Source organism: Urocitellus parryii, chromosome 4, assembly GCF_045843805.1.
Source record: "Urocitellus parryii isolate mUroPar1 chromosome 4, mUroPar1.hap1, whole genome shotgun sequence".
Taxonomy (NCBI): Eukaryota; Metazoa; Chordata; class Mammalia; order Rodentia; family Sciuridae; genus Urocitellus; species Urocitellus parryii.
This window is the reverse complement of record NC_135534.1, coordinates 84,516,250-84,584,964: the sequence shown is the minus strand read 5'-3', so window position 1 is coordinate 84,584,964 and position 68,715 is coordinate 84,516,250. Positions and strand designations below refer to the sequence as shown.

The window sequence follows — 68,715 nt, the reverse complement described above, 5'->3', positions numbered from 1 at the left end:
GTTTTTAATAAACACTGATGCCAGGGCCCCATCCAGACCAATTAAATCAGAATCTTTGGGGCTGAGAAATCTCTGCATCAGTATTTCTTTATATCTGTATTGAGGTACACCTGTATGCATCAAACTCCACGTATTTAACAATCAATTTTGATGAATGATAACAAAAGTATACATCCTACTTTACAACTATAATCAAGCTACTGAATAAGATTTAAAATTTTTAAAATTTTCTAGGATAGAAATAGTTTCACCTTTTTCCATAGGTTATTTAAAAAAAAAAAAGATAATGAACATATAGAATACAGTCCTAAAAGTTTCCTTCTGCCGTTTTTAATCCTTTCCTACATCTTCCATCCCTACCACCAGGCAAACATTGATCTGATTTCTGAACTATAAATTAATTTACATTTTCTAGAATTTACATATGTTTTTCTTTTGTCTAACTTCTTTAATATAGCATAATTGCTTTAAGATTTACCTGTGTAGTTGTATGTGTCAATTCCTTTTTATTGCTGAATAGTATTCCATTGTGTGGATGTACCATAGTTTGTCTCCTTTTGCTGGACATTTGAGTTATTTCTATTTGGGGGCTATCACAAACAAAGCTGCTCTAAATATGCAAGTGTTTGTATGGATGCATGCTTTCTTTTCTTTGGAGTAAAAACCTAAAAGCAGAGTGCCAGTTTTTCGTAGGGTTGTGACATTTTACATTTTCACCAACAATAAATGAGAGATCCAGATCCTTGCCACTCTTAGGTGTATGAGAGAAATCTATATTTCATAGTGACTAGAATTTTTAATTTCCTAATGACTAACGATACTAGCCATCTTTCCAGGTGTGTTTGTTTGTTTGTTTGTTTTGCTATGTGTATATCTTCTTTGGCAAAGTTTCTATTCAAAAAGCTGGAGATGAAGCCTAAACAGTAATTTAAAAATAAATCTCCCTGGTGGTTCAAATATGTAGCCAGGATTAAATATCACTGTCTTAACAGAAAAGCTGAAGACAAAGCTCTCATTTTAATCATGGAAACTGAGAGATTAGGATTACTTGTGGAGCAAGGGCAATTTCAAGACAATGAAATTACCACTACAATAAGTGTGGCCATTAGAGAGTGAGTTATTTATCGCAGATTTAAATATATCTTGTTCATAAGTCAGGGGAAATATCTAGCTGTATGGTAGGTTTTACTGATATAATCACTGAGGTATTTTTCCAACTTGATCATTCATTGCTTCATTTAATCACGAGCATTTTTCTACAGTAAATTTTGAAGGAATTGCATCATTTCAACCAAATTTGTGACCGCATTATAACTACAGTGAAATGCAAGAAAAAATTGCCTCAGGGATTCCAGGTACAGTGCTGATCAGACAACCCTGGAGGGCTCTGTTCACACAGAAGACAGCATGAAGCCTGTGCACGATCTGCACAGCCTTGTGCAGTGGGACACGACAGCCTCAGTCTCTAAGATCTGGCTTCTGAGTGTCACCTGGGATGTCAACCTAGGATGGTCAGTTGAATCTCTGAATCTTTGTTTAAAATGTAAAGTGGGACAATTAGTGACACAGGTGAAAGGAATGAGATCATGTTGGGAATCAGCAAATCCAAATAGCCATAGGAATAAACTAAATGAGCAAAGTGGGTCAGGTCAGAGGAGTAACAGAGACCTGATGGTGACTATGACAAACTGCAGAGTGTTCACCCTGCCCTCTCAGCTCCAGTGCATTATGGCCTTGTAGAAATGCTGGCCCAGAATTGCCAGAACTTGTGTGGTGTGTGTGTGTGTGTGTGTGTGTGTGTGCGTGTGTGTGTAAGATAATCCAGAAACTAAACATTATCTATGGTTCAAATGTGGTCCACTAAAAAATGCAAAGGAGTTTTATAAATCTTAAGGCACCTTACAGATTTAAAGGGCATTATTATATCTCTTAAATAATGCTGTAAGTGAATCTATGAGGGACTATTACAGATGTCTATCTTGCGTCCTCTCTTTGTCCTTCTATGACAATGGCTACCACCATCACATGCACCCATAACCATGTCGGGATCAATCATTTTATTTCACTTTCTTGACCACTGCAAAAGGACCATCTAGTAAAAGGACCATCTAGTCTAAGGGAGAATGAAGATGACACTGGGTCAGGGTTGGGGAGAGGGTTCTGTGATCATTTGAGTCCCTGATATCAACAGGGCCTTTGCAAGCATTTGTTAAATGAGCCAGTAAATGTCGAACTAGATTAGATGGAGATGGATTTCTATTGCATCCATCCAAATGAATCTTGATTAATGCATTCTATTACCTTGAAATATAATGGCAGCAGAGTTTTTATGATATCTGATTCCCAGGAAGAAGTTCTGATTTGGGAGATAGAAATGTGGCAGTAGAGAAAGATAGATGGAGAAAGAGAAAGTTAGCCAAGGGTGTACAGAATTCTCTATTGATTTGGACACCATGACATAGTATTTTCTAGATTCAAAAGTTCAAATGTGGACTCTAATGAGCTTTCAAAGAAATGAGACTGCTCTGAGAAACAAATTCAGACTAAACCCATGAGAGATGGAAGGCAATGCTATAATGATATTAATTTAAATTGGAAAATATAACTGATATACAGACAGGAACACTCTCATTAGCATCTTAAGTACATTACGTTCTTACACTCTGTGGGGAGCTGAAACTCAATAAAAATCTACTTTGTTCAATTTTGCTGTAATAAAGCATTGTCAAGGAGGTTTAAAATCTGTGTGTTTAATGTACTGTCTCCATAGGAGCAAATCAACAGAGAAAGCCAGGTCATGGTTAAATGATGGGTTGGAATAGCTTTTAAAAGAAGTGTTAGATAAATAGTGATTTAATGTCATTGAGCCAAAATAAATTGATGCATTCCTTTTATAGGAGAGCTGATGAAGCCTTCAGGTTTGAAAATATTCAAAACAAATTGCCCCAAACACCCCACTTCTGAATATTATTTCTCATTGGTGTGGCAAGGTTCTCAGTGATTTTCCTTCCTTTGCTATACTTTAGCTTTTCAACTCCTTTCTAATGGAAATTTTCGATATATCTATATCTAGATATGCTCAATTGGATTATGAAGTCATGGATGGGGAAGCCAGTTCCCAGGAATTCCCACCAGCTCAGGAACCCAGATTGCTCTCACAGATCATCCCCATTCTGCTTTCAGTGATTCCACACGGGGAGCTTGAAATCAGCCATGGTGGGAGCATTTACACAACAGAAAATGGCAAACATTACCATTGGAGGCTTTTCCCATCTCCCAGAAAGCTGGTTGTTCAATATTTACCAGCGCACTCCTGTCTGTGACTTGGGCCTTGCTGTTTCTTTTAGGTGTGTCCATTAGAGGATGATCTTACATTTGACATTTTAGAGGGCAATTTGGTGGCCTTATTTCTAAGATATTAGAAGGCCTCACACTTGGTTCCCAGCCCTCCTAATAAAAGGCTTGCCTTAGTAAGGAAGATTCCATGTACAATCATGGGACGCTGACCTAAGAGAGGCACCTCCTGTCTTTCAGTGCAGTGTTCCCACCACACCTCTTACCTGTCAGAGCAATTGCTTGTGTGTAGGAGTTGTTCCCAGCTAGTGGGAAGGATTTCATAATAAATCATTTACTCTAAGTGGCTAGTATTGACACAATATATTAACTCTCCTCATTCTATTTGTTTTCATAGCCTCCAGGAAGAGTGCCAAGTGGTGAGATTTCTGGCAACACTGCAGGCTGCTGGGGGAGTTATTGGGGAGTAAGGAGTATTACCAGAATTTCTGAAATACCCTCAGGTTAAATGCTCACGTTACCCTGCTAATTAATTCTGTAAGTCAGGAGAGAAGAAATACCCATAATAATAATGATGATGATGGTGATGATATTTCCAAAACTAATCTGTCATTGTCTTTCCCAATAATGTCCCAGGGGATTTCTTTGTCTTTTGGTAAGCTTCAGATAGGAGATAAGTGGATAAAGCTCAATCAGAATCTCTGTGGCCCAATGATATGAAAATGTTTATTGAAAAATTCTTTATCTACAATTTTCCAAGGCCCTAGAGATGATCTCGCTTGATCCTCTCTTCTTGTTTTGTAAATATACCAATAGTGTTCCCTGGAAAAAGTGCAGTTCATTCACAGAAAGCAAAATCAGGTATCCTGTTTCCCAACAGAACCCTCCCCTTTCCACCAGTCTGTTAATTACTCACTTTGGGGACTTATACTTTTCTGGAATTTTATTTCTGGATGCAGTGAACAGGATATGCCTGAATAGGCCTAATCAGCAACTATCTTAGGGAAACACACACTTGCTACAACCTTCAGAACATACTCCCAGGAGTATGGTATTCTCAGGGGGCAGGCCTGCCCTGGCCTGCAGTTTATGGGTTGCTAGGAAGTCTGGTGGCTTCTGCCAGTTCTGAAAGTCACCTGTGACTTTGCATTCTCTGGCACTTGTTTCTTGTGCAGCTCTTATTATTACATGACTCATATGGTGTCTTTCATTTCAATTAAATGAAAGGGACTTGGGTGACTCATGCAGAGCAGCAAATGGGCATGAAGTGTGTGGAGTAGTTTACTACAGAGGGAAATTTTTTGAGTTTTCAGAAAGGAAGACTTAAGGATAGATAAGAGGCAGAATTCTCAGGACCTTAAGTTAGAGCCTTCCCAAGGCATTAATGTTCAACATTTATTGTTAAATCCAATGTTTGGCTATGCCATTTTATGGTTTTGGGACAAATATTTTTCACTGGTATCTGACCACCTTTTAAAAAATGAACTTTGCATCAATTTTTAAATAAATAGGACCAACCCTGGAGTCTCCTAGAATATTGAACCTTTACATTTATGTGATATTTTATCATGTTTTAATGCAGATTATTTGATCTTTATAAAACCCTATAGGTTGATATTTTTATTGGCCCTATTTTATAGATAAGTTTATAGAAACGTTGCAAAGGTTTAGAGATTCCCAAAGGTGTCTTAAGTGAACTAAAACTGCAGAATCCAAAATATGGACTCAAGAACAAACAGACCGGCAGGCAAAACAAAACCCCAAACTCTATACCATAGCTCTTTATAGAAGCACTATAGTGTAGAACATATGTCAAATTTGATTTTTGTCCTACCAAAGATGCCAGAAATTCTGGAAGGTTTTGTTGGGGTAATGACCTCTCCTGATTTACAGGATGTTCTAAATAGTAATGTTCCAAATTGGAAGTGGTATCGATCAACAGAGGACTAGGCAGAACTTCTCTTTGCATTCATAAACTTTTTTTAGAAATCCATTTTTTTATTGCACCTTGGTCTATCTTAGCAAGTGTGCCCTTTTTCTACACAAAAGATAATCAAATTCTAGACTCCTACTGTCAAAGTCTGAATGGATATAAGTGCATTAGCCAATACTGCATTCTATGCAATGTTTGGAAAAATCAGATGAAACCCTGTAGGTAAAAGTACTTTTGCAAACTCTATGTGGATGAGACTGCCATCTTCAGATGAAAAGGAAGTCAATATACTCTTGTAAATGAGCAAGGAATGTCCAAAATATGTTTGTATTTAGGAAGGGCTCACAGACACATGAGAACTAATGAGAGCTGATTCATGACATCAGACATCTTCTCAACCCCCATCAAATTATTGTATTGATTCTCATAAGCCCTCTAACTAAACATGACATGCATTTTCCTATGCCTTTAAAACCATGTAAGTTTAACTTTAGGTGGTTGCTTAGATAAAGTCTTATTACTCTTGTAATTTTTTACCCTTGTCCAGAGCTTTCTGAGGGTTTAAGGTGCTCATGAGGTAAGACCATTCATGGAGGGGGCTGTCTGAGCAGCTTTCCCTAAGGAAAGGGGCTCAGGATTGAAAAAACGATCAAATGATCTTTTTAGGGAGTAGTAACTATATCAAGATAAAATAGGCAAGTCCAGTCTTGAAAGGTCAAGGCTTAGAAACCCCAATGCATGGTTCTTCTTTATCAAACAAAATAATTTCTCATTAAAAGTAACATGTTATTATTAAATTTGCAGAAATCATGTAGTTTTGTATCAAACCCAGGCCTCCAATGTTCCAACATGTTGTTAGCACATGCTGTGGATGTAGACACTGCGTGTGGAAAGACGCAACACTGAGGAAGAGGAAGGGCCTTTTGGAGACTGTACGTGGTGAGTGCATATTGGTGTGGGGAAAGCAGGTGATCATGCAAGTATAGGCCTAGGGGTCCCAATATGGGGGTCCAGAAATTCTCTGTTATCAATTTTTCAGGATCAATTAATCTTTGGGGATATAAATCATAATGCCTTAACTCAAAGAGACTGAAAAATAATGACTATTTACGATGAGAGCTACCATCCTTTTTAGCAGCTAACATATATATATATATATATATATATATATATATATATATATATATATATGCTGAATGTATAGTTCACTCCCTTGTAAGTAATAGGGTTCTGAGGAAGCCGGAACTTAGAAAAGTGTGGACTCAGTGCAGCAGGGGCCTGAAGGGAAAATGTCTCTCTACTCTGCAGTGCTAGAACCATGTTACACTCCTGTGTTCTGACACTCTTCTTCCCAGACTCCAGGGTCCAACACTCACCTGATCCTCCAAGTCACCCACACTCTGATGTGGCCCTGGCTTCCTTCATTTTCATCCATGACCTTGACTCCCAGACTGTACTTTGACCCTGGCCCTTCCAGCTTTGATCTAGAAAACCCTGGCCTTTATGGCAACTTCCAACCAATTTCACCCAAGCTATGTGGATGTTACTGCCATCAACAGCTAGACTATAACCATTGCCATGTGCTGATCGATTCCATGGACCAGGTAGAGTAATGAAAACTTTCTATTCATTAACTCCTTTAATTTTCACAACAACCCTCCTGATACATTATTCATAATTAGTCCCATTTTATAGGTAAAGAACCCAAGGTAAGTAACTATCCTAAGACCGCAGTTATTAAGTTGGGAAGCCAGGATTCTAGCCTATGTAGTTTTGACTCTGGGACTTGGGCTCTTAACCATTAGGCAATACTGGCCTCTAGGAGTGACCTTCTGGGAAGTCCACATCCTAAAAACAGCTCACTATGTACTCCCACTCGATAAGCCAAGGATCAATGACAAGTGGGCATGAGTGCTTTCTTTGTTGAAATTGAAGCTTAAAAATTGGTTTAGAGTGTAAACTGTTAGAGATCAAACAATGATCTGAGGAAAATACCTATAGAAAGAACCAATGAGAAGCCTGAGAACTCACTTATGAAGGGCAAGCAGGTTATGCTATTGCTTACAGTGTGCTGTTGGGAAAAACACACTTAGGTGGTGAACTTAGGCAAAATGCTGAACACCACATGGCTCAAACACACCTACCTGAAAGGCAGCCAAGAATTACTGCTATCTCCACCCAGAGGGGGCACCCCACTAAAAGCCACAAAGACAACCAGCCCTCACTTCAGAGACTGCTTGTAATTTCTTACACTGTGGGAGATTTTTAATGGAAATACAATAAATTAGAGTGTTTCTATACTCTTCTATGTGATTCAGACTCAATGAAGCAATAAGCCTTTGATCTTTATTTGTGAAAGACACCAATAACATTGAAAAGTAGCTCTAAGCCCTGTTTCACTGATTAAAACTTCTATTTCTCATGTATGACTCAATATTTTTAAAAAATGAACAAAGCTAGATGTGACTAGGAATTGCTTAAGTTAATATGGATCAAAAATATTTGAAAATCAGTAGATAATCCCCAAACCTCATTTCAACCATTTAGATTCTCTTCTTTCAGAACTGCTAATGAGTTACCAATATTTACTTTATTGAGCATCTGAAAGATGTACAGCATTGTACACAGCTTGAAAACGTCAGGTTACTTCTATCATACTCTCTGAAAAGTTCTCCTTAATTTTCATGGTTTTATAGTTTTTCCTCCTGAGCTCTAGAGGGCATGCTGCTAGTAGCTTTAATGTAGCACTTACCAAGATGTTTCACAAATATGGTTTGTAGCATGCATTCTTCCCACCATATTTGAACTCCTTGATGATGTAATCCATGCATTATGAATCTCTACAGTCTTGATAACTAAATACAGGTTTGCTACATAAATGAATGATTGAAGAATGAAGAATGCTTCACTTTCACTCCTTCTCCCAACTCCCTAATCTACAATTTGCTGAAAGTACTGATGCCGAGTGAGAAGCCAATGTTCAAAAGGCACAATGGAAAAGAGGAGTCCAAAGACATGACTGATCCATAGACCAAAAAAAAAAAAAAAAATCAGGCTCCATAAATGAGTAAGAGTGGTGGACTTCCACCAGGGCCTAAGAACAGAACAGAGCCACAGCAGAATCTTCAAGCCAGAGGTTCAGTAACCCAAACTCCTACCTCAGAGTTCCCAAAGTTTGGAACAAGCCAGCAGTCTAGTACCTGGTGGAGCTTCAAGACCAACACAACAGTTCCAGTGAACTAGAGGTACAGTTACACTATTGGTCCAGAGTAAAGGGCCTCAGCCACCTAACCTCATGAAGATTTTTTCATTATTCCTTCTAAGGTCTCAAAAAATGTCATGAAAGTCTAAATAAACAGACAATAAAGAAATGACTGTGGAAAAAAAGAAGACATTTCCAAATGGTTCTCAAGAAGCGGTTTGGATGTCCTATTCTTTGCGTGATGCTAAGTGACGCAAACTGCCATAGATGCTTCTCAGTTTCCAAATTTGGACCTTCCGGTATGCAAATATGTACTATAAGGGAAAACAGGTTACATGAAATGCAGTAAGCACGATGTCCCATGTGGATGACAATCATTTTCATTTATTTCATTTCATTTATTGAGCATCTGAAAGCATTGCACATGCTAAATTCAGGGCCTAGAGCCTGTTTGGTGGATGAGAAAATCCTGCTTATGGTTTGAGGAGATAGTTGAGTGACAGTACACTTTTCCATATCTGCCATCCTAGGTGTAATGGGGCAACATTGGCTCCTGCTTTGCTCTCAGCTAGTCATAAAACTGAGGACAAGCCTGTTGCCTCCCTGTGCCTCAAGCTCTTCATGAGTTCTGTCTCTCTGGTCACTTCTAAGATTCCCTTTCTTTCATCCAGCAGGATTCTTGACCTGATGTACTAAGGCAAATCTTAACCCTCCTCTTTACCCATACAAAAGTGTAGGCAAATACTGCTTTGGACTCTTGGATAAATCAAGTGTCATCTGTCCCTAACATGTACCATTATTGTGCTCACCCTCCTAACCTTGCATCAAAAATTGATCAGCTTGGCAGCCTGATGGCCCCTGCTTCACTCTGGGTGGAACTCAACTCTTTTTCTACAAAGTGTACCTCTTGCTACACTCTTTTTCATCCAGCTCTGTTACCTTTCTAGACTCCTAACTTTTGCATCTAACTTTCTGATGATTCATGGGCTATACCAAGTTCAGTATTTCACCACTGTGGCCCTTTCCTAGTCACAGAAACTCTTTAGAACACTCAGAAAAATCCAGATGACTATACTAGCTGTGGAAGGCAAAGCAAAATCTGATTCTTATTGTTACCATTTTTAGTGCAAGACTTAAAATGAAAAGTGCTTGATCAAAAAATGGGAATGGCTTTCAAATTTCACCTGCATTTCTAGCCTCAAACACACTATAAAAATAATTTCCTGGGGCTGGGGATGTGGCTCAAGCAGTAACGTGCTCGCCTGGCATGCGCGGGGTGCTGGGTTCAATACTCAGCACCACATAAAGATAAAATAAAGATGTTGTGTCCACCGAAAACTGAAACATAAATATTAAAAATTTTTCTCTCTCTCTTCTCTCTCTCTCTCTTTAAAAAACATAATTTCCTAAGAGATAAAGATTCTTAAGTATTTATATACATAAATTTTTCCCCAGGATGGCCAGAATATTCTTTTATTTTTGTATTTCAATATGGATATACCATAACAATTATTTAAGGAGAGAAGTCAAAACAGTTTTTTTGTATTGGGTACTTACTTGATACATTAAAAAGATGTAGTATGCTGCAGAGTATAAATTTTCATATTATTTAACATGTAGACCTTTGAGCTCAGTCTTGTCAGCCAGCGATTTAATATACATCAAGTTAATCCAAGCTTGACTGAGGATATCCTTGGTTCTGCAGCATCCACTTAAGAGCACACTGTTAGCCTTGTGTTCCCTTTTTTACACCTGAGGGGCTGTATTTACTCCATTCAAGGCTGCATCCAAAATTTGTTATGCCACAATTGGCATAAAATGCTTATCGTTATCTAAAATAAAAATGCAATCTTCAACTTTGGAAGAAAATAAAACTCTAAAGGTTCTTGAGAACCATGGAAAGCTAAGAGACATCACAGGTTTTATATCTCTAAAGAAGCTATTTCAATGGAAAAGCATCCTCTGCACTTTCCCAAGGTCAGCTGAGTTGGGGAGAAGGACAAGCAAAGGCTCAGAAATTGGCTGAGGATATTTAGATGGGTTCTGCCTTAAATCTCAAAGCATAATGAGAAGAACAAGGTTTCTTTTTCCTTTTCTCAGAAAGCTTTTGGTTAAAAGTTATCCTAATGCTTCTTTTCCCTGTAATTTTTACTTATCATAAATGCACATCAGAATGTTTCAGGTGTTTTACTCTGTATTAGTGAATCACTGAAGTTATTAATGGCTTGGAAGTTTCACATATCTCTAGAGATACACTGCAGATTCCCATACCTAATCCCACCCTGAGCATTTCTCTTGGGTCATTTAAATTGCATCATATTTCTTTGCAAAAATAGATGAACACCCTCATCAAGAGCCAAAATATAATGACAATTAACAGTGATAGAAACCCATTGTAAAAACAAAATATTCCAGCTTTCTCTATTAAAAAAAAAGATCAAATTCACTCTGACTAGATACTATTTATTTTTTGAATTCTATAACTCCCCAGAATTGTCAAAAGTAGCCTTGTAGCCAATCCGCTTGAAAACACTAAAAACAACCTGAAATAGGCCACCCATAGTGCCAAATGCAGTCTCAAACAGCAGAGCGATAGTGCCACCAATTCCCATGGCAATGTCCTTGCACACGACTGGAAGTGCACCCACAGTGTACACAGGGAAAGTGGCTACATCCACAAGGACTCGGAGAGGGATGCTCAGAACACGGCAAACGGTCTTCAGCAGACAACAAAGGATCCGAAGAATGCCTCTTATGACCTTGACCAGGACCTTGAGCACCTTCCAGGGTATGCTCACCAACTCTTCTCCAATAGCCAAGAAGTATGAGATGACAGCCGAGCCCAGGCTGTAAAGGCAACTTTCTATGCCATCAACCACCTGCTTGGTAACACACCACAGGAAATAGACAGTGTTCTTCAGGATTTCCACCACAAGATAATAAATTAATTGGAAAAACATTATGATTGGGGTAGCAATGAAACCTATGAGTTTTCCCAAAAAGCTACGACTTCCCTCAGGTGTCTCTGGAGGCAGTAGGGCAGACCTCTTGCTCTTGGTGCTGGGGAGGGGACTAGAGCTTTCTTGAGATTGCACCATTCGCTCCTCATCCTGGACTTGATTAACCATTTCGAGGATCTTTTTCATTTTCTCTGTGTCTTGCTCAGTCCCACCACAGTTGTTCTGGAAAAGCTGAGGGTTAAATGGAAGCAGTTTCTCGAGGTCTTTCACCATCACATCTTCGATGATGTCACTGTCCCCGGTATGCTTGACAAAGCCCATGGCCCAGCCTCCTCCAGGGGCAGCACAGCAGGCTGCCAGCCAGACAAACTCAGGGATAGTCACTTTGTCTTTAACTTTGCTGCCTGAGGGCACTGCACCTGTGATGATATACAGGTCCTCCCCGTTGCCACAGTGCGGGACTAAGGCCTGGTCCACCAGGCTGTTGAGATTCATGTACCATCGTTCTTGGAAGGACTGGGTCATGGGAACTGAATTTGTGAGAGTGAATGTGGCCATCTGGAGATCACTGCTGAGGGTGAAGGGGTACAGCTGTCCTCTTTGATAAACAGAATCAAGGTAATCTGTATTCAAGGCTTGCTTGCTTCCCAGATTGTTCACAGAGGTGATGGCCTCGGCCTCATTCATCACCTCCTCAAGGCTGCTGTGGGGGTCATCAATCTGCAAGAAGAAAACAGATGCTGAGATGCATCCCCATCCAGAGCAGAGGGTACACAGTTGGATCATTCCACTAAGACTCTGGGAAAGTCCCTATTACTCTCACATTTCTAAAGCTGAGTTTGGAAAGACTTGGTGCTCAGATATACATACATTGCATTCTAGTATTTCACAATCCTAGAATTTGAAAGCATCCTTCAAAAAGGTTGTTTCCTATTTTACTCCTTGTATGTCTCCCCATCCCTGATCTGCATGCAGCTCCATGCCCTCACTCACACACATACACACACAAAGCTGTGGCATCTCCCCCCCCCCCAGGAATGAACCCAGAGTCTTATTCACATTAGCACATGCTCTACCACTATGTTATAAGCCAACCCATGGCATTCTTTATGAATCTCCTCAACTTTTAGGAATTTCATAGTTCTTTTTTGGAATATTTCCCCATGAGATTTTCAAAGTAATTTTAAAAACAAAAAAAAAATAAGAGAGTAGATCTCAAAAGGCCCATAAAAATCAGAAATGCACTCAAGAATTATGTCAATGCTGCCTGCAATTTAATGCACAGGTTCTTCACAAATACTTACAATTTTAGGATGTATAAAACCAACTGCTGTAATCAGACCATTTAAACCAAATGGGAGGAAAACATAATTTGTTGTCAATTATTAGATATCAGACAAACCTCAAATTCAAATTAGACTAACTGCTGTTTGAGATCAGGATTAACCAAGGACTATATTTTTATTTCCCAAATTAGACTGTAAATTACTTGACACCAGGGGCCCTGTACAGTCTCCATAGAATCCAGCTCAAGGCCTGACACACACAGTATCCAGCTCAAGGCCTATTCTTATTCATGTTCAGGCCCTGAGATGCTCATCATTGCAGTATTTATAATAGCAGGTGAGAGAACAAATCCACATTTGCAAAAACAAGACAAGTTAAATAAATAATGTTATATTCATCAAACAAATATCTCAAATCCATTAAAAAGCATTTATAATCATGGTAAGTTTACAGTGGTAGGAAACTATATGCTATTGAAAGCAAAATGAAAAATATAAAATTCAATGATCATAATTTTTTTTTAAAAAGCCAAAAAATATGCAACAATAATCTTTGAAAGCAGACACAAGAAGCCAACAGTGGTTGTTTGCTTCTTGGAGATGTAAATGATGGGTTTTTTTTTGTTTGTTTGTTTCCTCTTGATGTTCTTACTTCCCTCTCTGTACTTCCCCTACCTACATCAAACCATAAATTATTTATAATATATGTAATTTTAAAAGGAAATCAACAAACAATTAAACTAATTAAAATAATTTAATGCACAGGTTCCTAGGGAATTGACTCCCTAGTACTGGTGTCACTCGCTAAATCCATCATACAACCCCCCAGTGTAATCAAAGCCACAGGAATTGTGTTGTACCTCCCATCTGGGCACAGCACAACCCCACATTTTTCCATCTCTGCAGTGGCAGGTGCAGGCCCTCCCTCTCATGCATGCTCATGTAGGGGTAGGGAGGGAAATGGATGAGTGATTTGTCTTGAAACAGAAATATCTGCTGAAGCCTAATGGAATAACCCACAGGTTGAGCTACTCACTCACTCCACTCTTCCCCCAGTCTTAGATGGAGCAATGATCCTAGACGCTCTCCACTCCCACCACCTCCCCTGTAAGACAGAGATAAGAAACTCATTCATTTTGCAAATCTCCTATCTCTGTCTAGCTGAAAGATATACCCCAAGGAAATATTCACTTCATTCCTAAATCATGAGATCAAGATATGGCAGAGTTAAGATCCATGGGGCCTTGGGTATAAGATGGTTACTAGGGCATTCTGTCTGTATTTAACCTGGTGTAATGTCTTCAGCTGTTCTAGGGGAACTCTGGAGATGGTTTCTGAGTTGGCACCCTGTGACAGAGCAGAGGCAGCATTGCCAAAGTGCCTTCATCACAAGGGCCACCCACTGGTGAAATGGTGCCCACAAGAATAGTTGGCAGGCCTGGGACCAGAGCAAAGACAGGGATTCTTGGATGAGGAAAGGGAAAGAAGCAAAGTGAGGGAAGCAAGAGGAGAAAAGGGAAAAATAGAAAAGGGAAGACAAATGGGTGGGGGGAGGAAGGCAGGCAAGCATGTAGTATCCTGTTCTTAGGCAGAAACCAGGATACTGGGTTGACTTCCAAACTGCAGAACATGATCTCTGGGTTGCTACAGTCAGAGGAGGCTGAGCTGGGTACTTCTACATTCTCTCAGTTCACTTGGGTTCATGGGGCTACAGATTTCTTCTGCAGTCATGCACCCAGCAACCAGGTTAAGACTCTTGCCCAGGTGCCTGGGAAGGTCAGGGCCCAATTCCACACTGGGCCCTGTGTGCTCCTCTGAGCAGCCCTTCCTAGGAATAACTAATGAAACTATATGTACTGGACATGTTGGAGGTAAAAAGCACATCTTCCCTCCCCTTCCCTCTGACTTTTTCAGAACCCCATATCCATGATCACTATATTGTTACAAAACCTAGATTTGACGACAATATCATGTCTAAAATAGAGATAGAATGCCTGGATAGTCTACCTACATACTAATGTGGGAGGTGGTGGAGACTAATATTCTTTGAATTATACCTTAAATATTTTTAATATAATATACAGAAGGCGTTTTGAACTTACTTTTCAGATGGTGAAACTAAGACACAGAAAAATTAGGTAACTTTTTAGTCATCCAATAATGATCAGCAGGATTAGGATTTGAACTGGGGTCTTGCCTTAAGCATGTGTCACTAAGCCATACCATTTCCCATCATCTTCATGGACATAGCTCTACAGTTTCCTCTATCAGAAAGTAGGGAAAAATGACCACACTGTCTGCAATCCCATCTTCTCTCTAGAAGAAGGCACTGTTCCTGTTAACACCTCCCTTGACAGTTGCCCTTTCCTTCTTCACACCAGCAAAGGTAACACAGAAGAGCAAGCATCCGGCACAGTAGACCTTCTGAGGAAAAAATCAGAAAATCAGCCCCATCACAATCTCCTCCACTCCCACTCCACAGGGTGAATTAAACAGGAAAGGGACTCTATGTAACCAAGGTGACCTAGGTAAATTGTATAGCTTAACGGACTCTGGTTGGTGTTCCTTAAGACCTTCTATTTTCAAGGAACAAAGACTCATTATAGTTTCTCCCTATAATGATGGGTTCATTAGAAGGATAAAAGGCACAGAAACCCAAGAAAAGCTTAAATAACAGGGTCCACAAAGACCCAGGCATTGTGGTGTACCTCTACTGCTGGAAATAGAAATGGATTCCAGGCAGTGCAAGAGAATTTGGGCAGAAGGTGTGTGGTTGAGACTAATCAGACACTACTGCCTGCCTTTGAGAGACAGCACACTTGACCTGTCAGCCGTCCTCTTTCCCTCCAACCTGGATTTGCCCCCCTATTTCTTCCTGCACAGCTCTTTTCTTCTCCAGGGCTGCTTCTTACACTTGATCGCTGTTCCTTCATAATCTGAGCTTGCACAGGGACCACTGTGCACTCTCTAGCCACTTGACATATAGTTAACCTTCCATTTTAGCCTCTTCTGTTACTTAATTTCCTACTTAAATGCTAAAAAGACAGAGTCCGATTTCCTCAGCTCTTCTTTTCATACCAGGCCATGACAAACAGGCTGTCCTTGAGTCCAATGCCCACCTCTGTCCATCAGCCCTGTGTTGGGTGTTGGAGAAAGAACTGTGGTGGTCTGCATAAGGCTGCTCCTCCATCGGGAACCCCGGCGGTGTCCACACTGTGGACTTGGCTTGTCTGCTCATGGCCCTAGTACAACACACTGAAGTGGGCAAATTAATGTGTATATATATCACTACAAAATTAAAACACAAACTAAAAACTAGGGAAATTTCCCAAGGTTTATCTAATCCAGTATTACATCTCTGACAAAAATGATAGCAATGTTTTATAAGAAGATATGCTGATCTTTCATAAGCCTTCTATTCTCTCTTTGGAGAACCTTCTATCCTTTCTGTGTCATATCCTCTTTTTCCATTTTAATCTCATTATCTCTCCATAATGCATTCTAGGTGAGTTCCTAAGATCTGGCTTCCAATTCACTGGCTCTCTTTAGCTATACCTAGTCTGTTTTTGTGTGTATGATGTTTGGGATTGAACCCAGGGCCTTGTGTATGCAAGGCAAGCACTCTCCCAACTGAGCTATATTCTCCTCCCTATGTTTAGTCTTTCTGACCTGTTTATGTAGATTTTTTTTCCCATTTCAATGATATTTTTCTTGTCTAGAATTTCTATTTCAAATTATTTCTACCTAATTCTTTTTAACATTTCATTAGTTTAGACACAATTATTTTAAAGTCCCTTACAATATTTTCTATTTATTTGTTGTGGGTTTTTTTTTCAGTTTATTTTGTTGCTTCTAACTAATTGAATAACTTCAAGGTGGTGGGTATTTACAAGTGCTCTGCAGTTTTTGTTGCTGGACTTGACTTCACAAGAGGCCCAGGGTGTTCTGTTGGTGGTAGGTGGGTGGGACAATAAGATTACTTATTGCAGTTGACTCTGAGTTATCTTCCCAGTTCAGGGTTTCCACATGGAGAAGGCAGTGCAAATTTGAACCTACACAAAGGGAAGGTGCTGGCTTTAGGCTTAGGTCTGGAGGGTGCCATGTGTACACTCATGACATGGTGTAGGTAGCTGCCTTCTATAACAACCTGTGAGTCGAGTTTTCTTGCCTGGTTCACCAGTGCTGCAGCACCTTCCCAGCTCCCAGCTCCACCCATGAACCCAGCTCCAGTTCCATGTCATGCACGTGGTATGTGGCTTTGACTTCTGTCCCCAGGCATATCAGAGACCTAGTTCCTAATATCTTTGTGATTTCCCACACATAACTTTGGCTCTCTATTTCTTATATTTATGGCATCAAAAAAGAATTGCTTAAGTAGGAATTTAATTTTTTTAAATAATATATTTTATCCAGAATTTCTGTGTGTTTTCAGTGGGAGAAAAAGAATTCCACATCTGTTAGGCCAGATGTCTTATCCATTGTCCCAGATTTAAGTGTCTCCTAAAGAATGCCTTTAAATTCACTATAGATTTATTATCCCCAAATTTATCTACTTTGCTTAAATCTCTCTCTTTCTTTCTGTTTGTAGACTACCTCAGGATAAGTGTTTAGAATAAGCAGAGCAGCACTTCTCAGCACCTTTACTGATAGTGCCAAGAATGTTATAGGCTGAAGTCCTTCACCAAGGGTAGGGTACAGGGACTCCCAGACCTGCCATAAGCCACAATGGCCAGTCTATAAACAATTTGATTCTGTTTTCCAGCTAACTCATCTGCATTATCTACTACTTATAACTCTTTCATCTGTTCATGATGCATTTCTGTTTTCTTAGAATTTATGTCCATTGATTTTACATTTTGTAACATGGAATCATCCACCAAAATTGGACACTACATTATGAAGCCACTTTTCCACATCACTTATAAAATGATATTAAATCCCAGGACCTTTAAATATCCTACTAACTGATCTCCATTGAGAGAAATGCCTGTTAAAGCTAAACTGCTCTCTGGTTTACAGCCAGTGTTTTAACATATGACAAAACTTTCTTCTGATGCCAAGATGACTGATATTCTAATGTAGCAGGAAATAAGGGTTGGGGCACCAAGATCTGGAAGCAACAATATTAATGGTGCCATGGCCCAGAGGAATAATTCCCAAATTCTGAGTCCCGAGCACAGCAAGGCTTTTACTTTTATAAGTAAGCAAGTTTTGGGTACATCAAGGCAAAGGAGTTGGTGCAATTCTATTAGAGATGCACTCTACATTTGTTACATGGGCATATGCTTGTCAACAAACCTAGGGTCTCTTACCTCATACAGCTTGGAGACTTTTACTGCAGTAAGCCTAAAGGTGTTCTGTCCCTGCTACATTGTTTCCTGCTTCTGCCACTGCAGTTATCTGTTATAGTTACCTGTTAGCAGCTGCTAGCCTCTATAGTTAAATGTCAGTAAGGAGAGCTGCTGTGTTTCAGCATGCAAAACTACAGCTTGTCAGCTCTTCAACTGCTTAAGTTTCCATTCTGTCCTACCACGCTAATGCCTTTGTTAAAGAATCATGTGAAAAAAAAATCTAAATAAAATTAGTAAGCCAGCTCCCCATCATTAACATGCTCACTACCTTCTACAAAGCAACCGAGTACATGTTGATAAGCTCTTGTTTTCTGAGGGATGCCCGCGTGTGCATGTGACTAAAATACCTCTCTAAGGTATGGAGACTTGATTTTTAATGGGAATAGTACTTGACAAAAACAGTCAAGTATATTCTTTGCTACTGTCACTGAAAGGACAGATGTATTTTTTCTATGCTTTCTACAGTCATAGTTTAATGATCTGGTTATTGCAATTACAGTAAATTACTGACAACTCTGCTCCATAAAGACAAAAATAGACCTATGACGTAAGAAGTAATTTCAGATTACAATTTCTAGATTATACCTGTCCTTTTGCAATCTTAACTCTTTGGCTTCCCAGTGGAACCTCTGGAGGTAGGGGAACATACAAAGCTCTCTCTGTCTGATCCACCTCCCTGTGACCCAGTCCCTCTGGACTGCTGATGTAATTTGATAGAGTTGCTGTATTTAATGGAAATTTTTTTTCTAATCTCAACATGTTAAGTAGGTTTTAGAAGAATGAGCTGTCCCCATTCCACCAGCCTCATGCTCCATAAATAATCTTATAATAAATTCCTTTTCAAATTTAGTACCAAGAAAAACATTGCTTCTGTAAACAAGCTAGTCTGTTTTCTTATACCAAATAGTAAAAACTATTTAACCCCATGGGGTTTCTTTTTTGTTTCAGAACTAAATGAAGGGAGACATTCAATTTGGGGGATAATATAAATGTAATATTTAACAAATGGGATAGAAATTTGAAAAGGAATACTGGAGGGGAAATAGTCATCAATATTTATTAAGCCTATATTATATGTGCCTAGCACTATAGAAAGAAGCATTGGAATTGGTAATGATAATAAAAGCCAACATTAATGACTTCTATCTGCCAAATACTATGCTAAGAGCTTTACATGTATTGAATTAGTAAGTGACTGAGCTAACTCATTCCTTCATCTAAACATAACAACATCTAAACATAACACTATGTGTTATCAGTATCGCCTTTTGATAGGTGAGGAAACTAAGGGTCATCAAGATTAAATAACTTGCCCAAGGTCACACAGTTAGTATGTGGTGGGATCAGAGTGTGAACTAGGGAGAAGGAGCATGGGAGGAACAGAGGAACTCTAGATAGGGGAGAAGAATGGGAGGGGAAGAGAGGGGGCATGAGGTTAGAAATGGTGGTGGAATGTGATGGACATTATTATCCAAAGTACATGTATGAAGACACAAATTGGTGTAAATATACTTTGTATACAACTGGAGATACGAAAAACTGTGCTCTATATGTGTAGTAAGAATTGTAATGCATTCTGCTGTCATAATTAAATAAAAAAATTAATTTAAAAAAGTATACCCAATAGCTAATGTTTTATATTCCTACAAATACATCTTCATATCAAGAGTATCACATTTATTTATGGAAAGAAGATACAGATACAAAGTTAAATAGAAATTCAAGAGAAAAACAACAGCATAATAAAGATTATATCCAACACTAAATAAATGATAGGGGGGAAAAGAATATAATTTCAGTGGAAGGAAGGACATAATGATTATATTATGAGAAGACTTCTTGGGAAGAAAAAAAAACCTGAAGGAAGACTTGGAGGATGTGCTAGACTTTGATAGATCTACTGAAATCAAAAGGTCAGTAACAGTTTAGTAAGATTTCTACACAAAGGCTTAGAGGCAGGAACAAGCAGCCTGAGAAAATAGGATTCACGGTAGGAAAAGTGCAAGGTTTAATTGGAAACAACTGAACAAAAATTCGGAAAATTTTGTTGCATCCCATTTACTCTTCACATAATCCAGAAGGTAGACATTATGACCATGTGCTTTTCACACATGGGAAAAAAGAAACTCAGATAAGTCAGATAAGGGGGCAGCAATGAAGTCATCCAAAAAGTACATGGAAAAGCCAAGACTCAAGCCTCACTTGTCTGATTCTAAAGCTTCTAACTGTATGCCTGTAGCAGCACCAGCCAAGGAGTAAACTGAGAACCTTCTCTCTGGCCACCAAGAGAAGACAAGAAGAGGCAGGATGGAGCTGTGAGGATACTAACCTGGTGTCAGGTCAGAAGTAAAGACAGGAGAACACTTTGACCAGAGCCTGATCAACACTGTGTGCCACCTCCCACAGTGGGGAAACAGAGGGTGGACATAAAGGCCACGACTTGGATGACTAGGGATCAGTAGTGGCAGGGCTCAGCAGGTAGAAGTGAGTGGATTTTGGCAAAAGGAGGCTACAGAGTGGACCTCTTGTTTGGGAAGTCTTGGATAAGGGCAGGAGATCAACAGAAACGTGGCTTGAGAGACAAGGTTTTGCAGGGACAAAGGAAAGGGCCATTGGGAGATTGAGGTTACTTGACTCTGTGCACAAAGGAGCATCTTAAAGCTGATTCTTGAGGCTCTAGAACAATTAGAGGGCAATGAACTGGAGGAGCAGGGAGCATGAAGTAGAGTGTTGTCCCCAAAGATTGCTGGGCTGCAAAATCCATACAAACCTCATGAGCCAGAGTCACACAGTGTAGATTTGCCACGGGGAGTTTGTCTCTGAGGAGGGAAAGGAGTTACTTTTTGATAATGATCCTCAGAAGCACAAAGATGGAGATGTGGGGCTTGTCAGCACCCACGCGGCTCACCAGCCTGCTCCACTCCTCTCTTCCTTCCGCCCACTCTTTCTAGCTCCTCTAAGGCTAGAATCACACCACCTTCAGAAGCATATTCTTTGACATACTTCAGAGACGTGGCAGATAAAAGGGAGCTCCTCTGAGGAGTTAGGAGTCCCAGCCAAGATCTCCAAGATCAGTCAGGTGACTGTGCCATGGGAAAACAAAACAAGTGTAGCCCTGGGAATAGGCAGAGGATGACAGAATGTCCCAAACACAAGAAAGTTCTACAGAGGGGCTAGGACGACTTGGGGGAAGAGAGGGGAGAGAAACTCTCAATGTGCTACTAAGGTCAGCTTTAAAACACACACACACACACACACACACACACACACACACACACGTACAATAGGGGGCTTGACAGTCAAGAGAAAAGAGCTATCAGAGAGTGGGGAAATGAGTGTGCTAGAGTGAGCTCCCGTGGGTTTGCTCCTTGTATTTTTACATACTGAAGCCTCCTCAAGGGTTGGGATCATCTCTTGTATTTTTCTGTCCTCCTAACAAGCTCTGCATGAGGTGGGCTCTTGGAAGATGATGATGATAAAGGCAATAATGGAATAAGAGGAGCAGAGAATAAGGACAAGTATATGGGGAACACATTGAAAGGGGCCAGTGTAGGCTGAGTGGACTCTCTTCTGAGACCATGGGAGGAGTAAAGGGTAAATGTGGGGCTGGTACTGGCAAATTCTTCAGGATGTGGTGGTCAGCATCTGCCATGGCAGCCAGGGGGCCTGAGCACAGGGAGATTAGGGAAGATTTTGAGCCTCCTGAGGTCACTGTGCCAGGAAATTTAGAGGAAAGAAGGGCTGCTGAGAAGAAAAGAGGCTCTGGGGAAGTCAGCAGAGACTGGTGGGGCAGGGTCAGCTCTGCTCAGGCCAGGGCTTCAGCTTTTGTACTTTTTGTGCCCCTGAAATGATTTGTAGCTCTGAGATAGTGGCAGAGGAAGAACTGGTCTAGGTGCTGTGGTGGGTATGCAATATGCGAACTTTGTCAATGCAAACAGATTGAGGCTCCAGACCCAGGTGGACAGGGGCCGAGAGTTTCAGGTAATAACTAATGGCACTACTGACGTGAAGGGACTGAGCAGGTGCAGCTGAAGAGCAAGACGGGTTCAGAGGAAAAGGAAGGGGAGAAGGTTGGGAAGAAGGAGAAGTGCATCAGCAGGAGGAGGGGCCAGGCATGACCCTGTGGGTGGTAGGCAGCTGGCATGAGTGCAGACAGAGCCCAGGAGCACAGGATGCAAGTGAGTGGGCAATGTCAGAAGGATGACTACCAAAGACAAAGGCCATGGTGGTCTGTCACTGCATACGTTTATCCATCTGTCTGTCCCACTGAATTCAAGGGTCAGGACTAGTGTCAGTTTGTTCTGCTCCCACACCTGGCAAGATGGCCCTGCACATTAGGAAGTAACTGGCATTTGTTAAAAGATGATCTCACTGGACTTCCACAACAATCTTCTGATGCACACAGGATTTCCTCCAATTTGCAGACAAGACTCTACTTCTGCCCCATGATCTACCACATGGAAAAGGTGATCTTGATGAAGGATCATCAAAGCAGTTATTAAATTGGGCAATGAGTCACCATGGAGAGGGTGGAGTTTCCTTCCCCTGGAGAATTTTAGCTGAGACTAGATAAGCACATGCAGGGGATGAGTCAGACAAGATCCTGTGGTCAGGAGAAGACCAAGTGAGCCCCTATCTAACGAACTCTGTGGGGGACAAAGAGCCTGTTTCCTTTGGGGGGTTATTTTATTTTTCAACAAGATAAATAATAGGGTGAACTGAACAATGGATGTTCCAATTTTGTTTCTGTGTGAATTATGGTGTGTGTGGATGCACAGAGATATAAGAGATGCTATCACCTCTGCATCATTGGATAGACCTGAGAGCCCCTCCTTCCAAGGAACCCTGAGTAAAGTGGATGATCAGAACATCAGATAATCTCATCAGAGATGGATGGGGGCATAAAGATCCTCTGAGGTCACATGGTATAACAAACTAGGCCTGAGATCTGGGGAAGTCCCAGGAGAACCTCCTTACCACGGAAAATACTCAACCCAGCTAGGGAAAGAGCTGCTTTTAAGGAAAAAAACAAAACACAAAAAATCAGCACAGCTGATTAAGACACTGGAGGAGGAATAGACCAGGAGGCCTTTCAGCTCTCAGGAAAGCATATCCTGACCCACCCATTTAAGAAAAAAAAAAAAGTCATCTTCTTGGCATCTAAAATATTCTTTATCCTCTTGGGAACAGAAACAGCTTTAGACAAATTATAGACAAATTAGAAGGATACTGATCCCCCCACCACCTTTGTTTGTTTGTTTGTTTGTTTCTTTTTTCTTTTTTTAGGACACAGAAATGCAGAGCTTTTCATTTTCTGATTGGCCCTCTGGCTCTAAGGATTGGCACTAAGGACTGAAGGCTGGTGTCTCCACCTTCCTCCCAGTGAATCACCTTCCTCTGGGCTCCCAGGCCACACACACCTTCCTGCTTTGGGAAGAATGAGGCCTTTCCAGTGCTGGCCTGAGGGGTGCACATCCAGAGGAACCCAGTGGGTGAACTGTGCGGATGTAGACAGAGGAAGGGTATCCACTTCCATCTCAGACTTTTCTTTTTCTTGAAAATTGGAAACATTAAAAAAAAATCCTTTTTTTTTTTTTTTTAAATGCACCAACTCTAATTTGGCAATAAAATCCACCAAGAAATCCCTGAGGGTAGGCCAAGGGGGGCCACCAGGGCAAAGAGACTCCCCTCCAGGGGGACTCCTCTGGTTGCTCCTTTCACAGTGAGTTTCCAATGCAGCCTAGGAAAAGGCCTTACTCCTTTAAGACCTTTCCAGAGGGCAGAACCTTCTCAGGTTACATCATCCTGGTCCTCTTGGGTTTCCTTCCTCATTACTCACAAGAAGCCTGTTTTCCACTCTGGATTCTGCTTTCTTTTCCAGAGCAATTATTCTTAGTATTTACTAGGTGGAACAGAATTCAGAAAAGTCAGTTAAATTGAGAAGTCTCCATTTCTAATTTTTTCCACCTTCTCAGTTCAGACAAGACCAAAGGTTCTTATGCCTGGCTGCACATTAAAGCTACCTGGAAGCTTTAAAAATACCGTCAGCCTCACCCAAGCCTCTTAAATCAGAGTAATAAATAATAAAAAGAGCCCCACCAGGATGGTTTTCAAGTTACCCAGGTGGTTCTGATATGATTCCAAATTAGAAGCCACTGGGCTAGGCCTTTGTCAGATTCCCATTTATTATTGCTCTTTGATGGGATAAGTCGTTCCTTGACAGCCACTACAGAAAATTAGCAATGTCTCCTTAAATCAATGATAATCAAAATTCAATTTGTATCAGAAGAATGCTGGCCCTTGTTAAACATGCAGATTCTTGTACGTCACAACAGAGATATGTGCAGCAGACCTGGGGGTTTAATCTAATATGCATTCTAACCTCTACCCTAGGTGGCACTGATGAGGGGTTGGGAATCCATGAGCCCCACAATGAAAAACAAAAGTTGTAATCATCCTGGGGAGTGCCCTGGCTGAGCAGTATCTACAGACTGCAAGGGCTGTGACAATAATGCCACAGGAAGGAGAAAAATACTGTAGGCCATATGGATCATCCACCTATTAGATTAGCTAATAATTTGATCATATAACTTGTATAAGCTGGGCAAAGCGGGACACTCCTATAATCCCAGTCACTCGGGAGGCTGAGGCAGGAGGCTCACGAGTTCAAAGCCACCTCAGCTACAGCGAGGAGCTAAAGCAACTCAGTGAGACCCTGTTGCTAAATAAAACACAAAATAGGGATGAGGATGTGGCTCAGTGATTGAGTGCCCCAAGTTCAATTCCCAGTACCAAAAAAAAAAAGTACAAATATGGATTTCCTGCCTTATTCATACATGGACTGAAAAGTCCATCTGTGCTACTTATACTCTTTTGAATTTTAACATCTTTAACAGTCGTAATAGTCCCAGTTAATAATAAACTGGCACATTCATGACCCTTCCCCCCAAATTCCTTCAACCTCATCTCTCAAACCTTCTTTTATATTCAATCAAAACAGGTCATTCCCAGCTGCCTGTCATGCCACTTCTGTGGGTGGAATGCCAACACTCCTGGTTCCCTCTGTGCAGTGGTTCTGCCACCACTGGCTGGGGGTGCTTTCCACATTTCTTCTCTGCTACCTAAATCCTCCCCTGGGTGTTCAGATGGAGCTCCAGGCTCGCAGTTCCACTGCACTGTCTCTTTTGCTTTCAAGATCCAGACTCCTCAGCCTTGCTCTGAGTACTCGGAGGCTGACTTCCAGGACTGTATCATCTGAATTCTCTTAAAGGTAGGAAAAGAGAGAGAGTCTTGCTCATCCCCTCCCTGCCTGGCTGTGTGGTTTCTCTGCTGCCACAGTTCTCACCAAACTCCACCCCTCACAGCTTCCCGCCAGTGCTAGTCTCTAGGCACTTGACCATACCTTGCTGGCTCTTTCAGTTCTCTCTAAACAGTTTCTTCATTAAATTCCATTTTTTAAGCTATTTGAGTTCCATCTGCTTCTCTAGCCAGGATCCTGGCTGATACAAGCTCAGTGAAATCTTTTCCATGGTCCCAACTCTCCCAGTCCTGAGAAATCACATCGGCAGTGGAGTTTTTCTGACCTGATCTCTGAAGACACATGACCCCTCCTACCCACCTCCATGCCAGTCACAAGCAATGGCCACTACAGAAAAAAGCTACCATCAGCCTGGCTTTTCTCTAAGAAACTCAGAGATGAACAACAGTCAGTGAAGCGTGCACAGACTCCAGAGACAGCTCAGAGTTGGCAGCAAGGCTGACATGTGGGAAAGCAGAGCTGTTTAAAAGAAAAGAGACAGAAGGAGAGTGGGCACAGGACCCGGAAGGAACACTCTGTGACCATTTTTTTTTTTTTCTAGAAGTTTTCCGGCTCTGCTTCCTTTGAGAACCATCTCTTTTCCCGTGCCTCTAAATTTTACAGGGCTATCTTAAGACAGCCCTGCCCTTCACCTGATTGGCTTGGGTACATGCATGATTCATGTATCAAGAAGCCTGAAATATGGGAGCCCTATTCTTATCAGAACCCAGTAAGCCCCTGAGAGAACTGGGACAAGGGACTACGAGGCAATGGAACCTTCTAGATAACAGGATTAAAACTGGGGAATAAATGAAGAGACAAGTTGTCTTGGTGCCAGAAGTCTGGAAGCAGATCAGCAAGACATCCCAGGGAACAGAGAAGGAATTTCTACCAAAATTTCCCAAAGTGAAGAGTTCAATGGATAACAATAACAGGATCATGCAGAGCAGCTGATTCCACAGAAAAGGCTTAAACCAGTCATTGTCAAGGTGACAAGAGAGCAGGAGTATGTGAAACTAAGGGCACTTCAGCAATGTCTATGGGTCAGCCCTGGGAGTTTGGCACACACATCCTGGTTGTGTCTAAGGCACACATGGTGTGGGAAGAGAAGGTTACTTCTTTGTTCATCAAAGTTAACGTTACAATTGAGTGCTTCACACAGTGTAGAGTGACCTCTGCACACACTGCCTCACTGAATCTTCCTCGAGTCTCTCTAGGATAGGGACAATTTACTAGCCCCATGCCACAGATAGTGAATTGGGCTCCCTAGCAATCTGGTTTAGTACAGAACACCAGTTTAGAGATGTAGAGATCTGTCAACTCTACCACTTACTGGCCTTGTGACTTTGGACAGACCAGTGATTCCCTGGGTATCTGAGTTCTCTTTATAAGAGGAAAAAGATAATGCCTCTCTCTGCAAGAACACAGAAAGGAGAAAGAGGGCTGCATCGTTTTGAGCCAACTGTAAGTTATATATGACATATTCTTGGAAGAAAAATGTGATGAAATCAACTTTTCATTTGAAATTCCCAGGTTTTCTATTTCTAAATTAAAATGCTTAATGAAATAAATTATTTATGTGCAAACCCATCCATTAATAGGGTCCCCACCCTCTCCAAGTCCATGAGTTGACAATTGTTTAAGGAGTTTCCTTATTGTGGTCTCACAGACTTTGATAACTAGAATAAAGAGTATGAAATAGTACATGTGTCTTTAGGCAGGTGGGATGAAAATTTCTGGAATGTTTTATATATATACACACACACACTGAAGACTGGCTATCTGTGAGAAGTGGGATCTTTTATATACTCTAAAATGTTCAAAAATATTTTTACCATGAGGATGTTACTTTCATAATCATAAAAAATATAAATATCATAAATAACAACCACCACCACTATAATAAAAAGTTTAGTTGAAAATTGTCCACAGTTCAAAATCTAAGGTTATAATAGAAACAGGATTGCTGTTTAGCTTTCAAATGTCACTTCTACTATTAAGTGCACATTTGCCAAGTGTCCAACATTCAATACTTGTTGACTGTTATTTACATTCTAAGCACTATTATGTAGCTAGTTGGCAAATGAAAGCTCATGAGCCAAATCCAACCTACCACCTCTTTTTCATAAGTAAAGTTTTCTTATGTTGACTGTGGCTGTTTCTGTGCTAAAACAGCATAGCTGAATAGTTGCAGATTATATAGCCTGCAAAGCCTAAAATGTTTGCTATTTGGCATTTGCAGAAAAAGTTTGCCATGCCCTGTTAGATAAGGAGGATTCAATGATGAGCAATGAGAGGTCCTGGCCCTACCTTGATGGAAGTTATGAGTCTATTCAATTGGTACTTAGTTACAGAAATAGATACGTAATTGCAACATACAGGCAAAGTGTTAGGTGCTACTGCAGAGTATTAGGGGCAGTTGACCTAGGTGGGAATAGCATGAAAAGCTCAAACAAACAAAACCCAGCAGGTACAAAGGCCCTGTGATGGGAGGAAACATGGACATTTAAAAAAGAAAGAGAGAGAGAGAGAGAGAGAGAGAGAGAGAGAGAGAGAGAGAGAGAGAGGCCACCAAGCACCAAGCCACAGTGGCCAGAGTGAAAGGCCTGACAAGCTTTTTCTCCAGAAAAAGCTGGAGAGGGAATGGTGGATCATTCTGGGGGCAGACTCTGGGGGCCATGATAAAGAGATGTGTCTTTATCTGGAGAGAAACAGGGCATTTCTAAAGGGTTTCCTTCCACAGAGGCACGGGAGACGCAAGGAGATGAATGTTAGGATTTCTCAGCTTCAGAGTGGAGAATAGCCAGAGGACAACCAGGAGTGATAGGCTACATCAGCAGGCTGCTTTGCAGAGACTTGATAAGAGATGAGAGGAGCGTGGATTTGAGAGTAGAGAGAGCAAAGATTACAGAAGTGAATTTGGACCAACTTAGGCGCAGAAAGTAAGGTCATTAACTATCCAAAAGAGTCCACATGTTCAAAGGAGTTCACTGTTATAGTGGGTACCATGGTGCCATATAAAATAGAAACATCCAAGAATGAGAAGTTTTTTTGTGTGTTTCATGAACTCTGTTGTTCTTTTTCCATGCTTTTTGCATTCCAAAACTGTGGCCATTTCCCTATGTGGTCCCTTTAATCATGCATCCTGGTCCATTCAATCAACATATTTGATTTGGATCAATTCCTTTTCTTGTTATTAACATTAAGATAATGGCAAGCAGATTTCCAAAAACCAGACTGTCATTTCACAAACACGGGGAAGGCCTATTTGACAAGCTGCGCTGAAGTCAGGATTAAGGACAAAGGTAAGAACTTACAAAGGTGGAGGACTTAGGTTACTGCAGTCATAAAAGAAGAAAGAATGTTGGCACTTTCACGGGGGCAGGGGGTGGGAGGATTTCTGAGTTGGAGCAAAGTCCCTCTACTGTTGTCCCAAAGTAGAACTCACTGCATCACTGGGTCATAAAGTTTCACAGTGGTTTTACTTCCCTGAGGAGCCTGTCTGGTGGCATCAAAGGGCTCCTGAACAGACTGAGGCTGAAGGGTGGATGAGTCCTGTGTCTCTGCTGAAGAGGTACAGCTCGGGAGGGTGTGGTTGGTCTGCACCCACCTCCCCTGGCAGTGGGCATTCAGTCAGGAGCTGGGCTCTCCTCAGTCCTGTACCCCATGGCCAAGCTAATAGCCTCTCCACACCCTTGTGGATACAACACCACATCCCCACCCTCTCATCTCTGCCATTCTCTCTGAGACTAAAGAAAAATACCTGTGGCTCACAGAGCACAGCTAACATAGTTTTTAAATGATCTATTCCCCCTTCCTGAATCTGATGCCTTATGCCTTAAGGGAAATGTCTGCATAGGAGAGATCATAGGAAGTGCCCAAGGTGGATAGAAGAGAACAAGATTGCACAAGCAGGCAGCAGGCCTCTTAGTCCAATGCAATATTTATTGGATCTGCAACCCTGCAGGCACAAAGGATGGGGTCTGTGAACCACTGTTGTTCTGTGGCATGTGGCTGAGGCACTGGGAACCTGCCCTAGCAGTAAATAAACAGATGAACTTTCAAAATAACTTTTCATTTAAGAGTTAAATAAGAATTAACCCAATGCATTAACAGGTTTGGTAACAGAGGCAACTCAGGGTATGCTGTTATCAGACAGCTCCTGTTCAAACCCCAACTCCTTCTTAGCTGTGTGAACATGGAATAATAACTTAACCTCTCTATGCCTCACTTGCCTCCTCTGTCTAGGGAGGATAGCCATACCCTCTATTTCCTATGGTTGATATGAGGATTACATGAAATTACATGTAGGAAAAAAAATCCTAGAAAAATTTCTGCTACACAGTGAGCTCAAGTCTCTTACCTGAAACCCCAGTTAATACCTGAGGGTGTCTCACATTTAGCCTGTCTGAAACTATACTCTCCTTCCACTTGAAGCTTTACTGAGGAATGACTCATATATAAAAACTGTACATATTTAATCTGTACAATTTGATGCTTTTGGGACATATGCAAACACCCTGATATCATCATCACCATCAAAGTGACAGACACCTCCCAAAGTTTCCTTGTCTATTCTCCATTTCCTCTTTTGTGTGCATTCGGTACATTTAACATGAGAACTACCCTCTTGACAAATTCTGAAGTGTATAACACAAGCACAGTCAACCAGAGGCACATGCAGTACTATAGATACCTAGAACTTATTTGTCCATTGTCACAGTGAGTGACGGTTCCCCATTTCCTCACCTTCCAGCCTCTGGTAACCACTATTTTGTTCTTACTTCTATGATCAAAGGAGTTTTATGATCCTCCTTTATAAAGCCTCATCTTATTCACAGAAATTCCATTCTTTTGGCTACGTGAGCCCAACCCCTTGAGTCATCTGTGACACCTCCCTTTATCTCCCCACAAAGATCCTTGGTTCTTTCAAAAGACATCCAGAACTACAGAGTCACCATCCTGCCAAACAGATTGCTACACCTTGGTCAAGCCACCACTGTCTCTTGCCAGATTACTGAAACCCCTAACTGGTCTCTCCACTTCTGTCCTCAATCCCATAAGTCTGTTCTTAATACCATAGCCAAAATGATTCTATTACAATCTAAGTTAGATCAGGTCAAAACCCTATGCTCAGAACCTTGCACGATGGCTTCCTGTTTCACAGAGGAGCAATCAAATTTCTTACAAACTGTCCTAGAAGGACCTGAATGATCCGCCATCCCTCTTCCCACCTTTCTGACCTCATTTCCTGCCACTCTTCTCTTTTATCATTCTCTAGCCACATTGACCTCTTAGTTCTTCCTCAAACACAAGGATCACACAGACCTCAGGGCCTTTGCCCTTACTTAGTCTTCCTTCTACCTGAATGTTCTTACCCCAGATATCTGCATGATTGGCTTTGTCACTTCTTTCAGATCCGTACCCCAAAGTTGCCTCCTCAAAGATATCTTCCCAGGAAACATTTTTAAACTTCACCTTTGCCCTGATAGCTTGTAATCTCTTTCCTTACTTTATTTTTCTGTTTAGCATTTAAAACTATTTAACATGCTAGGTATGTTTTTTTACTTGTTTATTTGTCATCTGTATCCTCTATGAGTTACTAAACCTCATGATAATAGGTAATTTTTTGTCTGGTTCACTGATCTATTCCCATTGCTAAGTATAGTGCCTGACACACAGCAGAGGCTCAATAAACATCTGTTGTCTAAATGAGATAAACAACAGAGAACCCAGGGCTTTGTTAAAGCTGCTGATTGTCCCTGCTAACTGAAGGTCAATCAAACCTCAAGACAAGGACCTGCATGCAGTCTTCTGTTTGTTCTGCAAAATGAAAGGTACTCCAGTTTTCAGTTTTGATTAAAAATATAAAATGCTCTCAGCTTGACTTGACTTATTTTGATTGAGCCACACTTCTTTCAGGCACTGGGTCAACAAAAACATGATTGGAATACTAAACAGTACTTCTGTTCTTGTTCAGCCTATGAATCAGTTTCTTTCTTTTATTTCTCCTTCCTTTCTATAGCCACAGAGATATACCAGCAGCAATGCAATATTGCTATGATAGATGTAAAGTTTTGTGGAATATAAGGGCAAGTAACCATTCAAAGGATATGAAATGCATGGTGGAGAAGGAAAATAAAAAACCAGTATTCTTGGACAGAAATTCTAGGAACAAGACCAGACTACCAGAAATAAGAGCTACTGGCAAGTGGAAAGATTTGTGTGTGTGTGTGTGTGTGTGTGTTTTCATATTTTTACTTTTAGAGTTTAAAGTTGAGAGAGACAGAGAGAGAGAGAGAGAAATTAAAAACCCAAAGAATAAAATCTACAGGCAACTAAGATAACAGCAATCTGAAGCTGGGATTTTCAGAATAGTATATAGGGATGAAGTCATAAATCATCCCAAGAACTGGATTAATTCAGGAAAATAAAAATAAAAGAACAAATCCAGTTCGTCAGTTTGGATTCAGGCATTTTAACTGCAAAGAAGCATGATAAAGAAGAAAGAGCTAAAACCTTTGCAATGGGTCAAAGCTCCAGTCTGGGCTCTGCCATCCAACAGCTGGGTGACCTTGGATACTCGACTGAACCTCCAAGAACTTCAGATTCCTAAACTACAGAGCATGGATCATGATACCTAAAGTCATTATGTAGATAAGTCAGGTTGTGAAGACGTTTGCATATAGTAAAGGATCAATAAATGATATTTCCTTTCCTGGATTGTCAAAATTTGTTCGAACCCAAAGAATAGAGAATTATCAACACTGATCTTTTTCCGAACAAAATGTCCCTAAAACATTCTGCCAATAGGAGGCAAAAACCTTAACTTGCTCCTGAACATGATCTGTGTGTGAAACAAATGGGAACGCCAAATTCAAAGACAACAACAAAGGACAAAAAAAAAATAAAATAAAAAAGGACAAAGCCAAGAAAGGAGAAAAAAGCAACGAAGGGCAGCAGGAGGGACTGTTCTCTGCATCACAGAACAAGGGGTGAGTGAGTGACCTTGAACCATCCTCTAGAGCCAGGTGCTTCCCAGTCTTACCCAGACTCAGCATAATAGACCAGAATGCCACTGCTCACTGTTTCATGACAACACGCTCTTCATTGCTTGAGACAAAGGGGGCGAAGATATCTCTGGTAACTGGTTGTTACTGTTTTTTCTTTTCTTTTTATATATTTATTTATTTATTTTTTAGTTGTTGATAGACAACTATGTGTGGTGCTGAGACTCAAACCCAGTGCCTCACATATGCCAGGCAAGTGCACTATCGCTGAGTCACTGCCACAGCCCTGTTTGTTTGTTTGTTTTTTAATCACCTAATTCTGTCTACCTATCTGTTTATTCAACCTTTTGCTTAATCAAATCTCTCACCATGCATTTTCTGAGCACTTACAGGAATGAGGGACATAGGTCAAGCATCTGAGATGATACACAGATAAATGTTTTGCATTTTAGGAGCATTTTGTAGAATTGCAGCAGTCACCTATCTACTCCAACATTCTGTGTGCGTGTCTATTTATCTGTCTGTATATGTCTACCATCTGTCAGAGTAAGATCTTTGAAAAGTATTCAGATTAATATTTATCAAGACCTCACTATATTCCAACTACTATGCTTACATGTGTTATTCTTGTTGAGTTGTCACAACCACTCTATAAGGTAAACATTGTTATTATCTTTAATAAACCAACTAGAAAAACAGGTATGGAAGAATTTAAGGTCACATATAGCCTGTAATGGCACAGCAGCAGTCTGAATCAAGTGTCTAAATAGGAAGTAAGAATCAGTATTGTCCTATTCACTGCTTCCTTACACAGAAATTTAAGTTATGATGTCTTCTATGTATCTGTCCTCTGATGTGATGAAGAGATCTGAGGTTTAGAATCCATTAAAAAGTGTTTTTAAGTATTTCAGGGTGTGTAAGCAAGAAGCCATTGGTGGAAATTAGAGATCAGGGACTTAATCAAGATTCTAACTTGTGAAAACTTTATATGCATTTACTGAGACTTGAAATATGACCTTATTATGCTCTCTAGGAAAATGCTTTTTCAGTTGATCAAAATATCCTCTTCACCCTAGAAACACTGCAACTTGAACAATGTTTATGCTTTCAAATATGTGCTCCCATTTGTCCTTTGATTTCTGAGAAACAGAAATGGAGTTGAGATTAGGATTCTCATTTAAAAGATGATAATTAAAGTCCTAACACCACCAATGCAGTGGATCCATTGTGAAATGGGAGAATACCCATGATGTATAAAAAGAGCAGAGGCCTAAGAGCAATTAGCCATGCATTCAAATCCAAGCTGCATGACCTTAGATACCACAACTAGCTTTCTGCACCAATTTCCTATCTACCTCACACATCTACCTTGCAGTATTTTGGTAAGACTGAATAAATGGACACTGTTATTACTGAATATAAGGCCAATTCCTTCTAGCATTCATATTTAGAAAATGATAAGGCCTTATATTTTGTTTTCTGGCATGAATGTACTTAAGAAAGGCATCATGGAAAGGAGCTGAGCTGAATGGTTTAAAGTCCCATGCATTAATCAGATCCCAAGTCTCAGGTTCCTGGAGACCAGAATGAAAACCTTTCAGCCCATCTCCATCATGCCAGATGGGAACACATCTCCTATCCCTTTCACATCTTATCTATATTTTCAAATTAAAGGTGAAATTCCACATAAAACCACAACAGGCGCCTGTGGTTTTTATTTATTTATTTATTTTGGTTTCTCTTTAAATTTCTGCTCCTCAGGTCTCTTTTTAAACTCTTACAGCGTGAGCAGACATGAGATCCTGTATCCAATGCCAAAGGACTGGTATGCAGAGAAGAGATCCAAATCATTTGGGATAATTCCAAAGGTCAGAGCAAGGACTGATGGGGTGGCCTTTGAGGATTGTTCCAGCTCTGCATATGGAACATGTCTGTAACAGGGGTGGCTGGCCAGTCACAGGGACAAGCTTCTGAAACAGGAAGCTCCTTGCTGAGAAAAGACAAGCAGAACATCTTACCACTGCTGCCTGATAGATTATCCTAACTACTTTATTCTAAACAAATTCTTTTATTTAACACTTATTAAGTGCTTTCTATGTGCTAGGCACTAGGAATACAATAAGCAATAAAATGCAGTTCTTAGCCTTCGGGGATCCAGCTGCCAGGACAGATAGATAAGCAGGTAATTAATTATAAAATGCTATAAGTTCAAAATTGGAGAAATTATAAGAGAAGTGAAGAGTTGGGCCTGACTCAGGAGATGGATCCACAACAGGTGAGGAAATCTTTCTGGATGAGGAAACCCAATAGCAGAGTCATAAAGATTGGAGCAGGGAGAGGAAGTAAAGGCAGGATGGAGGAAGTATACAAAGAGCATTCAGGGCAAAGGGAATCAGCAGCAGCAAAGAAACAGACTGGCAACAGCATGGCTTAGGAGAGGAGCTCCAGGCATCTTGGATATAAATGTGAAGGTGAGGTGTGGTAAGAAACAGGGCTGGAGCCAGAGTCAGAAGCCAGGCTATGCAGGGCCTTGTAAAGGCGTTCTGCAGTTTGAACTTTGTCCTGATGATGTCAGGCAGCCAATACCTTAAAGGTTTTGAGCACGAGTAATAATTTTCTGTGATCTTTGATTTAGAAGCTTTTTTTCAAAGGGGAACTGTGGGCCAGCCTTGAAAGCTGCTGAGGATCCCCGTGTTGGTGCAGCCCTGCCTGGCTCATCAGCACTGGGCTCCTTTGCTCGCCTGCCTCTTCCTCCCCTGTCTGCTGGGCCTCTTCGTAATGCTGACCTCAGAAGAAGATGATTTGGGAACAAGGCAACTTGGCACTATAAATTGCTTGGAAGCAGCTAGAAGTACATACTGAGCCCTGAGCTGCTCTCTGCAGTGGGGACCTTGGTTGACAGGCAGGTCTCAGGTTTGCTGCAATGCGCTCTGTAGTCCTCCTGAACCTCCTTATCGCCATCTCTCTTCTTTCCTCCCTCTCTGTCCCAATGACCTCAGGGTGGAGGATGGCACAGGGAGCCTGTTTATCTTGCAGGAAAAAGCATCCTGCAGTTCTCAGCTCCCAGGCCATTCTGATCTCCCCAGCAGGGTGGGTACTCTGGCCTCCAGTACTTTTCAGAACCACTGTATCTCTCATCTCTTAACTGCCATCTGGAACTATTTCCCCTCCCTCAGCATACTCTTTTATCTTTCCAATCCCAACCCTCATTTCCACGCCCAAGATCTCTACTACCTCTGTGACAGTCCTCTCCACTTCTTCTCTGCCATATCATGTCCCTTATGACTCCTTCAAATACTTTATAAACTGCTCTGCCTCCCTAAGCCTTCCTTGATGATTCCTTCCTACCTGGCCCCTCCCTTCCATGATTTCCCTGTATTCTGAGCACCTGAGTGCAATGTAATAACCTACTCACTTCTATGGTTTACCTGTTCCAACCACTCCCAATAAGCCCTGAATCTGCCTATGTTGCTCATGTTTCCTCAGTTTTAAAATGCATTCCTCCTCATCTCCCTTCTGAACTTTACCTTATCCTTCCAGGAATAGCACAAATGTCATCCTGACTCCAAGGCTTTGCCCCCTATCACTTTAAAGACAGATTAAATCTAGTAGGACTTTGTTTACCTTTATTAAATTATGGCTTTTTGCTTATGTCACAGTAACATCTAATGCTTATGTATTAGACACCTCCCTGAGAACTTTATCATTTAATCCTCATAACTACTGCTAATAACTAGTGTTATTATCTCCAAGTTAACTTGCCCCAGTTTATAGCCACTCAAGGGAGGAAATAGGATTTGATCCCACACTGTGTGTCTAATCAGATGCTACATCACCTCTCCGTGCAAAAAAACCCACCTACAAACTAGGAAGCCCTTGAGTTCTGGAGTCATACATTGAATATATCTAGAGTTTCTCTGGTATACTAAATGTCTGGCATACAGCAAGTGCCTACTAAATGATTTTGAATTTAACTGATATTTGTTCAGCATGCATTCCCATGACTTCTTACTGTGTACATTGCATCTGCAAGAGATCCTCAAGAAGAAAGGATCAGGCCACCTATTTTCTTTCTAGGCCCACAATCACGGTACATAATAAGGAGCTGGAGGTCACATAGTATTCGAGCTCTTAGTGCATATGTGGGGGACACTAATTTTAAACTAAAATGTCTTAAGAATGTACACAGTCTTTTTCACATACCCGATTTCATAGGTCCTCAGATAAAATTGGTGAAAGGACATGGAGAAGGTAAGGAAATCAGATTGCAGATTGCTTGAGACCTGGCCAATATCTCAGCGCTAGAAACGTCTCAATGAGATTTCAACCCGAAGGCTCTGAATGAGGAATCTGAAAGCCAGTTGGCTGTTCACCTGGTACTAGGCAGCTATGGCCATCAGGAACTGAGGGCTATGTGACAACTCTCCCCCTGGCAGCTCTGATGGGGTGAGAGGTCAAAGCCCAACAGGAATGAATGTTCTGGAGAGGAAGCCAACCGATAGAGGTGAACCAGGATGTGTTAGGCACAGGCCAGCAGGTACTGAGGGCCTCTGAGGGCCTCTTGGCATGTTTGGTCACTATCACCAGACAGAACCACATGAAAGGTTACATGATTCCCAAGTGGCCTGATAATATAGATGTAAAGAGTCAGGAAAAACTGGTTTCTCCTTCCCAGCAGTTGGAGATAATCAATGTTTCGCTACCATTTGTAACTATTCCATGGCATTTCTAAAAACTCATGCCGTTATTTTATTGTTCTAATTCAATACAACTTCAGATCTAATGTACTCATTGTTGCGTGTAGAGGGAAGCATTTCTACACTAGGATGGGCTTTGAAGAAGCTTTCCTTAGAAGAAAAGGTAGTGACAGTCTAACCACAAGACCTGCCAGATCTTACCAGCTGGTAGGTTATCAGAAACTCTTCACCGGCCTGAGCATCTATCTTCTCTTCTGTAAAATGGGTATGAAAATGCTCACCCAACCCCAAATGAATTCTGAAGCAATGACATGAACCCAGGCCTGTGAGTGGCCCTCCTAAGCTTCCCGCGGATCTGCACGGTCTCCTAGGTCTTGGTCTCACACTCCACGCTACTCAGGAAACGAAGGAGACATTGCAGATGTCTGCGCCAACATGTAAGGAGAACCACCTCCCCAGGGGACCTCCCTCCCCTGCGGCTCTAATGAAGGCTCCAAGACCGTCAGCTTTTATTGTAGCTTCGTCATGGGTGAGGCTAGTTGTAACTACGCGAGCGCAATGGGGTGGATCCGAAACCGGGGTCCAAGATATCAAAGGCGTGAAGGACTGCCTTTCCTGGCACTGCCCCTGGCGGTACGACAAAGCCCCCCCTTCGAGGCTGGCCCAGGCGCCCCGCCCGGCTAGGGAACCACCTCGCTTACCTGCGGCTCCACCAGCCAGCGCTGCTCCGCGCTGCCAGGCGCGGGACGCGCGGAACGGAATGCTGAGAACACTGGGATGCGATCGCGGGTGTTGTATAGGGTGGCAAAACGCTCGGAGCCCTGGAAGCGCTGACAGATCTTCACGTGGGAATCGGCAGCCAGCCCGGCAGGAGGTGTCTCGGCATAGAAAAATTTGTCGCATTCGCCAAAACCAGCTTCTTCCTCGCCCACAAGCCGGCCTTCCAGCAGCCCCGCCAGGGCCAGGAGGCTGCCCAGCGCGAACCAGCGCGCGGTGCCCATGGCGGCCTCTGAGAGCGCGGCGGGGCGGCCGCGGAGCTGGCTCTGCGGGCTGGGCTGGGAGCGCGCAACGCCGCCGAGCAGAGCTGGGAGGGGAAGTCCAAACCCGGGCGCTGCGCACAGCAGAGACAGGCAGGGCGGCTCCAGCGGTGGGGGCGGGCCGTACAAAGGCCCCGCCCCCTTTCTGCCTCCTCCTTTGCGTCCCAGAAGATGGCTGCAGAGGCTCCGTGGAAGCACCCCAACCTAGAGAGGCTGGTCACCTGCCGCCACTGCCTGGGTCCAGCATACCAGGGGTGTGCGCACGGCGAAGAGTGGAAGGTCTGAACGGGCTGGCCTAGTCCGAGGGGCTGGAACGGGCTGGTCGCCTAGGCGTGATGCTTAGAAGCCTCTGATCAAACGCGGCCCACGGGCCCCCAGGGATGCAAAGGGCGGCGTGAGATGCTCTTGGAGCTCTGGCTCTCTGGATCGGGTGAGCAGACTCCTCCTGAAACCAGATGAAGCTCAGTCTCCCCTTCCTCACTAACATCCAAGTTAAGGAATCCTGTTAAAGGAAGTTGCTAACCTAGGCTGACAGTACAGCCCAGCAGTGGATTACTTAGTGCAAGCACGAGAAACCAAACCGACGCTAAGAAAGAGCAGCCAGCATCCTTGGCTGACAGGTTAGTCATTACTCCTCTGAATACCTAGGTGCCCTGGGGAGTTAGGCACTGGGTTACTACAATGCTAAACAAGAGCAGGGTCCCTGCAGCCGTGTAGACCCCAGCCTAATGGAAAAGATTGTCGCTAACCAAAGAAGCGTGCTATTAAATAAATAATAATAATTTGAAAACGAACAGGAACTGTGGGAATCTGACCCTTATAAGGGTTCAAGATATAGTCTGGGAAAGTTTGCCTGAAAAAGTGGCACCTGAGTTGAGACCTGAAGGTTGGTATGTACTAGAGAAGAGGAAAACAGCACATAAGGGGTCTTCCTGAAGAAGGAAGCATGATTTGTTGGAGGAACTTAAGGAAGATTGTTGTGGATAGAGCAAAGAACTGGACAGAGATTAGAGGAAATGGAGCTAGGAGACAGAGATCATATCACTCAGTAGGCTTGGGCCCTCACGTTTTATTAAATAGTTCTTATGCTTATTGTTATGGTTTGGATCTGAAACGCTCCCTGAAAAGCTTGGGGAAAGTGTTGGAAGCAGGGTCACCAACACCATTTCAGAAGTGGGACTTTTAGGCAATGATTAGGGCTCTGACTTCATCAGCAGATTAATACATTTGCTAGATTAATTGATTGATAGCTGAATGGTCTACTGGGTAGTAATTATAGACAAATGGGACATGGCCAGATCTGTCCTGGACCCTTTCTCTCTCTTTATCTCTCTCCCTCCCCTTCTCCCTCATTCCCTCCCCCTCTCCCCCTTCCCTTTTCCCCTGCCTGAGCAGAGCAGCTCTCTTCTGCCATGCCCTTCCACCAAAATGTTCTGCCTCACTCAGGCCCAGAGCAATGGAGTTCAAGGACCATGGACTGAACCTTTGAAACCATGAACCAAAATAATCTTTTTCTCCTCTGAATTGTTCTTCTCAGGTACTTTGGTCACTGTGGGGAAAAGCTGAGTAAAACACTCATCATTGCCACTGCATTCTTATATCTCTCTTCTACTTTATTTTATATATATATATATTTTTTTAAAGTGCTGGTGATGACTCATGAAATTATTTCTATGATCCACTCATGGTTCATGATGTGCAGTTTGGAAAGAATATTATAAATCATGTGGAGGGTTTTGATCTTTTCAATGATGGTTATACAATCACATTTGCTTTCTAAGACTAGTAGATTAGAGTGATCTAGAATGAATGAAAAAACAATTGCAATAATCCAGATGAGAGATGGTAACTTGGACTAGGGTGCTGATGATAAAGATAGAGCCAGAGATAGTGCCAGCTTCCTCTACTGACATCTTATTATCTAATCTTACTGCTTGGGAAGCTGAGGACCAGAGTGTGTTGACACTTGCCTGAAGAGATAAATGTTGAGTCCTGAATAAATTTAGAGTAGGTCTCTGATTCCCAAGTATGGCCTTTCCTTTAAGTCTAATCTGGAGGTTGAGAACATTCTTTGAAATTTAACAAATTTGTTACAAATTCCAGGGCCTGGAAATGTTGACTAGATTTAGTCCCTGAAATGAAACCTAAATTTGTATATCAATTTAAGAAAAAAAGACACATTTACTGTGTTGTCACAGAAAAGGCTAAAGTTAGCGCCCCTTTGATTTGGGGTGATGACTCTGGGTATCTGGTAGTAGTATCTCGGTCGAGTCATCTCATCCTTGTAGGCCTCAGTCAGATTCCTCTCATGGAAGTGATGCCTCTCCTGCAATGCTTGAAGGCTTGTAGGTTTTACAGTATCAATCCTACAGAACTGTATAAAACAATTCAATAACTAGGAGTCAATAGCTGTCTTCTCTATGCTCCTTAACTGTGAGTCTATTGTGGTACTTATCATGTTAAGACAATAATGATTCCTATGTGTGTCGTTTCCACTAGATGTATACTCATGAGGGAAAGGCAGTGTCTCCTTAATCTCTGGATCATAGAAGCTGCCACAAAGTCCCAAATAATAGAGGTCAAATGCATGATTATATTGTACTTCAACTAACAGATACATTATAACACTATAATTGTTGGCCCATATGACTGAAGTATCTGTGGGACTTTAATTCACTGTTTCTCAAAAATTTCTTGATTCCTGCCTCTTTATAATAAGCATAAGAATCTCTGTCCCTACCTGCCACCTTCTATGGCAGATTTGAGTTTCTCCAGTCCCCATCAGTGGCTGAACACATACACACAGAACATGTGCCCATCCCACTAATGAGTTTGCCTAGTTTATCTTCTAGTTTACAGTACAAGACAAAGAGATTCTTTTTGTGGACTTGCCTCCCAAGGATAAAATTATATTAAAATTTTTAAGTTACTTTTGCAAATTACAAATATCTTAACCCCCAATATCTGGAACAAACTATGCAGGCAGACACCTTGATCTAATTAAAATATCTCCTGGCTGCTCATTCCAGGGGACCTTGTCCTTAGCAGCATCTTCATGTGTGATACACCTAATGACCATCATTTTAAAGTCACTGCTGTCTGTTTGGTCACCTAGAGTCCCTTTTCTTTTCTGATGATTCTTCCCACAAGGGAGGAAGTTTCAAACAGATCCTCTTAGGTGTCTACACTCACACCCAATCAATCCTTTGTTAATAGCCTTCAACAAAGGCCTAAAGAGGAAAAGTCATGGCTTCTGTGGAATAAAATGAGTTGGGTGTGTACTTCTGCGGTTTGGTTGGTTCTAAACACTTCTTGCCTCCTGCCCCAACATGATACCACATAGATGAAGCCATCCTCATCTCTCCTGCCTGGGTTTTATCCCATGATGCCTTCTACTCCATCCTCCAGCTGAGGTGACTTTCTAACATAAATCTGCCATATTATGCTTACACCTGCAGTCACTCTCCTTAGACTTGGGATGAGGTTAGTCCTCTCTGGCTGACCTCAAGACCACTGAGATCTGTACCTCCTTCTGTTGGGCCTCATCTCTTCCCACCTTGTCCCAAACCCTAAGCAGCATTCAACTTCCTGCAGTTCCACAAACATGCAGAACTCTCTTGCCCTTGAGCCTTTGCATCATAAACTACTCCCCTTGGCCTTTCCTGACAAGCCTACCCTCACATCACACCCCTCCTGCCCTATGTTCCATTAAGAGCCCCTTCTAATTGTACCTATCTAGCCCAGTATTTTCCCTGTATCATAATGATTACCTTCTCCTTTGGCATAAATACTATGCCTCTATCAAAGCATGCTGCAGTAGAAAAAGAGAGAAAAGAATCCTTCCTCTATGAAACTTTATTTCTTCATTGCTCTAGTTGATTCATTCATTTTCAAAATGTTTTTTTAAATGTCTACCAAGAGCCAGCAACTGTGCTCAATGTTGGGTCTTCAAGGGCAGCAAAGCTTAACCTGGCTCCTGTTCTCATGGCACTCATGCCAGCACATCTCAGTTCACAGAACTGATCCTCTGCAAGCTGCTCTGCCGTGGACCAGAGAAGTGCAATAGCAATGCAGGGGGACCTTCTCACAGCTGGCAAAGATTGTATAACATTGACTTAATAATGTATTTAGCTCCATTCCACAGCAAGATTGATATACATCTTGGTCTCACAGAACTCGAGGTGTGGCAGAAAAGATAGACAAGCAATTGCAATACAGTGTGAGAAATGCTTTGATAAGGGAACACCAGGAAATAAAGCGATCCTGTTATGCTGCAGAGAAGGATCACCCTAGGCTCATCTGGGGAGGATCAGATCAGGAAAGACAATGGGAATTGTGGGAAATGATAATTGTGAGACATGTTGGAACATAGCTTGTAAACTAGAATAATAATTTCTAGGCCCCTGGGGCCATGTCTTTGACTCTTCTCTCAGTGGAGTCTCTGGCACTCATAAAGAATTCACAAACAGTGAGGAAGTTAGCCCAATTTGGCTGAGGAGGAGAGGTGAGGAAGCTGAGTAATAGTGCTTATTTGGATTAAAATTCCTGATATATTTTCCTAATAATGACCAAATCTAAGACCTGCGTGGTTTACCCCACAGGTGAAAGGCAGAATGTGGTTTACTGAGCCAAGAAGGTTCTCAATGTATGAGCAACAGGAGGTTGAATCATGCTTTCCTGAAATTGACAGCAGAGCTGTCTTCATTCTAGCAAAATTAGACCTTAGAGGGCTGGGGATGTGGCTCAAGCGGTAGCGCGCTCGCCTGGCATGCGTGCGGCCCAGGTTCGATCCTCAGCACCACATACAAATGAAGATGTTGTGTCTGCCAATAACTAAAAAATAAATATTAAAAAAATTCTGTCTCTCTCTCTCTCTCTAACTCTCTCTTTAAAAAAAAATAGACCTTAGATGATGTTTAAAAGTAATATACTAGTTGTTGTTTTATGAGTACAGAGATTCAGATTTGTAAGATGAAAAAGTTCTTGAGATATGTTTCACAATAATGTAAATGTATTTAACACTTAAAAATAGTAAAGATGGTGAATTTATGTTAAGTGCTTTTTACCACACTTAGAATGGATGAAAAAAAAAAGAAAAATATTAGATAATTTCAGATCTCATGGAAGATGCACACATGTACACATACACACACATCAACCCCCACCCCATAAGCCTTCAGTGAAAGACTGGCCTACAGACAACTGAGCCCATCTCTGATGTACAATTAACATTTTAAAAGGTAAATAATATTAAATTTGTTGCAGTTTGGAAACAGCTATGAATTTGCTAAGACAAACTCTCAGGAGGACTTCCTTTCACTGGCATCACCCATGTGCTTGTTCATTTTTCCCCAAAGTACAAAATGAGGTGGAGGTTCTGATGCAGCAAGATGACCCAAATTGCCACCTTCTCCAGATGTGGCTGGACTGCCTGGCTGGACTGTCCTGCCTAATCCCTGTTAATATTATGCAGTATTTTTGAAGAAAGCAGTCTGCTCAGTAGGTGAAAGAGGCCCAGCCTCTGCCCCATCTTTAAAGCAGAAGATTTCCCTTCTCAGTGCTGATGGGGATAGAGGAGAAAACTGTTCATTCAACACATATTGAGTGAACTCTTTTGGACCAGGCTTGGTGCTAATTATTATGGATACAGAGTGAATAAAACATGGTTTTAGGCCCCTTGGAATCCACAATATAAGCTTTCTACCAGGTCATTTCTGTTTTCAACACAGAACTATAAACATTTATTTCAAAAACCTATCAGCCTAAGTATCTATTTCGTTCTAATTATGAGTTTAAAACAATTGCTGTTTTATTTTTATCTCTAAAATAAAAAGGAAAACATTCAGTCCTATCTCTAAATCTGTATGTGTCTATCTTATTCTGCACATGATAACATGAGAGAAATGCAAGGGAACTGTAAAAGCATAGACAAATGGAAAAAAAAAAAGCGTATTTCTGGGTATTAGAAGGTATTGGTTTAAGTATGACCTCTGCCACTTACAAGCTTTTTAAACTCTCCAGAGAGATAACCAGCGTGAAGCACCTGACTTACAGCAAAACTCAATAAATGCTAGTTCTTTCTTTCCCCTCTATAAGTAGATCACTAGACTTTTACTTAAGGTTGGGGGGAGGCGACAATGAAAAGCTGGAACTTTATAAGCCAAGTATTTTAGGGTTCTGGTTTTTATTTCCATAAAGGTTACACTCAGTTTGCAAAATGGCTGGCTGAGGGATTTAATCTGATGATTCAATTGCAAATCAAGAGAGAATTTTTATGGCATAGGATCTTTCTAATACAACCCCTTGAGACCAAAAGATTTTTTGATCCATTGACTTTAGCCAAGTTTCAGGCAGTTTTCCAATGTGTTAGTGCTGGGATTGCCAAGGGCGGAAGGTACTCATTAAGAACCATATCTGCAGCATGTGGCTATGAGCAGAAAGCACCAGAGACAGACATTCTCTACTAAGGCAAGCAACCTGAACCTCTACAAGGGTTCAGGCAACTAAAATCTGAGGAAAAAGAAAACACATTGGCAGAACTTAAGAAACAAATTACCTCTCAAACATGAGAGCATTCTGAGAATAAGGGAGGAGGAAAGAAAGTCCCAGGTGTTGATAATGGACCTGGAAGGTTCATAGTTTGTAACTTCCCTCCTCTGATTTTTCCAAGAAGGCTATAGTGAGAAAAATGGAAAAGAACAGAAAGAACCCTGACATTGGCCTTGTCTGCCGAAGTATCCACTGATCCCCTAGGCTTGCTATGTGGTTTCCCTGGTCCTAACTTTGGCAACCAGTTGTGGCTAGATGGCCTGGGTATTGTTGCTTATGTCCACATGAAGATGTCATCACTTGGTTCTGTGTACCCCTCATCCCTATCCCTTCCCACAAGAGCTCTGCCTACATTTCCATGAGAGCTATACTATGTATTTAATTCTTGGGTCTCACGACCCAAACATGTAGCATGAACCAGACAGAGTCCCTTGCAGCAAGTTCTCGATTTCTGCTATTAAAGTCACTGGAACTGAGGATGTAGCCTCGAGGTACTTGCTTGCTTTGCATGCATGAGGCCCTGGGTTCAATCCCTAACACCACAAAAAAAAAAAAAAAAGTAAGTCACTGGGCATTTGAGGCCTTTGTCTTTGGATTTTTACTCTGTTCTGCATGTACCCTGGACCCAACAATGAGGGCATCTGTTCCAAATCTAATATTAGCAACAAACACAAGTCACGTCATCTTGTATAAAGAGAATATTGAAGGAGAAACATTTAGTCACTTGCAGAGTCATGGCAGCATTAAACAAGGAGCTCTGTCAAATGCTGGGGCTGTTATGCAGGGGAGGGGAAGCTATAGGAGAGGGAGAAGATTGAATAATATAAACCTTCCTTTCTTTCCTTCTGTTTTGCTATCCCAGGAAATTGTAACATATCGGCCTAACTCCTATAAGGTCTGGCACCAGGTGAGGCAGAGAAGTCCACTGTGACCCTAGGGCACACAGAGGGCTTAGATGGTATAGAGGAAACAGCCATATTTGGGCCTGTGTATATGGAAGATTTGCCTTTGGCCAAGAGTATACCAAAATAACAAATCCAGAGAAAGTCACTGGAATTCAAAACCTTTGGTTACATGACTCAGAAGACATGATACTTGGGTATCTTACCTTTTCTACCAATACCAAAGGTAAAGCAAGGTCACTAAGCTTAGTTGCCATAAGTCAAGGAACTTTTCCAACCCAAATGGGCAGTTTAGAATACCAGGCATGCCTCAGAGGTCCATAGTCTGCTCTGACCTCAGGAAATGTTTTATTTGGCCAGCAAAGCTGTTATGTTTTTTAATTAACTGACAACATTGAAAAACATGAAGGGTCTTCATAAAATTCCAGATTTCTGGCTTCTCTTTAAAATGTAGAATAACCCTGCCTCCCACCCATGCCCCCAAGAGTCCTTAGCTTTATGATCTGGCATGAACAATTGTCTAGACAGAAGCATTCACTCAGATAACTTCCCTGAGCCTACTGGGAACATGAATTTTCTACCAGGGGTCAAGGGCTTGACATAAGAGGTCAGGGAGAGATCTCCCATCAGGTTTTCTCCAACAGCTTCTGGGTACCATGAACCATGAACCATGGGTAGGAGAGGAAGAAGCAAGGAGAAGGACATCATTTCCAGGGAAACACAAATTTCCTTCACAGAAAAGACAAGTCCCTTCATCACAGTAAATTCAGAGAGAGACACAAAGCCAACCAACACAGCCTGGATGCTGAGAACTGCAACAAAGAGAAACAGAAATGCTGGACAAAAAGCCTTGTCACGTGTCCTGTTGGCTGGAAAGAAGACTGGGGAATGTTGAGGGTGGGTCGGGAAGAATGTGTCCTCCTTGTGTTCCTTCCTATTTCTACTTTCTTTGGGCCTTAAAAGAAGCAAAACAAACCAGAACTCTCACTGGCAATTGCTGAAATAAATAAACTCCCATGCACCCCTAACTCCTCCCAGCCAAATGCTCTCTATGGGTGGCTCTCAGCCTTGACTGCACATTAGTGTCACCCAGGGACCTTTTAAGCTTTTGTGTTCCAGCCAATTAAGATGGAATTTCTGGGGCAGGGCAGGGTTGAGGAGCCCAGGCATTGTCTCCAAGCCAAGGCTGAGAACCAATGTTAGAAGTGCTTCTCAAATTTAAACTTACTCATGACTCACCTGGGGATCTAGTCTAAAAGGCAGATTCTGAGCCTTTTCATTCCAACAAGTTTTTGAAGTTGATGCCAGACAGGGGGATTCCAGCCCATGATTTGAGTGACAAGGAGCCAGAGCCCTCTGCTTTGTCAATGTCTTTTCAAATTCTCCAGTAGGAAAGAAGGTAGGTCTGTTACCACCAAGTCTGAAAGTAAGAATGATAGTAATAATAACATTAATACTCAAACAATAAAAATAAAAACTAATGATATTAATAAACCATCAATAATAGCTAGACTTTGTTGTTTCTTTCCTGCCACACACTGTATTAAAGAACACTTTTTTAAAAATGTTCAACAAGAAGATGCAAAATAACAGTTTGTCCTTGTTACTGAGGAAAAAAAATAAACCTTCTACTTTCACTTGCTCTTTGTTGACTTAAAAAATCACTAATTATGGAGATCATACATTACTAGTCTCCCACTAGCTTTGCTATAGATAACACCTCTGCCATGTGGGTTATGATGATAGTGGTTGCCTAGGTTACTCTTCAGGGACCTGAAGGCCACTTTTATTGAAAAAACTGACTCTTCATTTAGACCTACAGATGTCTGATGGATGACTGGAATGGGATGAAAACACTTGTCATCTCTGTTCTCATTTTGTGTCTGTCCACTTTGTTGCTTTAACCTTTGGGTCAGATGCCACTCGGCTCTGTATGTAGAGATGTTGATCATTTGAGAAATGTTTTGTCCAAAACTGTAGCATCTCTGTCTATCCAAAAATAGACATAAATATTTCTTATCTTTATTAGCCTGTCTCTATTCCTCATTATTTGTTTTAGTGTGACTCTGGAATGACCCTCAAAACCTCATGTGTTGAAGGCTTATTCCCCAATGCTGCTGTGTTCAGAAGTGGGGCTTTTGGGAAGTGATTGCATCAGGAGGGCTCTAACATCATCAGTGGATTAACCCATTGATGGGTTTGTAAATGATTGATTATTGGGAGATGATGGGAACTGTAGGAGGTAAGGCCTGGTGGGAAAAAGTATGTCACTGGGGGTGTTCCCTGGAAGGGTACCTCTAGTGCCCAGCCACCTCTTCTCTCTCTTTAGCTTCCCAGCTGCCATGAGGTGACCATCTCTGCTTCACCACACCTCCCTGTCATGAAGATCTTGGATCATGGTGGCAGTCCATGGCACACCCCCCATAGTGGTGGGGCCATTGACTGCCACTATGATCCAAGATAAATCTCCTCTTTCCCATCAAGTTCCAATTTTTAATTCTATGAAATTGATACAGGTGCATTAAAATCATACTTTACAGCTGGAATCTAAAATTGGAAATCATGATCTAAAGCGTATGTTATTGCCTTAATATTACATTAATTATTAAAATATTAATATTATTTTAATTATATTGTTATTATATAATTATATTATACAATTATATAATGTACTTAAATTTTTTTTTTTATTGGTCGTTCATAACATTACATAGTTCATAATACATCATATTACACAGTTTGATTCACGTGGATTATGAACACCCCCTTTTACCCCATATACAAATTGCTGTATCATATCAGTTTCCCTTCCATTGCTTGACATATTGCCTTTCTAGTGTCTGATGTATTCTGCTGTCTGTCCTATTCTCTACTATCCCCCCTCCCCTCCCCTCCCCTCCCCTCCCCTCCCCTCCCCTTTTCTTTCTCTACCCCTTCTACTGTAAATCATTTCTTTCATTTGTATTATCTTGTCTTGCCCCTCCTTTCCTCTTATATGACATTTTGTATAACCCTGAGGATCGCCTTCCATTTCCATGCAATTTCCCTTCTCACTCCCTTTCCCTCCCACCTCTCATCCCTGTTTAATGTAAATCTTTTTCTCAAGCTCTTCGTCCCTACCCTGTCCTTGTTTACTCCCCTTATATCAAAGGAGTCATTTGGTATTTGTTTTTTAAAGATTGACTAGCTTCACTTAGCATAATCTGCTCTAATGCCATCCATTTTCCTCCAAATTCTATGATTTTGTCATTTTTTAATGCAGAATAATACTCCATAGTATATAAATGCCACATTTTTTTTATCCATTCATCTATTGAAGGGCATCTAGGCTGGTTCCACAGTCTTGCTATCGTGAATTGAGCTGCTATGAACATCGATGTAGCAGTGTCCCTGTAGCATGCTCTTGTTAGGGCTTTAGGGAATAGACCGAGAAGGGGAATAGCTGGGTCAAATGGTGGTTCCATTCCCAGCTTTCCGAGAAATCTCCATACTGCTTTCCAAATTGGCTGCACCAATTTGCAGTCCCACCAGCAATGAACAAGAGTGCCCTTTTCCCCACATCCTCTCCAGCACTTATTGTTGTTTGACTTCCTAATGGCTGCCAGTCTTACTGGAGTGAGATGGTATCTTAGGGTAGTTTTGATTTGCATTTCTCTGACTGCTAGCGATGGTGAGCATTTTTTCATGTACTTGTTGATTGATTGTATGTCCTCCTCTGAGAAGTGTCTATTCAGGTCCTTGGCCCATTTATTGATTGGGTTATTTGTTATCTTATTGTCTAATTTTTTGAGTTCTTTGTATATTCTGGTTATTAGGGCTCTATCTGAAGTGTGTGGAGTAAAGATTTGTTCCCAGGATGTAGGCTCCCTGTTTATCTCTCTTATTGTTATCTCTCTTATTGTTATCTCTCTTATTGTTATCTCTCTTATTGTTATCTCTCTTATTGTTATCTCTCTTATAGGTGTTTTACATCTGGGACAATGGGGCAAAATCAGTCGAGTTGGTTTTCTCAGGTGTTTAGCCAAAATGATGGAAACTGACTAACCTCTCTTACATCTGTAATCTATTCCTTTCCTAGATCTATATAACCTGTCAACCTTCTGGAATTGAAAAGCTGAAATGTGAACACCTCTTCCCACTTCTGCATTCTTTGGTAGTAAATAAAACCTTCCTTTCTCCCCAACTCTTGCATCTTGCACATTGGTTTTTCCATGGGATGAACTTCTAAACTCATGTTCAGAGTATTGAGAATCTTTGGTAACATTCTTACCTTGAGCTGGTTATTGCTCAAAGTGCTTTACTTATATTGGCTTATTTAGTCTTCATAACCACCCTTGTTGTGGGCACTGCTATTTTAGTTCATTTCCACTTTTGGTAAAAGGAAGCTGAAACACACAGAGATGAAGCAGCTTGCCAAGACCACACATTTATAAGAACAGAACTGGGGTTTAAATAGAGGAGATGTGCTAGTAACCACTCTGCTACAGTCTCTCCAGGAAGCTAGAGCCTCAGAGTTGTGAGTCAGTTGCCTAATAAGTGGTAGACCTGGGGTTCAGAATCTCCATTGGCTTTACTCTATCGATGGAGCTCTTGGGAGAGAAAATGAGTGAGGTACAGAAAGTGTTAGCCAGGCCCATTGTGGACACTCACAATGTAGTGACTGTGTTTCTTGATCCCTTTACCCTCCTTGTTTTTACCTGTCTCCAAGGGTATCTGGTATGAACTTTAGACAAATAGTTTGGAGAATGTCTTGATCAGCTCAGGCCTCAATAACAATTTACCATACACTGAATAACTTACACAGCATTCATTTTCCACAGTTCTGGAGGCTGGAAAGTTGGGATCAAGGTGCCATCATGGTCAAGGTCTTAATAAAGGTAGCTGACGGACAAGTCATTCTCTTCCTGTAGCCTCAGATAGCATAGAGATAAATTACTCTCCTGTCTCTTCTTTTAAGGGCATTAATGCCTTCATGACCTCCCCAAAGCCCCACCTGAAAATGTCATGACACTGGCGATGAGGGCTTCAACACAAGAATTTTGGTAGTACAGGTTCAGTCCATGGAAGAGAGATGAGACAAGAGAGAATAGAACACAGGAAATGGAATTTAAATGACGCCACTCACTAAAAGGAGCCCAGGAATGTCTATAGCACAGATGGAAGATTTGATAGTAAGTAGTACCCTATCCATTCCCTAGAGTAAATCATTCAATGCATCCAATCAAGGCCAACCCCCAGGTCCCTGGAGGCTTATCCTATGCCTGACATTACTCCTAAGAAGTGGGTCTATTTTCAGTCATAATTGGGATAAAAGGGGACTGCGAGGGCTACCAAGAGCTCAGAAACAGACTGACAAAGTTCCAAGGGCCTGTGTGTCTTTGGCCTTAGGTTGAAGCTGACTGCTCCTGACAGAAGACACTGCCTAATTGCTTGTCTGTGACTCCATCCAAGGAGACTCTGAGCTCCATACTTAGCCTCTAGGGTACTGCCTGGCTTAACAGTAACTGTTGGGTGAATGAATGAAAGGCTGGTGTTGCAATGTGAGAAATGGTTTATTCTCTGGCTCTACAATTTATTGTAACCTCTTGCTGAGAACTGTATATCTTATTTCAAAAGATAGTTAATGTGGAAGCAATAATTTATTTGTCATAAGTGTTTCTTACAAAGCTGGCCCTTTTTTCCTTTGTGTTGATGATTTCAAGTCATTCATTCAATCAACAATACTCATTAAGCCCTCGCTGTACAGAAAAAAGTAAGAAAAACAATAACCAGTTGTATTAATTAGAGTTAATAAATGAGATCAACTGTAGATCAAATAAAGTACTAGGATGCCAGAGGGCCATATACAAGTCCGGTCAAGATGCTGTCCTCCCAAGAGAAGCAAGATAAGGTTGCTTCGTTCCTAAGGAGTAAGTCTCAGATGGGAAACTTACTCAGCCGATCCTTAACAATCACCAGGAATGCTCACTGAGATGATTGTCAATTCCTGATTCTAATACTCTCCCAAATTTTATCCTTATCTGGAGCCTCAGTTTCCCTGTGTGTAGGTTTACCCTCCAAATCCATAGCCAGTTCTATTCTCTCACCTGATCGCTCTGTAGCTGTTTTTCCAGGCAATTTTTTTTAACATTCTCTTTTATGTTTTATGATTTAGCTTTTATGTTTAGTCTGTGATCCACTTTTTACATAATGAATCAGCTTTATTGAGATATACTTCATATACCATAAATGTTACTCTTTTAAAATATAGAATTCAATTGTTTTAGTATGTTCACAAAGTATATGATCTAATTTTAGAACATTTTTATCATCCTAAAAGTAAACCCCTGAGGATAGGGATGTAGCTCATTGGTAGATCTCCTGTTCGGCATGACCAAGGCCCTTTTTCCAGGCAATTCTTGCCACCGGCTCCCTGGGGGATAAGTGTCTCCTTCCTTCCTTCACACTAGCTTCATAGCCCTCTATGGTCTTCAGATATGAAACTCAGTGAATTTCTGACATGTCAACTACATGTCCTTGATTTTGGGTTGCTCATAGGCAGCCTATGTGACTGCAAACAGTGAAATCCTCTGTGTCTAGCAGAGTGCAGTCTAATGCAATGCAAGTATGAACTACCTACTGTGAATCCTGATACAGCAGAAAAAAACAACAACAACAACAACAACAGTTCTTAGCCAGGCACAATGGCACAGGCCTATAATCCCAGCAACTCAGGAGGCTGAGGTAGGAAGATCGCAATTCTGAGGTGAGATTCAGCAACTTAGCAAAACTCTATCTCAAAATTAAAAAATAAAATAAAATAAAAAGGGCTAGGAGTATAGCTCAGAAGTAGATCATCTCTGGGTCAATCCTCAGTAATCTCTCCTCCAAACAGTCCTGCTATAGTAGGATTTATAACTGGCAGGAAAGACAGTCATTTCCAGGGTTAGTTGTATATTACATGTACTTTCAAAGACTCTGTGGCCCCCAAGTTCTTCCACTCCAGCTTACCTAAAACACCAGCTATTCCAACCACTCAGTGATGTTCTGGAGAAGTTTGCCCTGAGCAAGATGTTTCTTCCTGTCTGGCCCTATCCAGACCTCTGTCTTGACTCCCAATCCCTCACCCTTCATGCCAGCCTCTTTGCTAATCTGCAAGCACATTGTTCCTACTTCAAGGCGTTTGTACCTGTCCTTCTTCCCATAAACATGCTCCACTTCCACATCCACATGGTTCACTTGAAGACCACATCCCAAAGATGTCATCCCTGACCACCCAACCAAATATGGCAGCCCCTGTCACTCTCTAACCTTTTACTGTGCTTTATTTTTTTCTCTTGACCTTTTTGATTACGTGGCATATTATTTTATGTCAATCTTCATGATGAGAATGTAGGCTCAAGAGAGTTTAAACTGTTGTCCTCGATTCCAAGAACAGTGCTTGGTACACAACAGGTTCTCAGTAAACATTCATTGAATGAATGAATGAATGAATGAATGAATGAATGAATCTAAAGTACTTAGACACAATGTGGGTATTTTAAGAACAGGCTGTGAGGAGTGGGACAGGAGAAAAAAGCATTTAAGAGTGCAGGAAAAGACACTCTGAGATCCACAGGTCTGGATACAGTTCTTTTGGGGGTGGAAGATACTAAGTATTTAGGATATTGAGATACTGGATGCCAGTATCCCAATATCCTAAATAGGGATGAGGTAAGGAAATGTAGAAACCCAGCACACAAATCTTTTGGGAGGGTGGTACCTTCGGTAATGGCCCTCTTCCCCTATGTGCCTGTCCTTTGTCCTGCCAGAAATGGCTTATCTCCATAATATCCAACCCTTGCTGAGTGTTTTAGTCAGCCTTTTTGTTGCTGTGACCAAAATAACTGAAAACAATTAGAGAAGCAGAAGTTTATTTCAGGGCTTGCAGTTTCAGAGGTGTCAGTCCATAAACAGTGGCTCCATTCTTCAGAGCTTGAGGAGAGGCAGAACATCATGGCAGAAGAGGATGGCAGAGGGAAGCAGCTGGGAACATGGCACCAGGAAGGAGAGAGAGAGAGAGAGAGAGAGAGAGAGAGAGAGAGAGAGAGAGAGAGAGAGATCTGCTCAACAAGGACAAACTATAAACCCCAACATGGATCCACCTCCTCTAGCCATATCCTACCTGCCTGAAGTTACCACCAAGTTAATCCCCATGAGGGGATTAATGCACTGATTAGGTTAAAGCACTCCCAGCCCAATCATTTCACCTCTAAAACTTTCTTGCACTTTCTCACACATGAGCTTTTGAGCTACATTTCACAACTAAACCACAACACTGAGGATTGGTGAAAACATTCTCAAGGTATCATCCTGTTGGTCACTGCAGGCCACTGAAACAGATCTCTGTGGCAATGAGAGCAATAAGAGAGCATTGGGTATTTTATTCTGAGAAGCCAGTGAGCAGAGTGAGGGCCCCAAGGCCACCAGAGTGAGGGGTTTTTCCTCACTGGGGTTCCGTTCAACTCAGATCTGTTTCCTTCCTACTTCTCTCTAGTCAATTTCTAGCCACTCTTTGTGTGTTTCTATTTAAAGCAATGATAGGTAACACAAACATTGAAAGAAAAAATCTTTAAATACATGGCTATGACCCAATAAAATAAATATCATGGTGAAGTTATTTCTAAACATCTGGAAATGACTGTTTAAATATTAAAAAATAATTTAGCATAGGCTATTTTTTATGAAAAATTCAATGTAGCCAGGTAGTCACAAAAAAATCTATAACTGAAAAATTTTAAGAAATATCAGAGAACTCTTAAAGTACAAAACCTCTACAAGTATGCTTTCAAGTACAGTTTCTAATGTACCTCTTATAAATTCAAGTTTATAAGTAATACTGATAATAGCCAACGATTAGTTAGCACAAGTACTATTCACACTGGTCTGAACCTGTGTGCCAACTCCAGCACAGGTGTCATGTGGCTAGAAGCTTCTTTTGCCTAAATAAGGAAATGGAGACCCAGAGGACAGAGCTGATTTTTTTTTTTTTTTTTGAAAGATCACTCAAAAAGCCAGTGTAGGAGTTCTGAAGAAAGGTCGAATCTCTTGACTCCTGACTATTTATGAAATCCTGACCTTGCCCTGGTAGCACTGCAACAAGGCCAAACATGACAAGGATTGGAATTTACAAATAAGCATGTGTGACCTTTTGTACAAATATGTGTTGGATCATGAGAAAACAGAACAGTAAGTGATGGATGGAAAATAATTTGGTTCTTTCCTACAAAACTCAACATACTCTTACCATATAATCCAGCAATTGAGTTTCTTGGTATTTAACCAAATAAATTGAAACCATTTATCCACCCCAAAACCTGCATATAGATGTCTATAGCATTTTTATTTATGATTGCCCAAACTTGAAAGTAACAAAAACATCCTTCAATATGTGAATGTTTAATCTGTGGTATGTCCATACAACGGAATATTATTCAGTAATAAAAAGAAATAAGCTATCAAGCCACAAGACATGGAGGAGACTTAATTGCATATTATTAAGTAAAAGAAGCCAATCTGAAGCCAGGTGTGATGGCGTATGCTTGAAATCCTAGTGACTCGGGAGACTGAGGCAGGATTGCAAGTTCAAAGCCAGCCTCAGGAACTTAGCCAGGCTCTAAACAACTTGGCAAGACCCTTTCTCAAATAAAAAGGGCTGAAGATGTAGTCAGTAATAAAGGGCCCCTGGGTTGGGTCCCCAGTAACAAAAAAAAAAAAAAAGGAGAAGGAGGAGGACGAGGAAGAAGAAGAACAACAACAAGTAGTAGAAGCAGCTAATCTGAGAAGGCTACATACATACTGTGGGATTCCAACTATATGATATCCTGGAAAAAGAAAAAGTTGTCATAAAGATCCAGGATTGCCAAAGGCTAAGGAGGGATGAATAGGTGGAACACAGAGAATATTTAGGCAATAGAGCTATTTTTCTAATATAATAAGAGCAGGTATATATATCTATATACAATTTTATAAATCCATAAAATATGCACCACAATTGATTCCTAAAATAAACCATGGCCTTGGGGCAATAACTATGTATAAATGTAGAGTCATTGGGTGTAACAAACATGCCACTGTGGTGGTGGATGTTGATAATGGGAGATTCTGTGCATGTGTTGAGGGACGGGGTATGTGATAACTCTACTTTCCAAAATATAATCTGTCAAAAAAATTCATGAGTCAGCCTGTGTGGGTGGGGAGGAGGGCAATAGTAGAACCAAGTCCCAGAATGAAAGCATTTGAAAGTTTGTCTTTGGTTTCGTGTATAGGAACACAGAAGCCATTTTTTATTTTTCAGATTCATTGAGTGCCTGCTACATGCCTGTCACATTTACACCACACTGCATCTTTTCACACACATAAAATTTACATTATACTTTGGGATCTAAGAAAATCAATGGTTTTTTTGTGAAAGTCACATTACTAGAAAATAGCACAGCTCACATTCAACCTGACTCCACCCAGCTTTCCTCCCTAACTGCTGGAAAGGTGACAACAGTGACGGAGGGAAAGTTCTGCTCCACTAAACACATCACGCTGCAGGCTCAACTGTGCACTCGTGATTCATACCTGATCTGAGAATGGGCTATTTGTGGAAAGGAAGGTATCACACCACATCGACGGTTCATCATTTATTTACTTCACCATTCAAAGAAAAATAAGAGGCTGTGGAGAAGGTGGTGGGGAAGGAATGGACTGAGAACCATTATTGCTACACGGAGATATTGCCCTCCTGGAATTTCTAATACCACTGATACAAGGTCACCGGTAATGGACAAGCAGTCAGACTTTCCTGGGAGTCACCACCTCTTTGGCGAGGAGGAAGGAAACCCTCTGCAGCTCTGAAGTCATGCCAGGGAAGGTTGCCTGACAGCCAGGTGACAATGCAGGGAGTGACGGAGGCCCTGGGGGAATCTGGCTCTGTACATCACAGCCACCACGTCTATCCAGAGCAGGCCTCTCAACACCATTTACTGATGGGAGGTTGCGGTGGTGAGAATATGCCAAAATACAGAGTGACAGAGACAAAGCAGTGGAGAACTCAGGGTAGAAAGCTACACGCTTTCAGGACTAGGGCTTAATCATGCTTCCATTTATGGCAGCAGTACGAAGTCTTTTCAGAGTGCCCTTCACTATGGTTATTTAAATCTTTTTAACGGGTTAATCTCAAATGCTATAAAAGGTTCATGTAACTCTAGTTACCACAGAGTTTTCTCCACTCCTTGATTACCACTGACAGAACTAATTGTCCTCCTAGATCAACAGCAAGTCTCAGGTCCCTAAACAATGTCCATCAATTGTCCTGAAGTCCATCTTACAGCAGAAGCCCCAGCAGGAGGCAGGCAGAGCTTCCTCCATGCAACCCCTATGATGGGCACCTCTGCAGACATCTAAAGCTTCACCTCAATGCTCTGGCTCTTCTGTAAAGCAAGGGTGGCACTCTCTGAACGTCCTCTCCAGCACTCAATGAGGAACAGCACAGGGACTTTGTTATAGCAGAGTTACCAGGCCCCTCAGACCCAGGCAGGTTTCCCCAACTCTCATTTCTTCTCTGTCGTCTACCCAAGGAACTCAGTCAATGTTTTTCCTCTCGGTACCTGCACTCATCCCATTCTGCTATCTTCATCCTGGTTGGAGAAGGACATAACCCTTACCCCCAACTTCGTTGTCAATCCAAACAGAACAATTTTAATTCCTCGTTGTTGCAAGAGAAGCCATTGCCAATTCTCTCTCTCTCTCTCTCTCTCTCTCTCTCTCTCTCTCTCTCTCTCACACACACACACACACACACACACACACACACACACACTTTATAAAACCCTTATTCTCCTTGACCTAACTTCTGACTCCCTCCTTAGGGGGATTGACAAATTGTCTTTTGACCTGCTCCTCTATTTTTATTCTCCTAAGGGTACTTACCTAAACTCTTCCTTATTCTGTCCCAGACTTTTCCAAAGGCCATGCAAAAACCCATATTCCCTGGTGGTCTCTAAAATGACAAATAAGATAAAGGGATAATTGAGCCCTTAGTATGTGGTAGGCACTGTTAAAAATGATTTACATGGATTAGCTAATATTGTCCTTATGTAGCCCCTGATGTGAGTGTATTATTCGTATTTTAGAGATAAGAACACTGAGACTCAGAGATATTGAATGGATTTGCTCAATTTCCAATAACCATATAAGCTTTGATAAAGCTAGGATTTTTAACTTGGTCTGATGGCAAATCTAATTCTTTTCAGGCCCAAAATGTTCTATTCTTAGAGATCACTGCATAATCTACACATGAATCTGCATAATATTTTTCTTTATTCTAATACACAAGGAACACTAAACTAGAAAGATGATAAAATACATTACTTATATAACATAAGTATTATTCTTTATGGATTTGAGCTACTACCTAGTCACATGGAATCTTCACCAACTTACCAAAACACAGGACACTGATTTATTTTATTGGTTACATCCTTCTCATAGGACCAGGAAAAACAATGTAGTAAATATTCTTGGTGATTTGATAGTACACATGTGTAACTCAGTGGAGTTCTTTTAAATCTAGTGGAATGGCCTGCATTTGGGTATCTCCTTCAAAGTGAAGGATGTATGGATGAGCCCTGAGACTTCAAAATACTAAGAAAGAGATACAAAACTTTAGGTGTCTTTTAGAAATTTGGAGGCAACATATACAATATACCTGGTGAACAAAAAGCTGTTTCACATTGGGCCCAGAACAATAAAAACTCCCCACCAGATCAGGATTGCAGCAAAAGCAGCTTTGACACATGTCCCTTAAAATTCTGCTGATTCAGTTGTGTTCACAGCACCTGTGGGTGCTCTGTGGCAATGATCCTTTACTGAACACTGGAATCATCTGAGTCCCTTGTGCATTGGAACTTAAAATATATACATTGTTGATGCCTAGGTTCCCTTTCTAGAGATTATATTACTTGGTTTAGAACCATCAACTTATGGATTCTAGTGGTTGCCAAATTCATGCGAGAACAAAACCATCCAGAGAACTAGTTAAATTGGAGTGCTAAGTCCTACCCTAGCTCCTCATTCAATAGGTCTGGAAGGTGCGACCCCAGACTGGCTTTTCTAACAAGTTCCAGATGATACTGAGACTCTGGGAAAGGGAACCACACTTCAAGAATCACTGATGAAGGCTGTCAAATTTCCATAGGAGAATCACAATGAAATCTTTTACATTTTTTTAAATTGGGTGTGTGTGGGGGGGTACCAGGGATTGAACTCATGGGTACTTGACCACTAAGCCACATCCCCAGCCCTATTTTGTATTTCATTTAGAGACAGGTTCTCACTGAGTTGCTTAGTGCCTTGCTTTTGCTGAGGCTGGCTTTGAACTCATGATCCTCCAGCACCTCTGGCATTACAGGCATGCACCACTGCACTGGAGTCTTCTATATTATTTGCTACTCAAATAATGATCTACGATCAACAGTATTGATAATACCTGGGGTTTTTTTGAACACATGGAACCTCAGATCCCAGCCCAAATTTCGTAATTGAAATCTGCAGTGTGATACATCCCCACGTGATTGAAATGCACATTTAAGTTTGAGAACCACTGGTCTGGGGATCTGAAGCAAATCTATGCTGTATTCAGCAAACAATAATTCTCCATTTGAGCAAATGACAACTCTCTATTGGAAGTTCTTGACTAGGTACTGTGCCCTATCAGAGATATTCATGCTCCAACAGGTCCAAAATTGTTCCCAAATTTCAAAGTTTCTATTATACAAGAAGCTACTGATTTTCATGTTATATTTTTGTCATATGTGTAAGAAGTTTGTCTAACATTTTCCTTCCACATCAAACTTTAGCTATGACTGTATCTGATCTTCCCCCTCAAATTGACCCCACCTCCAGCATTTCTCCACCCAGTTATCTAGAAATGAACTGCCCCTTCCTTTCTCACCTACTGCACAGGAAAAACTACCACAATGTCATGGCCATAACTAATTTTCCCTTTCTTAGGCCTACCATGTGTGAGCCTTTGGATTTGATGAAAATTTATTTTTTATAAAAATATTTTTAAGTTTTTTCATGACTAGAAAAAATGCCATTATTGTAAAACTTAGATTCTGAACACCCCTTTCCACAGATGATGTGGTACTGTTGATAAGCACAAAACACCTAAGTCCTAGGGTCTGCACTGGATATAGATAAAGTTGAGAGCTACAAATATGAAAACAGTATCCTAAAAAACATTAATTACAGTAACAACAAAACATGGGCTACAGTCTGTCACGCACCACCACCAATTCTAACTTGAGATATTCCAGTAAGACTATAAAGTATCATTCAAGAACTAAATACTGGATTCAGGTGTTTCTGCACCAAGGAAATGAAATATTTATTTATTGATCATTCAGTCAAGAAATAGTAGTGGAGAGAGATATGAATGAAAGAACAATTTTATTCAATCAGCCTCAATACAATTCCATTGTTGCCAGATTATTCATGGCTCCAAATTGTTATTTTCTCATTGCTAGTGCACCTCACTTTGTTATGTCATTATTACTAGGGACAGGCCTAGGCCAAAATTGTCACTTGGTTGGGAACTTCTATGGTTCTGAGGATTGAGGGAAGAGGCACACCCACATTTGGCAGCATATCCAATAGCCACAGTCAGAAGTTTCAGGCCATTGATTGATGGCAAATAATTCAGAATTCAGAAATGCAAGTCCACCTAGCTTTAACCCCAGTATATCAGAAAGGGGTGCCACAGACACTGGAAACTTCATTTGGGGACAGTATTCCATAGGCATAAATGATCCATTGCTACAACCTTAATTAGGTTCAGGGTGGGGGTGCGGTTCCCATCAGCACTGCTTGAAAAATCTCTAAGGTTAGAATATTGGGAACAGTTAGTCAGACACTGCCAGGGAGATTTCCCATGCTGTTGTCCAGGGACAGCAATTACTTGCAAGGGTGTATCAGATTATCAGCATCCAGAAGTCCCCAAGATTTTAAAATGGAGGCACAGGAGCAGCCAGAAGCCCTTCCATGATGCTGCCATCAGGGCTCAGAAGTGCATGCATGTGCAACAAGCCACCCTCCTCAGACAGGGGTTGAACTGAGGAGCCCAGAACTATGCTCTTTGTGCCCACCAATAGGAACCTCTTGGGTGAAGTCTAGAGTCAGCTTCTGAGTTTAAAGTTTTCCAAAGTCATCCACCACTCACACATTGCCAGGTAATGGGAGAAGGACTGGGCCATGCAGACTCAAGAATGACCATGGGGGACAGAGGTGGGGGGTTCTTGGGAACTCTGGGAGCAGCATCTCTGGGCTGAGCAGCAAGCACTTCTGTAGGCCACAAAGACAGGCTTCTGTACCTGGTACTTCTGGACGCATGGGCAGAGGAGTGAGTAGGGGCAAGGACAAGTCCCAAGCCCTAGGCCACAGCCATCCCCCCATCCGTCTCCATACAGACCCAGGAGAGGGTCAAGTGGATCAAGTCTCTGATGAACCCAGGTGGTCAGTTCTGTTTGACCCACAAAATGAGTTCCGTGTTGTCCACTACCGCCCTGTCTTGCCTGCATTTCCACAGCTCATAGCGCTGGGGTTGGAGGATGCGCACAAAGGTATCCATGGAGAAGCTGACCCTGGCCTCCCCACAGCTGCACTGAGACACCACATTGCCATAATCAATCCACCTCGGAGTAGCGAAATTGATGGCCTCTTCACAGTTGAAGCCAGGGTTGAAGCCAGCATGGTAGCCATAGGGGAATGTCACCATGAACTCACGAGCCTCCTGAGTCATGCGGTTGAAGGGAATGCCATTCTCATGGAGGACTGTAGGCGAGATGAGGGCCACTTTGTGCCTCAGGAAGGCCCCACAGCCCTGGGAACTTCCCGGGAAAAGCTCCCTGGCCAGGCGCTCCAGGTGCTGCCCATGTACAGGGGGCACCGCGTACCACGTTTTCGGCTTCCCAAAGTGCAAGTAGTTGATGCTGTAAAGGTCCATGTCCTCCTTGTGCCACGCAAAAGTGGTCTTCCACATGCCAAAGTACAGATAGGGCCTGTTGACACCCTCAATGACAACTCCACATTCCTGCTCCAGCAGGTCCTGAATGGTTCCCAGGTGTCCCAGGTTCCACTCTTTAGTGTTTTCATCAAATAAGGAGCCACTGATGTCAGCACCATAAATTGGTGAGTTATAGAGGCGGCTCTTCCAGTACTTTCTCTCCAGATCTTCAAAATGCAGGTGAAGGGGAGTTCTATACTTTTCACTGTCTGCCAGGAGGTGATACTCTCCCACCATCATGGCTTTTTTGTGTGTGAGTGTGTGTGGTATTGAGTGAACATATCTGCCTTCCCAAAGACCACCTGGATCCAGGTGAGTATATTCCAGCACACAGAGAAAGTTTCCTGTTGGCAGCTGCCATCCACAGAAAGCCCAGGTTAGGAACACCCTGGCTTTACACCTGAGTTCTGCTCTAATATAATCAGCACCCACTTAATGTAATCACAGAGCTAGGTTCCTAATTTGACATCTCATTTAATCCATACCTATCCATTCTCCCCCTTTTTAATCCAGTCTAATCAAATCAAGAATCAGAAAAGGCAAACAAAGATTATATATAAAAAAAACCAGTTGGGATAAGAATATCAATACAAAATAGATTTATAAGATCAAAGAGAGACATGTTATTGCTACCTCACTAGGAACACATTGCAGCAAATAACTTCATGCTCCTAACCACACAGAGCTGAGATACAGAAACACAAGACTGAGCATCTTTATAAGGTAAAACCAACACATCATGCAAAGGGCTTTTTTTAAAAGACCAATATAACATAGAAGAACAGACTTAACTTTGATCATCTAAACTGCAACAATCACAAAGCGAATGGAAAATGCTTTTCAATGCATAGAAACCATTTACAAAAACTTACCCAAACTACAAAATAAATATTAATTAAATTCCACAGAATTAATATATTGGACATAATCTTGACCACAATAAAGTAAAATTTAAAGTCAACAATAAAAACATAGAGCAAAACCATATTTATTTGAAAATTAATATCTAGGTTTCTAAAACCTATTGATTTTTAGGTTCAATACAAACAGCTAGCAAAAGCAAAGTAAAATCATACAAAACAGGACATTGCTAAGAAAATGAGATATTGGGGCTGGGGCTGTAGTTCAGTGGCAGAGCACTTGCCTAGCATGTGTGAGGTACTAGGTTCAACACTTAGTACCACATAAAAATGAAACAAATAAAATAAAGATATTCTATCCATCTATAATTATTAAAAATGCTTAAAAAGAGAAAATGAGATATAAAAATGGCAGAATGACAAACAAAAGGAAAAGTTTATTAAAAAATAGAAATAATTAATAAATCTGAAATGTGATTATTTTAAATAAAAATAAAATAAAGTACTAGTAACATTAATTTAAAAAGTTTCCAGCCAGCTATGGTGGTGCGTGCCCATAATTTAACCTACTGGGGAGGCTGAGACAAGAAAATCACAAGTTCAAGGTCAGTCTGGGCAACTTGGCAAAACCCTGTCACAAAATGAAAAATAAATAAATGAAAAGAGCTGATGTATATAGTTTAGTGGTAAAGCACTTGCTTACATGTATGAAGATCTAGGTTTTTGGTTTTTTAAATTTTCTTTGTAGTTGTACACGGACAGAATGCCTTTATTTGTTTATTTTATATGGTGCTAAAGATCAAACCAGTGCCTCACACATGCTAAGTAAGTTTTCTGTCACTGAGCTACAGTCCCAGCCTGAGGCTCTAGGTTTGATCCCCAGTACCCGCTCCTTAAATAAAAGGAGAACATTAAAAAAAAAAGTTACAAAAAATTGGCAGGAAATACATGGAATGAACCTCCATTGTCTTATAATGCTGAAAATAAGGATGTGCTAAATACAAACAAAAACATTGGGGTCTGTTAAAGGAGCATATAAAACATTTCCTAATGATCAACTCTCAAAGAAACTGAGCAAGCAATGAAATAAAAATAGTATTGTAGTATAATCCAAAGTATAAAACAAGTTCACATTGATTTAAATAATGGTTGAATAAATTTAAAAATTGGAGAGAAAATACAATTTTTTCCTGTAGAAGAATTTTAATAAATTATATAAGCAAAAATTGGCCCAGTTTTTAAAATGTTATACAACTTTACATACAAAGAATTGTAGTTATATATTTAAATATGCTTTATGTATACTTTTTTGACACTGATATTGCTCCATGTAGCTGTACTTTATTCCAGTTTCTTTCTATAAGGTATTCAATTGTATGACTATTTCTGCTATTGATAAGCATTTGAATTCTTTCAACTTTTCGCCTCTTACAATTACCCTGATCATTTTTGGACTTCGTACACTGTGTATAGGTGTTCATGTGGACTCATATTAATGAATGGATCTCTTGGTCATAGAACATGAATGCAAACTATGATTCAAATTGCTTTTCAACAGTTTTTTTTTACCAAATTACCCACCCACTAGCTCTGAATGAGGGTGCTCATTGCTTTTCACCTCTGAAAATCATAGGTAAATATCAGGAATCTGGGTTCTCTTTTTTTGTACAGTTATCTCTTAGTATCTGAGATGGGGGAACTGGTTCCAAGAACTCCCTGAAGATATGGACATCCATGAATGTCCATGTCCCTTATATAAAATGGTGTAGTATTTGCATATAACTTACATGTGTCTTCTGATATACTTTAAATCATGTCTAGATTATTTATAATACCTAATACAATGTAAATGCAATGGAGGCAGTTGTTATACTCTATTGTTTAGGGAGTGTCAAGAGTACATGTTCAGTACAGATTTAATTTTTTAAAAATAATTTTATTCCATGATTGCTTGAATCCGTAGATGCAGTGGAACCCATGAATACAGAGAGTCAACTGTAATAGCTCTTTATGTGCTTGATAATATAGCTTTTTATTGGATATGAGTATTACAATATCTATTTACACTCCTTGGTTTGTCTTTACCCTCCTGTTCATGCCTTTTGGTGAAAGGAAGTACGTCAACAGTCATAATCAAAATATAACTAAAAATAGCTAAAATAACTGGTGTGGTGGTTGCACACCTGTAATCCTAGCAACTGGGGAGGCTGAGGCTGGAAAATTGCAAGATTGAGGCCAGCCTTGATGGAACTCAGTGGTAGAGCATCCCTCAGTTCAATCCTCCCTAGTATCAAATCACACCCACTAGCTCTGTATGAGGGTGCTTGTTGCTCTTCACCTCTGCAAATCCTAGGTAAAAATCCTAGGGTTCAGCTCTCAGGCAAAGGCATAGTGGTATCCCAATAAGGTCTGTGTTTCTCTGATTACTAATGAGAGTACATAAAAAAAGAACATATGTTTTATGTGGTGACTTTCAAATGCCAGACACTGTTTAATTTACTCTTCAAAAAATCATTGACTTAATCCTCACAATAACTTACAAGGAAAATCTTATGAACTCTATTTTCAGGTGAGGAAATTGAGTCATGGAGATATTAAGTCACATGATATTCAAATATGATATCAGATATTCAAAAAAGAATCTCAAAGTTGATTTCTCTTAAAAAAAAGTGACTTTTTCTTGCTGGGGATGTGGCTCAATTGGGGTGCCCTGAGAGGGGATCCCAGGTTTGCCCTGATGGGTACTGAAATTTATTTGCTAATTTTGAAGATAGTCACTTTCTAGATCTTCTGGTGCCATCTCCTTCCTGTCGTGAGCCTGTGCTCAAAGACAGATAATTTGGCCTGGGATAGGAAAGGATAATCTAGTTTTCTGCTCGAAGGAAAGAGAAGGTGAGAGGGAGAAGAGGAAAAGAAAAACATGTGCATTTTAAAATAAGCCTCGATGGCAGAGCAGCAAGGGCTATATTCAAAGCATGAAATGGACCACTATTACAATGGTACAATAAAATTCCTGAGGCTTGATAATTTTTGAAGAAGTTTGTTCAGCTCACAGTTCTAAAGGTTCAAAGTGGCTTGGCAGGTTGAATCAGGAGGATCACAAGTTCAAATCCAGTCTCAGCAATTTAGCAAGGCCCTAAGCAATTTAGCAAGACCTTGTCTCTAAACAAAATATGAAAAAGAGTTGGGTATGTGCTTAGTGGTTAAGCACACCTGGGTTCAATCCCTGGTACCAGAGAAACAGAGAACATGAAGGAGAAAATGAATTAGTGTTCTAAAATGAAGTCAGGAACAATGCCACAAGCCTGTAATCCAGCTTCTCAGGAGACTGAAGGTAGGAGGATCATGATTTGTAGCCAGGACTGGACAACTTAGTGAGTTCCTGTCTCAAAAATAAAAATTAAATGGTCTTGGGGGTATAGCTCAGTGGCAAAGAATCCCTGGGTTCCAACCTTAGTACTGCAAAAAATAATAATAGCATTAAAAAATGACAACAGATTGATTTTTAAAAAATAGTCAACTCAAAAAAGTAAGCAAAGTCCTAGAACAGACCATCCAAAACAGAAGAAATCCAAAGAGCCAAAATATATGTGGAGATGTTTAAGATCACTAATAACTGGAGAAATGCACGAGACAGTACTTTTTACTGACTTAGGAAAAATTAATAGGTGTGATGATACAGAGTACTAATGGAGATAGAAATTGAAAACCAATCTAGCTGTCCCCAGAAAAGTTGAAAATAAACATAAATAAAACTCATCAACCTTATTTCTGAGTATGAAGACATTCAGTGAAGTACTGTATGAGGTAGCTAAGTTGTGCAAGTAGCTGGGCATGGCGATGCACACCTGCAATCTGTGGCTTGGGAGGCCCCAAGCAGAAGGATTATAAGTTCAGAGTACCCTCAGTAACTTAGTGAGACCCTAAGCAACTTAGAGAGACCCTCTCTCAAAAGAAAAAAATACAAAGGGCTGAGGATATGGCTCCATGATACAGGGCCACTGGTTTCAATCCATAGAACAACAAAAAAATGATGCGAAAGTAATCCATTTGTCCAACAGCAGAGGAAGGGATAGAATAAAAATTGCCCATTGACTCTTGAAGTTGCCAGGATCTATGTGTGTGTAGCAGTAGGCTTAGATTTTGTACATTGATTGTTCTAAAAAGATGATGCAGTGGGGAAGAAGTTGGTGAAACTTAAATGACATACTACTTTTTCGTGCAGACTTATGGTTACAACCATGAAGATATGCAGAACTCATTATTTCTTAAAAGTGAAGAAAAGCCTAAAAGTGGAGAGAACAATGAGAGTTCTACACTTATCTGTATATAAGTTTTTTAAATCAATGTCTCTTGATTTTACAAAATAGAATATAAGAAAAACTTATTGAACATGGACAAACAGGTAGTGTTGTAGTGAGCTTTTTCACTGCTGTGACTAAATGATCTGAACAGAACAATTCTAGAAAAGGAAGAGTTTATTTGAGGGCTCACGGTTTCAAAGGTCTGAGTCCATAGAAGGCGGGCTCCATTCCTCAGGGCTCAAGGTAAGGCTGAACATCATAGTGGAATAGTGTGGCAGAGGGAAGCAGCTCACATCATGGTGATCCAGAAGCAGAGAGAGACTCCACTCTCCAGATTCAGATGTATATTGCAAAGCCACTGCATTCTCCTACAAGCACACCCCACCTGCTTTGGATACAGTCAGAACCTTGGTGACCTCTGAGAGCACAAGTGGGGAGCCCTACACAGTCCAGCCCACACCTTGCAATGGGATCCCACATGCTTGAGTGTGTGAAGCTTGGGAAGAGCTTCTTGGCACTGTATAGCCTCCTGTCCACCACACCCAGAAAAGCCACATGGAATCTAGAGAGACTACCAATAAGAATAAGACATGGAGCATACCTACACCCAGGCTGTACTAATGAAAGGAAGAATAAATGTGTTCCTCCAAAGCCTCAGACCCTCATAATGAGGACATATGGAAAGAAACTAGAATTATAAACCTGTCACCTACGATAAAACAGAAGGGACCCACGAGTTCCCTGAAATGTTTATAGATTTTCACGTGTGAAGAGTTGTTAAAGGGGAAGATCTGTAGCTTTCAGCAGACTCTCAATGCCCATCAGGAATGCCACAGTTCATTTTAAATCTAAAATAATAACCTTAGGTATAATTTTTTTAAATTAAAAAATAATTATATAAAAACTAATATACTGTAGTTATTTAGTAAGAAATATGGTCAATACGTGCATGATTTTAATAAAGAATAGGGAACTGAATCTAAAGGGTAATAAAAATGGCTTTGAAAAAGGACTTTGAAAGATTTTTGTACATGAGTGCTCATGCAGCACTATTCACAACAGCCAAATGGTGGAAAAAAATAAATTCCATCAATGGATTAATAGATCACAAAATGTTGGGTACATACGGACTGAGACAGAGTCTAGTGTTGAAGAAGAAGAAAGTTCTGATACATGTTAAAATGTGAATGAGTACATTATACTAAGTGGAACAAACCAGATACAAAACTACACATACTGTATCATTCCACTTGTTGTAGGTGCCATAATAGTCAAATTAATACAGAAATGAAGTAGAATAATGGATTCTGGCAGCTGGAGCAGAGTGTAATATGAAGTACTGCCTAATGGGTAGAGTACCACTTTGTGGTGAGGAAAGGTTCTGCAGATGGATAGTGGTTGTGATGGTTGTATAATTAGACTGTCTTTTATAGTCACTAAAATTATTAATACAATAAATTATATGTTACATATACTTAACCACAACAAAAATATTTGAAATTTAATGAAAGAAAATGTTGCATGGATGTTCATAACTACTTTACTTTCATTGAAAAGTGTGTTTAAAGAGTTCTTTAGTATTATGAAAAACCTTCTAGAAAATGGACATGATCAAAGCATGATATATTCATGTCGGGAGAGGTCACAGTAAAACTCATTAATTTGCACAATTCATATACGTTAATAATACAATTTGTTTTTTTTTAAGTACCCTTTTTCTAGGCCAGGTCTGTAGCCCAATGGTAAAATGCTTGCCTTGCATCCGTGAGGCACTGGGTTCGATCCTCAGCACCACATAAAAATAAATAAAGATACAGATATTTTGTGTCCATCTACAACTAGAAAAAAAGTACACACACACACACACACACACACACACACACCCTTCCTCTACATAACTTTGGTGTCATTTTGTCTGATACTAAGATCCATGACTCCAGTGAGGTTTCTTTGTTTGCATT

The 68,715-nt window shown here is 41.0% G+C and overlaps 2 protein-coding genes across 2 annotated transcripts; both read right to left on the bottom strand.

Annotated features, from left to right (window-relative positions):
* Positions 1-8,799: 8,799 nt before the first annotated feature.
* Positions 8,800-38,154, bottom strand: Endod1 (endonuclease domain containing 1). Its single transcript, XM_026396115.2, has 2 exons — positions 37,732-38,154; positions 8,800-12,109 (listed from the first exon to the last, which is right to left on the bottom strand). Exons 1-2 carry the CDS (start codon positions 38,029-38,031, stop codon positions 10,907-10,909), a joined length of 1,503 nt encoding a protein of 500 aa, XP_026251900.1. The 5' UTR covers positions 38,032-38,154; the 3' UTR covers positions 8,800-10,906.
* Positions 38,155-61,041: 22,887 nt separating this feature from the next.
* Positions 61,042-61,871, bottom strand: LOC113187999 (lysine-specific demethylase 4D-like). Its single transcript, XM_026396131.2, is given in 2 exon segments — positions 61,042-61,851; positions 61,854-61,871. Coding segments are annotated over 2 exon segments (828 nt in total).
* Positions 61,872-68,715: the final 6,844 nt, after the last annotated feature.

Coding starts and splice junctions, on each gene's coding strand:
- Endod1 (XM_026396115.2), bottom strand. CDS start 38,031: ATGGGCACCGCGCGCTGGTTCGCGCTGGGCAGCCTCCTGGCCCTGGCG. Junction 12,110..37,731: donor GCTGGCTGGTGGAGCCGCAG/GTAAGCGAGGTG, acceptor TTCTTCTTGCAG/ATTGATGACCCCCACAGCAG.